The sequence below is a fragment of the Nipponia nippon genome, unplaced genomic scaffold (assembly GCF_047370975.1).
Source record: "Nipponia nippon isolate SJK-2023a ecotype South Korea unplaced genomic scaffold, ASM4737097v1 scaffold_4, whole genome shotgun sequence".
Classification (NCBI taxonomy): Eukaryota; Metazoa; Chordata; class Aves; order Pelecaniformes; family Threskiornithidae; genus Nipponia; species Nipponia nippon.
The window spans coordinates 111,607,808-111,679,896 of NW_028262358.1; the positions used below are offsets into that span (position 1 = coordinate 111,607,808).

Below are 72,089 nucleotides of genomic sequence, written 5' to 3' on the forward strand. Positions count from 1 at the left end.
TCAGGATCCATGGATCCTGAGGTCTCAGTGAGACCTGAAGAAAATACCAGTTGACATGGACAGGTTTTCAGCTATGGACAAATTTTAAGAAGGATTCTTTGCAATTCTGCAATGACTTCCATCAGAGTTCAATATGCATTACAAAATTGATGAAGCACATTATCTCTGTTTTACAAATGAGGAAGATATGCACAAACAGATGATGTGATTTCCAAAGGTTGACAGCAAACCAGCATGCTACAGACAGGAACACCCTGCTGGCTTCCTGGCCCCTACCTTTCACATTGGGTTGTACTTCCTCTCATATAATTTTTAGAGAGACTTACATGCTCCATTGTGAATCTAGGCAAAGATATCCATTGATCTTAATGCTGGAAAATCTGATCTGGATTTTTTTTTTTTTTTAAAAAGCCATCAGGTAGGAGACAAAGATATTTTGAAAATTATAAACATGTAGACTCAAACATATTATTCTCTTGATTATTCAGGAGATTTTTTTGTGTGTTTATGTTTCTTTGCTTTTTAAAACAGATTTTTAATGGAAGGCTTTCAGAAAACCCACACCTTTATTAGGAAGTTTGCTAACTTTTCTAGATCCTCCCAAAACATTCCTGGCCAAATGTAATTATGAAACTTTCCTATGATACTTTTGAGTGATGTATCATGATATCTATGGAGATGATGCATCATAAGATTTCTGTATTTCAGAGGATGGAAATCTTTTGGTTTGACATTGATTGGTTTGACAATCAATGACACACCAACATTTTAACACAAAAACTACTTGTGCTGAGTGACATTCATTATCTGAATGCCAGATCAAATACACTTTGTTCTATATATGGCATATATACAACCTTAGTCATGCAGTCATGGAACTTCACCCTCGCTATAACACTGTATGAAAGGAAAACAGGCTGAGAAAGCAATTCCAGCTATTATACTGAGGGTAGGTTGGGTTGAGTTTAACTGAATCAGAAGTGCACTGCAGTCGCTGGGAGGGGAGAGTGAGAGAAGGCATTCTTGGCACCTGCAAAAAATAGCAAAATGAGTGTGATTTGACTAAATGGCAGACTTCGGGAAGGGGGCTTGATTTGTCCATATAGCCTCTCTGCTATTCCTTGTACTTAAGCATTACGATTGAGTATTTAATTATATTGATCATGTACTATTTTTTTTAAGTCTGCAGAATCACTGCCTCATTTAGTGGGTGGTACTCAGTAAACAAGGCAGCTGTTCAATATTCCTTTTTATCCACTTTATTCACTGTGTGTGGTCTCATGCCTTATTTAGTTCACACAATCCCAAATCGGCCCTGGGTCTGGAATTATTCACCAAATAGTACGTGATTATGCAATTAAAGACTGTATCAAAACACACAAAAGGGTAGAATTAGGATTGCATACAGTTGAATTTAAGTTAGTTGAATTCCCTACACTTTGAGTGCTTGATTTTTCCACCTTAATAATCTTCTTTCAGTACTTTTGTTTTTCTTTTTGCTAACTTTCTGAGGAAAAGTCTGTGGTGGACCTTTGTAAGCCTCAGTTGCTAGAACTGCAAAGTTGTGGCCTAAGTTGTGAATGGTTTGCTGTGTGGAGCTAAAAAGCCTTAATTCTCAACGTATCCCCAGAAAAGCCTCAGGACTTTTCCTGCTGGGTCATTGCCTGATGCAGCAGTATCATTCTTTCCTATGCCATTCTCCTAACGGACCCTCCTGAGAAACAACTTCACCTTTGCTGGAGGAGTAAAAAAGGCTCATTGTAGATCCTACCTAATATAACTGTGCCTTACACAAGGAAACCCACAAGTGTCTGGAGAGAGATGACGCATCCCGTGCAACATGCCACAGCCAGATAGGGATACTTTGAGTGCGATGGCATCCCTGATCAGAAACTACAGAGACTGTGTTTGTGGGTTTCCAGGGACATCCCTTCTTCCTCACTCAGCAAACAAAGGGTATAAGCTGGCCCTCTATAATATTAGAGATAAAAGACCTATCCTGTCACCTACTTCATTTCCCTCGTGGTTTTCACACGTTTTCACCTTATTCACATGTATAAGGGATCTCAGTGTTAGCCAGGCTCTTTTTTCATGCTGCTTTTTTTTCCCCTTCATTTAATCCAAGTCTAATTATACCCAAGTATGTCTAATTATATCCCCTAATAGCAGGCTAAATAATTTCCAACCCTTCTTGGCTTTTACCCTGTTCAAATACTTAAAACCAGGGCCAGAATCTCCTCTCGTTTCTACCAGGCTATGTCAGAGAGTAAAATTTAGCTTAGACCAATGGAGCTGCAGACTCATAGTAGTAGCAACATGGTGTGAGAAGAGGGCAGTGTCTCATACTCCAGGATAATCCTAGGATACAATCACTTCAGTAGTTCAGGCCTAAATTGATTCAATTTGGCAATTTTCTATAGCTCAAATTTCTGAGGCTTTTTGGGGTCTGCGAGAGAGGAGGTGGAACGGAGCAGGAGGATTAACTCATCAAAGGGTAAACTGATTATTTTGAATTTCAAGTGCAGAGGCTTTGGTAAATGAATGCACAGAGGGCTCCAAGCGCACACTTAGAAGCACTGGGTCGTGGGCCATACAAAGGGCTAACTGTTAATTAGTTATTGTCACATATGTTGTGTGGATTGTTAAACCACAACTACTCTCACACTAGGGTACAGCTGGAAATGTCGCCCTTGTTCTTGCTTTACATGACCTGGTGCAAGACACAGATGAACATTCATCTAACTTGTGTAAAGTAGCCTGTGTGCTGGCTGCTGCTCACATTTTTTTTCCTCTTTATGTTGGCTGTCTTCCTACATGTATTGCAAAATCCAGTGTCCTCCACTTACCACCACTGCCTCCTCTTCCTCCTGTTCCAACTTCAGCTATGAATAAAGAAAGGCAGCTGGATTTTCTGCCACTTTATGCATTTCACAACTGCGTAAATTTGCTCCAAACCCAGCCACCCGAGACCACAATTTGCCAGTGGCCTGGACCTGTTCCCACAGAAGGAAACCTAAGTAATCCTATTGACCAGTACCCAATACTAAATATCCCACACCAAAATTGAAAAGATAAACTAATATTAAAGGAGCCTTTCTGTTGAATAGGAGCTGAAGTCCTTGTTTTGAAGTAAACACAGCAGAACACCTGGAGTTCTTGTTTCCTACCACTGCAGGGGAAGGTTATCCCACAAATTTAACAGGAAATTACACCTTTGGAATAGGATGTTGAGGCAAAAATCTATAAAAATAATTTTAGTCAATATTCAAAGATTTCTACATCTATCATAGGAGCTCCTTTGGAGGTTTCATAAAGATTGGTCTTCAAGCATGAATACAACAGACTTGTTCAACAATATAGTATGAAAACATATGAAAAACACAGCATTCCCACTTTTATCTGTGACTCAGGCAGAAATGCCAGAGAATATACAGGTAAGTTAGCACATGTGTAAAGTTAATTTTCAAACATAGCTTTTAAAGACTTGTGGATTTTTTGTCTTTCTTTTTTTAAGTACTTTTGTAAAAGGGATTTGTAAGAGTGATGTCTTTTTTTATATATATTTGTGTTCCTAAATGACTGTTCTCTGCAGACTTGGAGCTGACTGTTCTTTCACAGAGAATTCCACGAATAACTTCCTTCTTTCAAATTAGCTGTTCAAATCTCACTGTCTTCCAGGGAAATGAGGTTGCAGAGTTGACACAAGCAGACATTATTCTTTGAAAAGGCTTTTTTCTTCATCTCCCTTATCCTCAATTTCTGAAAATAATGCACCTTTGGAAAATATGGTAGCCCAGATATGTAAATATATAGAAATACACAACTATGACATCTGAATATCATGGAATTTGTCACATGAGGAAAAAAAAAATCCAATGTATTTTTTAAAATCAGTTGCATTTTCTTTGACACTACAAAGACTACTACATTCTCATCCTAAGCCTACTGCTATTTCTTTACCTCACCACAACACAACGCCCAGGGTATGTGAGCACGCTGACAGTCCTAACTTGGTTAGATGTCTGTTAACCTCACCTCTGATTTTCAAATGTTGTAAGCACTGGTTTTAGAATACTTGTTATTTGTTTGCCTTTGTGTTTCCCATAAACCCATAATTCTCTTTCACTACTTAACATGCACCTAACATACACTTTTCAAGCATGAAGTCTGGAGCGATTCTTTGCTTGGAGATTTGTTCATGGTTCTACAGCAATTCCAAACTCTGCAAAGGCTAAAACAGATGCTTTAGTCTTTGAGTGAAACCTCTGCAGGTCTGCAGACTAAAAGTTAGTGACAGCTGATGAACTCCTGATATAACCAGTAGGTTTATATATGGATCATGATAAGTCTTCCAACAACAGAATACAGTGTTCAAGAACTTTGGACCCTGCATTAACTTTGCACTATTTTATTTTCCAAAAAAATTCTTGTATTCATTCTGCTCATCATTTTTACGGTTGGCATGGTAACTGCCTAAAAATGTGCTAGAGGCATTACAGCTCTAAGCTTTTCTTGTAGCCTATGATGCTTAATCAAAAAGTTTGCAATACATCCCAGTACTGTAAGTGGTAAAGCTAAAAATATTGCTCTCTTCAGAGCATAAACAACTGCAACATGCTTTCAAAAAGAGTTTGTACTTACAATGAACCGGAAAAACACCAACACTTACCCCTTTATCCATTTCTGCACTTTAACAGCATGCAGCAATCCTGGAAGTCTTGAATGTCTAGTATTGAGTAAATTTTTCCTTTACTGCACTATGTACTTTTAAGATTGAGGTAAGTATGTAGGTTGAAAGAGTTTGCTCTCTTTAATATGTGACAAAGAGGCTATTTAAAGCCATGATACTGCAAATGCATACACATGGGGGGATTTGCACAAAAGTGAATAGTAGCACTGAACTCGTGGGGGTGACTTACAATAGCAGTAACCTCTATGTTCAACTGGCTACAGAATTTAGGCCCAGCCCTTATAAATCATACAAGTGGCCAAATATTTTCTTAACAAATTGCTTGTATTGTAAATATTCAATATTTCTAAGAAGACACAGGTGCAGACTTAAAGGGGGAAGATGGGGACTGTGAAACCATCGCAACACTTGATGCAGAAACGTGTAATGCCAACGAAGGGCTTAACGGCACATAGCTATCTTCCAGATAAATCCGCATCTGTCTAAAGGATGGTACTGAGACTAGGGCTATCATAAGAACATATTATATGAACATGGAGCATTACTTGTTAGAGATTCCCTGTATTAATAAGGTGCACAAAGTGGTTCTAGCCTTTGCTCCAGCACACAGGGCAAACATCTCCTCGTAGGGGCAAATGACAGCCCTCACATGGCTAGTCTATGCCTGTAATGTGTGATACATTCTTTTTGGGTACTATTATATATGAGTCTATAAAAACAGGGATCACACCATAGTTTCTCTCTAGAAGATTATGATAGTCCACATTTATGCACCCTGAATTGGCACTCATGCACTCAATGTGAGGCCAGATGAACCCTCCTACTTAAGCAAACATGCGCTTTTAGAAGGTGTGTGCCTGGTTTCTAGGGCTATGGCCAAGCCATGCATTCCCTAGCACACAGCAAAACTGATACAGCTATTTGCAAGGCATGTTCTCTCTCCTAAGATGCTGGTCCTTCTGTTCTCTCTTCTTTTTCTGAAGATTTTCCAACAGCTATATTATGTCTGCTCCTGTGTAAGAGGCATGACTAGCAGTGTATTGGTGGCAGCGGTGGTAATGGTGGTGACAGCACCCAATGTTGACTCTGAACTTGTTGCTTAGATTTGCTGGAAAATCCTACACTGTAAAGCCTTACAATCTTAATATCTGGCAGCCTCAGTGTTTTGATGGGAGTCAGAAGTGCTCAGAGCTTCTGAGGATCAGGTTTCTCAGTGAGGTGTATGACTTGGGTAATCTGTATTTGAAAACTTTGTTTTGAAAGGCTTAGCCTCATCACTCACTGTTGTACTCTAATGAGAATAAGGCTTTTTGACTGTCATGCACAGCTCTAATGAGGCTATGTGTAACGCTGTAAAATTTTTTTCTGGTCTCAAGAGACAAGCGATTTAATTGCAACAGAAGAAGGTTGTTTTAATGGTCCCAACTTTTTGGATGCAGTTACAGTTTCCTTCTCTGTACATCACCTACTTCTTGCAATACCTTTGATAAGACAGGGCATAAAAAGGGCCAGATCCACAACAGTAAAAAAGTTTCATCTTCCACAAGCTGAAGTAAAGAGTGAGAGTGATGGTCTTGTAGAATATAAACATAGAAGCACTCAAAACCTCCAGTGTGCTTAATATGTTTACTTTTGTTAAGGAAACACCAGGTGCTTGTTTGCAAGAGAAACCTTCATTCAGACATATAAGAGGTAATGATTGTACTGGTGTGAGTACAGTCTGTTTATACAGGATTGTAGGAATAGGCTCTTAAACAGCATCTTTTTCAATTTGTTAAAAATCCAAGTTTCTTTTAGGAACAACTTTAAGGTATTACTAAGTATTGCATTTTCACAAGAAAGCATAATCCTGCTCTTCATTAAAGCTACAAAGGTGCTGAAAAAAAATTATTTATTATTTCATAACTTGTTTTACATTGTAATCTAGTTTTCTAAGGAATAGGGGCCAATGTAACCATGATGCACTTACCTGTCCATCAGTCTCACTTTCATTCTCTCTGCCTGGCTTCACAAATAGGTTTTGGACCTCTTGAAAAATTGCAGAGAAACAGAAATTTCAAAGCTAGTTATATTGCTAAAAGCATTTTCAAAATATGGAACTGTAGGACAGAGATATGATGTTAGCTGTCCCCAATGGGAGTAAGGATGCAATGTCAGCTCACTCCTGATTACACATCAGAGCATCCACACAACAAAACAGAAGTGTCCCAACCATTACAAAAATTTCACTGTGAGTTTGTGTCTTAGTTGATGTTAGATAATCTATTTTTCAGTTATAGCATCTTACTGGTGTGGTTTCACTGAGTTATAGCAAGGGATGAGCTGGTCCTGCAATTTTAGTGGAACTCAATTAAAAATGTTACCTCTGTTTCCTATTTATCATCAGAAAATATTCCATAATTTTGTAAAGATGCTAATTTTAGGTCCATTTTGATTGCCTACAACTTTGTCTATGATACATTTCTGTCCCATGAGCATGATAGACATTGTTTCAGGGATTTGAGGCTCTCCTACAACTGCATGTGCTAGCAAGATTTTTCAATGCTCAGGTAGGCTGTCACCCAACACTAAAGGGGCATAGGCACTGCTGCAGCTTTGAGCTCCATCCAGGTGAAGGGTATGGCTGAACTGAGATTTCAGTTGATGGTTCTGTGATCATCACGGCTTGTAACACCATTCAGTGGAAACTATAAAAAAAGCACTTAAAACATCCTTTACAAATAGGTCTTCTAAAATCCAAGACAATATCTGTGGAGACATTTTCTTGATGTTGGGCTTCTGCTCCTACCAGGAGAGACAACGTTTCAGTTTGAAGAGAAGTGGGGACCAGATGGGAGTTGTGTTTTTCCAGATCTTGTCCAATTCACTTCAAAACCCTGAGTATACAGTGAGGTACTTCTGACTCTCAAGATGAAGGAAGTCTCACCTTAATTACTGGTCAAATTTTATCAGGAAACTATTAAAATTATTTAAAGCCAATATTAGAAATACTAAATGTTACAGAAAATTAAGGATAAACCTAGAAGTGGGAACTTATTCTTAGGTCTGATAGTGTTTTTAGATATCTTACCATTCCTCACTCTGTGCAGCTACTATTCCATGACAATGAGACATGTTTTGCAGTTGAACTGCTCTTTAAGCAGAAGTTCCCAGTAGCTGCATGTCTAACGCAGAGGTTGAATTCAAGGTGGTGGCTCCTCCGACTCAAATGAAACAAGATAGTAGCTCCCAGGACAAGAAGAAAGGCAGTGATCCCTTCTTCCCCGGGACTCTGAGTGCCCAACCCAACCCTGAGTAATGATAGTCTTGGGATGACAGTGCTTTAAAACCACTGCCTTTCATTTACATACACTTAAAATACACCTAAAGTAAAACAAAAAAACAGGATTTTCTAAAGATTTAACTGTTATGCTTGTGAATACATATTTTCCATTTTAAATATAATTTTCTATATGGAATATGTGGGATACTTTGTCAAGGAGATTGCAGGCATTATTTTAACTTCTTGTTTACTTTGCAACTCTTCCGTGGCAATATTCAACTCAATTTATGTGGCTTCTTTGATGGTTAAGACTTTCAGGAGCATGACTTTCTGTTAAATGCTACCTGTGCTGCGTTAGCCAGGAAAGTCTCTCTTCTTTGATGAATCTGATTCCTGCAAAAGAATTCAACATACAAACATCCCCAGACCCTGCAGATATGTAACCAAGTCTACCCTTAACAACATCAATGTGAAGTTACATATGTGAGTAAAATATGTGGATATGGGCCAGGGTAACATCAAGGGACGTTTGCCAGATCCTAATTGAGCAATAAGACAGGGTGTAGACTCTGATCCCATGCTTTGGTATGTTGCTAGGCAAAGGGCAACAGCCCTGCACTATCACTCACCAAGGTGTGCTGTCATTGCACAATAACCCTGTACTGTGTGTTGGGATGATTATAGAGTGCTATTTTCAGTGTATAGAAGATATTTTATTTATGTATATTTTATTCTGCTGACATGTAGAGGAAATAGCTGCTTGGTAAATGTCATGTTACAGTAAGCGCATAGTTTATTTCTAGCTAACAATAATGTGAAAGGTGCTGTTGTTTATAGGCCACTACAGGTGTGCATGGTCTTACATACAAAGGCTGGATTGAAGACTTAAAAAAAAAAACGATGCCTTGTTCCTGCAATGAGTCGTGGGCATGCAGAATCCTACCTACATGTGACACTGAGGACAGAGGAGTTCAGCGCCTTGCTACCTCTGACACTGAAAGTATACCTATAGCAAAACATTCCCAATGTATTTTGTGAGGAAATCCAGGATACGTAAAAAGATAACACTGCTCTTTGGAAAACAATTTCTCATAGGAAGTAGCATGAAATTGTTTTTGGCTTCACAGTTATCTTGTTTGTTTTGCTAATCCTCACAAAGATTAATAAAGGAATGATGAGACAACAGCAAACTGTAAGCACAGGAAGCGACTATTGCCTAAAGCATCCAGATATGATTATGTAAAAACGATGTAATAAGAATGCTGAGAGATTTAACTTTCAAAATCTCTTTTATTCCGTCCTAAAAAAAACACCCTCTCAGAATATTTACCTTATTCCCCAAGTATCCTGCGAGTTGTAAAAGCACTGAAATTTTCACTGCAAGTTCCTTGCTACTATTGACCAATCTGTCCTAGATTTGATCTTTTATCCAAATTTTTCCTGGCATGTATTCTGGTATCTGACCCTTTAAATTGAGAGAGAGAAGTAATTATAATTTGAAGGGTACATTTTGTATCTAACAGCTATATGTGCTATTTTCCTTCTACATGGTGGTAAATACAATCAGTATTTTGAACATTTATTACATGGTATGGTTTCTTTTTCTCTGTCATTGAAACAGTGACCTCTTCTTTAAGAGCAAGAAGTTGAACATTATTCACAGTGAGCCAGGCTAGTCAACCCAATTGACAACTGTGCTACTCACTAAAATTCCCAAGAGATAAACCTTTTAAGAATATTGTTCTATCATATATAAATGTTAGTAATTTTAATATTCATTCTACTAGTTTTTAGCTTTTTCCTCCCTCAGCAATTCCATATTGTACAGAGTGCTAGCTGTACAGATTAAATTTTTTTAGCCCTTTTGTTTAAAGGACTCCAGTTTTATTAACAAATCACCTTAAATCTGTACTTTGTATAAAATATATACTAAACTCATTTTAACCTCTTTGTGGTTCTCTCTCCAAAGATAATCATTACAGAGCTTGTCTGCGTAAGGCTCCTGGGAGATTCTGTGATGCTACTATCTGGCAACTGATGCAGAGACATTTGATAATGTCTAAATTTGACCCTTTTCTCCAGTCAAGTGATTCAGGTAAACAGAGACAACAGGAAGAGTTTTGCATCTCCTAAAGGTGACCCACAAAACCCAACATGCTGAAGGAAGCTGTCCAGAGCAATCCAACAGGAATCCTCACCCATCCTCACCCTGTGGCATGTGGTCACCGTAGCTAGGGGTTCCTCAGGCATGTCTGCGTAACTCAGCAAGACTTACATCTTTCAGGCTTTACTTCAGACAAGTTCTTAGACAGCCATAGAAATGATGCTATTTGTTATGGTTTCTATAGCAATCTACTGGTCTGGATGCATACTCAGGAAGGGGGTGACCTGCATTCAGTCTAAACACATACACACCCAAAGGCTCCATAGGTCAGGACAGTGCCATGCCCAGGTCATACACAGCACAGGCTCATCCTTGACCTTCTCTTGAAGCCAAGCCACTGGGAAACCCCAAATGCAAGAGACATTGAAAAAGACACAGAGGAAGACCAGTGGCTCAGTAACTTGGGCACTTCATTAAAGCAAGAGAAATATGCACCTATTCTGTCATTTTATACCCATATAAAAATGTAGAATGACTGAAGAGTCCAGAACAGAGAAGGAGCTGGACTGGTTCCTGTCTGGCTCTTCTATAGCATCCCCTGTAATGCACAGAAAATCCTGCTTAGCCTCAGGAGCTCTTGGCAGAGCATGGTTATTGCAGAGGCCTCTTCAGTGAACTTAGGTCTCGTCTCTACTAAGCATATGCAAAAGGAGAATATTTTAGTGGTAGGAGGCTAATGATTTGTCCAGGTAGGTTTGTTTCATGGGGCCACCAAAAACATTTCTCTAATGGTAGGACAAAAAAAACCCTCTCTTTTCCTTTAGCTTTTGCTGTTTAAGCACAGGGCTGAAAAAGCCTATCAATGACACACATGAGGCCAAACATAGAATCCATTCTCCGTTTTTTGGTTTTTTTTTTTTTCCCAAACTACTATTTTAGCTGAAATTTTCCAAAAGGAAACACATAAAAAGAGATTGAGACAGATGTCTGGCAGGGGTATATTCAATTCAGTTGGTCGGAGTCTGATAAGGTTATAAACAACAAAAAACAGAGTTAAAAAACAGAGTTAGTCAACCTTAACAACAGACAGTCAACTAACTTTGCTCATAATTGTAATAAGGAACTACTGAATCCCAGACTATTACAGTTTTGCCCATAATATTAAGTTATAATACATAATTACAGGTATCAAGATGGGCAGCTGTTTCTCTGGATTAATATTGTCCTTTCATTTTTTTTTTTTCATTTAGATAAGACACCAAAAATGTTAAAAATGAGTAGTCATTCATTATATAAAGCAGCAGCTGAGCGGTAGGTGGAGGAATAGTTGTTCCTACTCCTAAACAAACACACATACAGTTTCATTATTAAATTAATTTTATTGTGGTGGCAAAAAAGTGATCTCTAGCGACACGGAGTTTTGATTGGTAAATCTTCTTTGAAGTTTTTCCTGTTTAATCTCTGAAAGCTGCTGTAGCTCATTCCAATTGCCCACAGCATCAACTTTATTCTCTTGAAAGAACTTGCTCTCTTTTTAGTTTTACCTTAACGTTTTGAGCCCTTACCAGAAATGGTAATCTTCTTAAGGTGTTGGCAGGAGCCATAAAATTCACCAAAAATAAAGCTCGTGTCTAACCAAGTATCTCATTATCAGGACCACCCAAGAGATCCAGGTTTGTCACAGATACAGTATATTCCTCTATAAGATTTTTAGGATTAGAAAGGAAAGAGAATTTGGAGTGTTGTTTAGTCAGGTTAGAAAAAGGTTATGGTGATCATTCTACATAAATAACAGTCTTTCTTTTACTTGTTTTGGAGCAAATACATTCAGGTCTACTTGTTTATTACAGCCAGTCTGTTTATCAGGGTTATTTGATTTCATGCAGCCATCTCGGTTCGGGGTCCCATACCTTGCGCTGAGGAACTTCCCTTGGTAATTTATGACCAGCCTTTCCCAAACTCCCCTCTTTCTACATGCTGGCACTGGGTCCTATGCAAGATGGAAACCCCATGGCCACTGCAGCTCTCGGTTATAAACTTCCCCCCTGACCACGGCGTTGCGAACCGAAGCCTCGATTACTGTGACACGCTGCCCAGGCTGAGCCACGGAGGTGCATAGCTGTTACCCTGCGATGGGATGGGGAGGGCAGAGCATTCCCTGGGAACTGGTCTGGGGACGGCTGGCCTGTCCTGCAGTAAGAGCCCAACAATCAGGTGTGAGCTTCAGCTTCACTGTTTATTTCTCTTTTTTTAGGGAAGTGAAAACGAGAACCAGGATGGCTCTGGAAACTCTGAAGCATTTTCATTGTTTCAGCACAGGTTGGGAGTTGCCGCTGTAGCACCTATTGAAAAAACAGTGGTTTGCATCACAAGAGCAGGATGAGACATAGTAATACTTGAGCTAAGTCACCGCTGCTTCCCAGCACAGTTCAAGGTGATGACTAGTCCCAGAGTAGCTGGCATCCCGCTATAGGAAAGATCACTTCTTTCACTGTCTTGTACAGTAGTGATTATAATCTGCCAGATCAATCTTTCCTTTCCTGGAGCTGAAATCTCTGTGACTGACAGAAGATCATATTTGGAGGCTCCACAGTTCTGAAATTGGCTTATTCTGGGAATCTGCCAGTGTCACAGCCTGGCAAAGTACAGGGATCAGAATTACACTTGGCTATTCAGTCAGTCTTGCAAACTGTTGCATCACTGCTTCAGGATGTTACAAGCTTTCGAGTTTAAGGGACAGCTCTTTACTTTAGTCTTAGGATCATTTCCATTAATTTCCACATACCTAAAAACTGGAAAAAATATACACTTCTCAAGTCCATTGCACTTTGAAAACATAAAATTTCTCTGTTCAATACTCCTTTGCCCATCTTAGCTGAGGAAGCCAGGAAAATAAGTAATGTGAAATGCCTGTAAGTAGCAGATGCGGGACCCACATCGAAAGATTAGATGACAACAGTTATTCATTCATGCCTGGTAAGACAGAAATAAAATCACTTTATGTTCATTTCCTCCCCACACCTCCACCCTTTTCTAAGGTTAACAGAAAGGATTCCTGCAGTACATAAGTTATTTTGAGATCTTGAACAACTTACAGATCTAACATCTTTTTCCATGTGTATAAATAACCCCACCTGTTGCAGTATCATATATATGTGATCATTAAAATAGATGCAAGTAAAAAATAGTAGTATACTACATTTCAATCTAAAAATTATTCTAGGAACAAAGCACAGATATGAGACACGAGCTTTTCCTATTTCAAAAAGATAAAGGGGATTCTCCAGTCTGAGGTGGACTTTCCAGTGTCAAAAACCTATTATACACTCATCAACATTTTAAAAGTTACTGAAAATTGAAAAAATAGAAATTTTCGTTGGCCAGCCTGTTGAAGATCACAGACAATGTTGTGTCACTGAACGTAGTAGTGGTTGCCAAAGTGGTGCCAGGGATTCGTCAAATTTGTCTCAGCTTCACAAATTTATGTGTCCCCTTCTACTGTTGCATCTGAAAAAACCACAGTTCTCCAGGAGTTAATGAAGTGCTTTTTTCCCATTTTTCAATAGACGTCTGAGACACAAACTGAGAAAACTCAAAGATATTTTGTGATAAAGTAGGCACAAGACACGAGAAGACACAATATCTGCTCCAAACTGTTTGCAGGCTAATCCAACTATACTCCTAGAGCATTGCATGGTGGAAGAGCCATACTTCAGGTATGAAAGAGATCTGAGGCCAAACTTCCTGCAAATTGTTTCCAGTGAACTAAAAAGCCATGGTGTGAAGGTGGTTATTTTTACAGTGATATTTTGGCTTCTTTGTTTGGTGGCCATATCACATTTTCAGCACCTAGAAATCCTCCGCTTATGACAGTGTCTGAATGAAATGTTGTTACTGACGTAAAAATTATCTCCTCACCCTGTAGCTTTCAAGTTATGACTTAATGTTGTCAAAACTGTGGGCTACGTGAGTGAAATAACTTCAGTACCTTCAAAGGATGTGGTTAGAATAGTCTGTAGGGGTGGGAAGAGATTTTTCCTTTGCAGTTGGTAGAGCAGCAACAACAGAGTGGCTTTTCAATTGCTTCTGTATTGCAGCTCAGGGCTTTTAGCCCCTGTCTGCTGCACCCACACACGGCCTGGTGCAGTCACTTAAAAAGCATATAGCAACCTCTCAGCTCAACGAGTCCTTTCAAAGCAAGCTTCAGTCACCCAGAGGGCCAGAAATCTGTAGAGGCTGCTTTTTCTATCCCTGAGATAGAGCATCACATTGACTCTGCTGCGCTGGGACCACCCTATGCCCATGGTGGAGAAATAGGATTTGCTTTTCATTAATTCTGTTACTATAAAAAATTCCTGTAGGATATTCTGTAGCTAGAACACTGAATCATTTCTGAAACTTCCTATTCAAATATTTGTTTTATATGGCAATGGTATTAGTAATGTGCAAGTTTTATGCACTGCTATTTCCTCCCACACCCATTGAAAACTAACAAGAGCCAGCCTGTCAAAATAAGCATGTGAATTATAGATCAGCTATAACATGCTTCAAATAGCCAGTGTTCCAGCCTAGGTGATACCATGCAACTCTGCTTTCCCTGTGCTTGTAAAACTGCACAGTCTACAATTCACCAAAAAAAGCCTACAAACCAAAGTCTGGATTTATCCCATCTCATTGGAGATACTTACGCTGGGTGCCTAAGAATGGCGAATTTTCTCCTATGGTTGATGGAAAGAGACAGAAAACTTCCTTTCAGCTCACCTAGGATTTAACTTGTCCTTAAGGAGGGCCATTGCTGGCTACTGATGGAGCCTAAGGTGACTCTGATTTCAGCTTAGGTGTCTCAGTTACATATGTCATTTTCAAGGAGAAGAAAGAGAGCCAAGGCTATCTCTGAAGCTCCAAAAAGCTTGTAGGAAGGCTGAGCTCTCTTTCCAGTCTGGCCCCTTTTCACAGACTGCATCAATATGTTGCCTTGGAGGTTGGCTCTGGAATTACTTTGTGGTGCCAGCTGCTCCTAATACCGAACACCTAGTACATATATTGTCCTGTAGGCTATATTCAAAATGATCAGGAAATGGGAGCAAGTAATGTGTCTGAAATGTTTGCTCATGTGGGGTAATAAAAATGAAAGCTGACTCTGAGGAGCTGCAGAGGCGCCTTATGCTACAGAATGACTGGGTTACAAAATGGCAGAGGAAATCCAATGCTGATAAATGCAAAGCTGTTCACAAGGGGGAAAAAATAACCTTAACTGCATGATCCAGCAATGGGATCTGGTCTGGTCTTAATCACTGAGGGGACATGAAAATCTTGAAATCATGACATGCAGCCATAGTCAATACTATCACATTCAGCATAGCAATTAGTAGTGGTCAGAAAAGTAAGTCAGCATCAACAACTGTTAGAAAGAAATACAGAACAAACCAGAAGCCAACAGTGTGTCACTATAAATCCATACTGCTGCTGTATCCTGAATATTGAGTGGGATTCTGGTTTCCCATCCCAAAGGGTATAGCAGAAGTAGAAAAGGAACAGTGAAATGAGATCTTTTATAAAAGGAATTATTAAATAGACTGAGATTCTTCAGCCGGGAAAAGAGACAGGCTATAACACAGGGTCTATAAAATCATGAATGGCAGGGAGAAAGTAAGTACAGAATTACTGTTTGCTGTCTCCTCTAACGCAATAACGAAGGGGTATCAAATGAAATTAAGAGGCTTGAATGACACAAGTTCAAACAAAGAGTTACTTTTTCATATATACAATTAAGTTATGGAATGCCTGGCCACAGGATGCTGCGGTTGCTAAGAGCACATGAGGGCTCAAAAGCAAATCACAAGAATTTGCTGAAGAAAAATCTGCTGATGGATATCAAATAGAAAGGCACTGCTGCTGGTTCAGTAGAGCAAATGGGCTGCAAAGCACTGGGAGAGGGGCCTGAGAGACTGCTATGAGGGTGTGTCATTATATGCTTGCACTGTTCTTGTACTCTCCCACGGACATTTGCTGTTGCCCTGTGTCAGACAGAAGATACCACGCTAGACAGACCACTGGTCTGACTTTGTATGGTCATTGTTACATTTTTAGTGTACCTACAAAACTCCTATGCTTGAAGATGAGAAAAGATCATCCTAAGTAAGAGCATGTACCTTTTTGTCTGCTTGATGTCATCACCTAAGCAAGTGGAGGGTAAAAAAATGCTTGTGGAAATCCAAACAGGAAGCACTGTGCAAATAGAGGCACAGGCTGGTGCCTGCAGAGCTGCTACTCTTCATGCTCCATGGGATCTGAAAGAGACCTCTGCTACCTGCAGCCAGAGCACAGATGCAGAAGGACAATGAAATGATCTGATTCTTTTTTTTTTTTCCTTCCCCAAATTATGGCAGATCTGATGCTTATCATTTGAAAGCTAGGACACACCTGGGTAGCAGCAGCGCAGTGCTGAGCCAGAATCATGACAGACAGTAACTCTCCCTGGCTAATATGTTCTGATGAAACCCAGGCCAGCACTCAAGGAAACCTCTCCGGTTTTAGTGCTTTCACGGACTTCAGTCTTCAGTGCCAACAGAGTGGTAACACTTACATTATAGCATGAAGCAAGGCTTTGTTCCAAACAACCCAGAATTGGCTCATCTGACCAGCCCTACCTCTGGGTGTAGGGTGACCTTCCTGATTAGCCCTTTAAAAGCCTTTCACTATATATGGCACTTTCAGTCTTGGCAAGATAAATCTGAAGGGAGAGCAAAGGGATGTCTCATGATGCAAGTACTAAAGCATTCTTGGATTTTCAAGAAAAAATACACAAAACAACTTCCTGACTCAAAAAGAGCTGTATCTGGCATGGGAAACTTCTACATTAGACCTCATCCTGACAGGGGTATATTAATCACAAAATTTAGAGTATGCTTAGGTAGAAGTGATAATGACTTGGTTCTATGTGCTTTTAAAATGCATTTTACATGTTTTACATGTAAGCAGGATAAAATCCTAATGGGTAAAATTTATACTTACTGACTTAAAAGAATCTTGTTCCACAAAGCTGAAAAACATGCAAAGATGTATCATCCAGCCTGGAGGAGAAAATTTAAACCAACAAAAATGTGAATGATAATTTACATCAACTCAGAAAAATTTCATTAGATCTTCAAAAAGCCACAATTAAGAACGACGTGCACACTGGCTAAAACCAACATCCTTCTAAGGAAGGAATGGAAGAAAGTTAATATTTTGCCAATACTTCTGCAGACAAAATAGGGCAACCAGGTAATTATAGGCCTGTCAGTTTGATGTCTATTCCAGGCAGAGTGATGGAGTTGCTGATAGGAAAGTCAATTAATAAAGTATTAAAACAGTGCAATTTAATTAATGGTAATCAACACAGATTAATGGAAGAAAGATCTTATCAAATTAATGTGCTATTTTATGAGACTACAAATTTGGTGGATAAAAGCAATTGTGGTAATATTGCATACTTTGACTTTGGATGCATTTGCCATGCAGCATCACAAGAGATTCTGACAGAAATCAGAACTAGTATGATGAACATACCTGGTCAACCAACTTGTTTTAAAGCTGGCTAGCACCAGATCTAATAGCTTAATGTAACATGGGGCTATCAAGAGAGTGGGTTCTGCAGGGACTGCTTATCAGCCTTGTGCTTATTAATAATGCTATCAGCAACGCGGAGGAACACAGTGCCTATGCTAATAATATTTTTCAATGAACCAAAATTTGGAAGTGGGCAGAAGTGGGCAATGCCTTTTCAGCATTGCTTGAGGAGCAGGTGCAAAAGAAGCAACAGGTGTTTCACATGTAACCCAACGTAAAGGATCTATTTAAGAACAAACATCTCGGACCTTATTCACATAAGAAGGGTGCTCTTTTAGGAAGCTGAGACTGAAAGACAAACTTGGGGTCCTGACAGACAACCAGCTAAGCCCGAGAGCCCTCTGAAATCGTGTTGCCAAAAGGGCCAGTGCAAACTTTTTCTGTGTGCGGAGGCTAGTATCATGGGGGAGTAAAAAAGTTGTATTACTTCTGCATTTGGCATTGCTAAAAGCTACTGGAATAATGATGTCAGCAACTCAAGAAAGATGTTGGCAAATTGGAAGTAGTTCAGAGAAGAACCACAAGAATATGAATGGAAAAAAAGGCTGTAAAATGAAGAGACTCCACAGGGTAAGTCTATTTAGATTTAGTGTATCAAAGTGAAAGTTAAGGAATAACTTGATTATGGTTTGTAAGTACTTTCATGTGGAACAGACACTATCTAATAGGGGAGTTCTTGCTCTGGTAGAAAAATATACAAGGAAATCCAATGGAAAGCTGAAGGTGCATAATTTCAGTTATATTAAGGATAAACAACTACTGCAACCACTTACCATTCACTGTGATAGAGCTGGATGTCTTTTCTGTCTAGTCCTTTTCAAATCCTGCTCTTGTGCAACAGGAATCAATTCTAGGTAAGCTAATGACCCATGCTGAAGAGTCAGAAATAGTCATAAGATGGTTTAGGCCCTTAACATCTGTGAATGGAACTGTGTAAATTGTATCAACATACATTTTTAAGTAAATAAAATAAAGATGTTTCTGAGTGAAGAATGGGACCCAAATTTAGCTAATGGGAGTTTCTTGTGTACTTCAAGAGGTGCTTTGTGAATGATGAAGGTGGCGTTTCTTTCTAGCTCTGCTTTGGGAACCTGCTCATTTTTCAGTGCTACCCAAAAACCTGGCAACACAAGATTGCAATGAAGCTTTGGAGAACAGCTCCTAGAAGCACATCCAGTTGTCATGTTTCCATCTCACATTTGCCTCCACCAGCATCATGCTGATGGGTGCAACTGAGGTAGCTAAAACCTGCCTAAGAGGGATCTGGTTCAGGTTATGTACTTGTCTGGAAAACAACCTCCTAAGGTAACTTAGTCCTAAAGCGAAAAATGGACATTATACCTCCATAAAAGAAAAGAGATCTTAATGACAACTGGGAGTCTGAGTCTGTCCAATCCCAAAATGTTAGGAATAACTAGTCATAATATTTTGTACCTTCTCTTGCATGTAAGGGTTTCCCTGGAATATGCAAACATAGCACTTCTCTTCCTGATCTTACAGCCATGGGTGTGCTCTACTCACCTGGCCCATTACAAAAGAAATAAGCCCACCCTTTTCCTTCTCTTAACAATGTTAGTATAACTTAAAATGTGGGAAATATAAAAGACACTCCACTTGTATCTGACTAGGGAGGGAGTGCTCTCCCTCAGGTAATTTCATAAAGCCAAAAGAGGGGGCTGCTCAGAAGAGAATTCCACCATGTAAGATAGATTTCAATTAGTGAAGGATAACATTGATATGGATATACATAACACAACCACTTTTTAGCTTCTGGGAATGGTGCCAACTGTGAATAATGAGAGCTAGTGGTAACAAAGAAATGTAAGGTCTGACTGGGGTAGCCAACAGCCCACAGTCTGATTTGGAGGGGCAGTGTTGTGATTTAGAAGGTCAATTTGCTTTTGCTTATGCTATCTGGGACCTATCAGCAATGCATCTGACATACAGATGGAGATTTCTAAACTACCAGGAATAGCTAGGCTGGGAACATACTGTGGTCATAGCCACAGCTAAAACCTGGGTATGTAATACTATCACTTTGAAAAATCTAATACATTACTGGGATCCGGAACCAGAGAGAAAGATCACTGATTCTTGAGCCAAGGACTGCTTTGCCTCCTAGGCAGAACACTCTCCTGTACACAGAGATTTGTCCTGCAGACAACTAAGACGCTTCTTAGGTCCCAGATGAATAAACATATGAAGACAAAACTCTCAGCACTTCAGCTAACAGCTTTTTTTTCTTTACAATTCTGTACAATATAACAAGAAGGCAGCTTGCAGAAATGTTGGACCTGCTTCTTTCTACCTCATTTAACTGGCTTCTTGTACATAAATTACTTTGTGGAGTGTGGTTTTTTTTTTTTTTTCATTGCACTGTAGTCAGTTGTAAATCTTGCATTGAGTTATTCAATAACACTTTTCTTTTTATTGTTTGAGTGAAGAATGAAGCCTAAGGCTTGATTCTGACTACAGATATGGCACATAGGTATTTATCCATACATACTTTGTTGTATCCTTATTGCACACGCATGTAAGCCCCACACATGCAGTTCTTGCAAATGGGTACATTTCTTGTCAAGTTACATCTTGACAGCACCTCATTTAATAAAAAATGGACTCACATACCAAAAGTCAAAATCACACCTCTTTTTAAAGAACAGATGCTTGTTTCCATGTCTTTGAATTGCCCTTTTTGATGTATGGAGAAAAGACTTGTCCCTTTACTGTCCCATGACTTATCATTTTGCTTAGCTTTCCTTACTAATGTACTAAAGTTCTAGTGTAAATGATTAAAAAGAAAAGATTACAAAAAATAGAAAAACGTATCCAGGTCGGCATGAGGATCCAGACTTGACAACTGGTGGTGAGGCACTTGCAAGCATATTTTGAGCTAGCTACTTGGATTAATTTTGCTGGAACAAGACTGTCTTCTCAATATGACAGTTTTCAACACTTAATAGTTGTTTAATGTTCCCAATAGGCTCAGCCCTGCACTTTGTAAATCAGCAAAAAATAAAAAGGAGGTCTTTATTTTACCACTTCAAAAATTATTATCCTTTTTGTTCTGGCTTGTGTTTGTATGCTGATAATATATTCTCTGTAAAGGGACAAGGAGCAGACTGACCTGGAAAAGGAAGTCTTTTTTATGTAGAACTGTCTTTGATCACTCACAAGACTTGTGCTCTGATCTAAGTTCATTGACATCAATGGAAGAAAGACTGCTATTGGCTTGGGGGGGGTTGGCTCCTGTCCACACAGAGTCCATATATGCAAAAGCAGATGCTGAAAGATAAAATGTATTGAAAGTCAGAGTTACAGAAAAGATGCTTTTCTTTGCACAAGGTTAGGTTTATCACACAATCAGATGTCTTTTCACTTAGTATTTTTTTCTTAGTCCCTGACACAGGAAACTCAAATTTCTACATCTGTTGTTGCTGTTTACCTGCAGATAAACCTTGGATACAGAAAAGGGGAGAGCTTGGTGGGTACTTTCCGAAGCATGAAAATGGAAGGCCTCCTCCATAGATACTCCTGGGACACTGAAGAATACAAAAAGGGAAAATAAGGCTCCAGGGAAACCACCCCCCCAGCTGCATTTCCTGCAGGAAGAGCCATTCCAGAGAGGGAATTCAGCACTATAGTAATGGACACGGTCATCAAAGAAGTGGATAATTGCACAGTCCACTTAAAAGATAAAGAAACTTCTAATGGGATTGTTTCTCTAGGTGACAGTTTCCAGACAAGGCAGATGAGCACAATGAAGTCCAGAGATGAAAAGTCAGTCAGGAATCTTCCCCAGCTCACTTGGGGAAAAGAAGGCAACCTTCATTCTGACATGTATAAGTATCTTCAGAAAGGTCATGGGGAGATCATGATAGTTTTGTCATATGCCATTCTGCTGGCTACTTCTTTGGCACCACTGATTCAGTAACTGTTTTGTATTTCATATTCAGAAAATTTCTCTCAATTGAATGAGAAAATGTAACAAAACAATACTTTCCACTACCACAGTTTATTTCAAACAAGAGTCTCCGAGTACTGTGAACATGACATTTACGTTTGGACAAGCCAACAGCATCCCTTTAGCCCAGACATTCTGGCCAATGTGTTTCAAGTCAAGCATCTCTTCTCATCTGGTTAATGCCTCCTACATAAGCACCACAGCTATGCAAGACAGGCAGCAGTTAGACAAAACTTTACAGCTGACGTCGTCTTCAGACTTTGATCTGACTTTTAGAACCTGATTCCTTTTAACATCTCACATGTTATATGCTGACCTTGCTCTACAATTACAGCTGACTGAAACAGACTTACATCAGTAAAAACAGGCATAGGATTATGTACACCTAATGTCTCTATGAGGCATATGAAGATTTGTTCATTCGGACCTTATTCCTTTAACAGCGGACTGAAATGGCAATAGTTTCATTGACATATCTGAGAGCAGAAGCAATGTTTACAAGGTGTTAGGTTTGGGGAAAGATGCCATAGAAAAGGAAAGTAAAACTATTAAAATATACTGGAAGAAAGAAATTGATCCCATGGATGGATAACTCTGTCATTCCCAGTCACACTACATGTATCCCTCCATGCCTTTAAGGGTAGAATTAAATCCAGAAACTGAAATTTATAACCTCTTCCTTCCAAACCTGAGTATTTATCCCTATGTCAGGTGTCTCCTGTTCCACCCTGAATCTCTTCTTCAGATTCTATTAAAAATCAGGAGTTTCCAACTAGAGGCTTATAATGAGATAGATTTTTCACCCCTTTCGCCTTTCACTCCTTTCTCCTGTTGGGCTTGGAAGCTCTGGGTAGCCTTTTCAGAGTTGCTAGGGACCGTGGCTCCAGCTGATGCTGGGTAACTAAGAAAGTTAAACAGAAAACATTGGTCTAGAGAACAAAGGTTGATGCAAGAGCCTAGGTCTCTCATGCTTTGTCATAGTCAGGAGGAGTATGCAGGGGGCGAGGAAGGGAGAAATTGTGTAAAAAGCCATCTACTAAGAAAAGAATGTTTGATTTGGATCACAGGATGTGAGACTGGAGAATGGATTGCATAACTTCATGGCTTGTCCTTATTTGCAATGATTCAGTATCCGGCACTGCTCATCCCATTTCTAAAAATGGTATTGAAAAGTTACAGAGTATTCAGAGGTGATGGGAATAACTGAGGAATGGGAGGAAAACACCTTTTCATATTACAGCAGATAGCAAAGATCAGGTCTGCAGGTCATCCTACAGGTTGTTGCAGATCACTGGTTCTGTGTCTTTCCCCACTACCCAAGGGACATTCACTGGGTCAAATCCCAGAAGTCTCTGTCGCCCCTCATCTTCTCCATGCCAAACTTCAGATCATGACAATCCTTTCTCAGTGGTATTTCTCTTCTAACTGCATAACAGGGCATGTAGAGCTCCTAGTGTGGAGAATGAGAGATGAGGCGGGTGCAATGCTGTGGAGGGAGAGCTACGCCTCACCACAGCCATTTCTGAAGACTCCCCTGCCAAGACCAGCCCTGATGAAGGAATCTCTACAGCCTCGTTGGAGCCCTGTTCAGAGGTGTTTCTGTCTGCCCCATAGCAGGCACCTCCAGGACAGCCTTCTCTATCGGGCTCATTTCATTATTAGCATGCTCATTTCTCCCTATCCCTTGAAAACAAGCATCATCCAAATCCACAGGTCCTCACCCCAGAACAACCCTTCTCCCATTTCTGACTCTCCCCTGTGCTGATGTGGGAAAAGGGGAGCCAAGACACGGCCAGCCCCTTGGCATCACTCTGCAAAGGCTGCAGTGCTGGGACTGAGCCCGGCTTGCCCTGTCCTCTTCTTACTGCTGGTTTATATTGGATTGTTTTCTTTTTTTCTTTTTGGGGGGGTGGTGTGTTAGTTTTTCGGTTGTTTTTGTTTTGGGGTTTTTTTGGTCGTTGTTTTAAAGGGATTCACAACCAACACCCTGATGAACTCCAGGGAGTAAATGCCAGGTTCGTTATGAGTTCAGGAAGCCACTCATCAAACTTTAATATATATCCCGACTCCTGTTATTTAAACAATAACAAGGGAGCGGGTGAAAAAACGTAGCAGACCGCAGTGGTGCTGGGCGGGGACAGACCGACCTCATTCATGGCTTTCTCTGTGCAGGGCGAAAGGGTTTACGTTTTCCCTCTGCCCCCCCGCCTCGTTTTAATTTTGGGATGGATTAAGACAAGCTTGGAGCCGGGAGAACTCCTCCCACCCGACTGCACCGGGAAGCAACCGCTCTTGCTCCCGTAAGTGCGCGGAGACCCACGCTGCCCGGAAAAAACCGATTTCTTCATTGAGAAAAAAAGCACGCCCGCCTTGAGCTCCGGCGCCAGCACATGTAATAACGCAGCCGGCATCCGCGCCCGGGCGGTGCGGGCCGGACTCTTCTTTTAGGGGCGTTTATTCCGTTATTATTATTATTTATTAATTTGTTATTCTATCAAAATTAATGAGTTAACATCTCGCCCCCAGCCCCAGCGGGGCTGCGGAAGGCCGCCTCACCTTGTTTACCCCGAGCGCGGCTGGCGGCGGGGGGAGGCGGCGGGTGGCCGGGGCGGGGCGGGGCGGGGCGGGGCGGGCGGCCGGGGCGGGGCCCGGCGCGGTGGGCGGCGGGGCCGGGCCGGGCCGGGCCGGGGCGGGCGGCGGCGGCGGCGGCGGGGCAGTCAGCCTGCGCGCTGGGCACCGTGCGGGCGTGCGGCGGCCGGCAGCGAGGCACGGAGGCAGCCAGCGTCCCCGCCACGTAAGTAGCTATTAATACGCCGGGGGGAGACGATGCCGTGCTGAAGGGGAGCGGCGCGGCCATCCCTTTCCTCCCCCTTGTCCTACCCCCAAGGAGAAAAAAAAAAAAAAAAAGAGACTCAAACAAAATCTGCTCCCTGCAATTTTTTTTTTTTAAACGATTCCAATTTATTCCCCACGCCCGGCCTTTCGCTTATTGCCCCTCCAGCCAGAAGTCAGCCCCCTTCTCGCCGTGCTGGTTTTTCTTTTCTTTGTGCGTGAACTACATTAAACCGCCGCGAAGGCAGCGAGCCCCCGAACAAAAATCCCGCTGTGCAGTGGAAACGTGAAAGCGTTCCTCATCCTTCGCCCCTGGTTGCACTTTTTGTTCTGTTGAGGCGGCCGCGACAACGACAGCGCGCTCCTTTCCGCCGGCGCGGAGCGCTGCGCGCTGCCCCGCGTTCCGCTGCTGCTCCCCGTGCCTGCGCGGCCGCCGCCGCTGCACGGCCCCCTCCGCCGGGGCGGCTCTGCCGAGCCTCCCGCCGCGCCGAGCGCTCTTTTGTCGGCCCGGCTGCTGCCCGCTCCAAGTTAAATGCTCCCTCGCTATTTCGCGGGGCATTTTCGGAGCGCCCCGGGCGCCAGCGGCGAGGCTCACACGCCATCTACAGCCCGCCGGCGGCAGCGCGGCTCTGCCTCGCCGTAGGAGAGAGAAAGGACGATCCCCGCTGCGCGCAGCGCGTTACCTAACCTTTTGTTTGCGCCCGCCCTGCGCGCCCCGCGGGAGCGGCGGCCGCCGAGGCCCGGCCGCGCCGCTCCGCGCCGCCGCCGCTGCCGCCCCCCCCGGCACCGGCCGCCGCCGCTGCCCCGCCGCCGCGCTGTTCCGCTCCGCTCCGCGCCCGGCCGCGGGCGGGAACAAAGGGCCGCGGGCTGAGCGCTCTCTCCCTGTGCCCAGGACGCGGCGCTGAGGCTGGTCGCCCGCCGCCGCCGCGCTCCCGCCCCCCCCCCCGCCACACAAAGGCAGCCGCAGCTGGACGGGCGAGGGACCGCGCTCCACGCCAGGGCTCCGGTGCAGCGTCTCGGCTGGTCTTCTCCATACTCATGAACATACAAAGGTCAACCCCTATCACGATAGCACGATATGGGAGACCGCGGAATAAAACCCAGGATTTTGAGGAGCTCTCGTCCATACGGTCCATCGAGCCAAGCCAGAGTTTTAGTCCGAATCTAGGCTCGCCGAGCCCGCCGGAGACCCCGAACTTGTCGCATTGCGTTTCTTGCATCGGGAAATACTTATTGTTGGAGCCTCTCGAGGGAGACCACGTTTTCCGAGCCGTACATCTGCACAGTGGCGAGGAGCTGGTTTGCAAGGTAATACCTCTCCTCCTTGTTCCCCCCCGGCTTAGCCCGCTGTCGCCTGTGGGTTTGCTGTGTCTTGCAGGAGGGCCGAGCGCGGTCGTGTAGCTCAATTATTAAACAGTTGAGAAACAAAAGGCAGGGAGACAGGATTAAAGGCGCATCCTGTAACTTTTCCCTCTCTATAGACAATGGCCACGTTAGAGCGGTGGCCCGGAGCCAGTTCTGCCTCTTACCCGGGGGATACTGTTCTGGAAAGAGCCGTCCTTCAAGTAGGTCTTAACGTGAGTTCAGATCAGGAGAAAGCCTCATCTTCCCCACTCTCACTTTTCAAAATGGAGTAGGGAATCCCCAGCTAATTTTAAGGTGTTGGGACCTGCTGGCTTCCTCGGTATTTCCTGTCCCTTGTTCTGTGAGTTGGGGTGCAGGAGAGGATGCAGAAGCGGGGGGAAGGTTGCCATCAGCTTTGTCTTAAAAGTGATTTTAAAAAAATCCACATTGAATTAAGCAGCCTGAGCTCCCTCACCGTGGAGGTTGTTTGCAAACAGCATCCTCCCCCATTGCACAACTGAGCAAGAATAAAACCTGCACACCTACGTTTTTCAGAAGAGCAGACAAAATAGCTGTCCCACTCTTTGTAGCCTGCCTGCTTTTCTCTGCCTCCTCCCAATTTGCTCCTGCTATTCAAAGGTGAGCTGTGGGAAAAAGAAACCCACATGTGTGCCCGTCTGTGGAGGGATGTTTTTCTCTTTTTGGGCTGAGGGAATATTTTCCTTTGTTCCTAAATTGCGATTCTCATTGTCTGTAGTGAGCCAGACTTATGCCCAGCAAACTGAGGCAGTACCCAGTAGTAGTTTTTATAACTACGTAGCAAATTGTAACCTTGCAACGCACGCTGTGGTGTTTGTATTGTTCCCAGAATATGGAATTGAGCCATTTGGCTATCTTGGGCAAATTTCTAGTGTTGAACTCACTGCGAAATGGAAAAGTAGACATATTATAGCTTATTTGTGTTCCAGGGATTAATGATAGTATTGCTGACTGTTTCATACTTCCTCATACTTGATTCATAAGAAGTTATGGACTAGGCTGTAGCAGGGAAGTGAAAATAATTGCTCCTGTTTGCTGTTTGTAAAGATTGGCGTTCAGAGGGCAATTTAAATATGCTTACTGATTGAGTTATAAAACCTGATGTTAAGGCAACCTAGGACTTTGTGTGATTATTTAGGAGGAAAAAAGGGCCCGTGACTTTGCAAAGGACTAATATTGCATGCTGAACTGAATGCTTTGTTACTAAACTGAAACAGAACATGAGAATTTCTAGAATGAAAGCCCTGCTCGGTGCAGTAGTACAGTGCTGCACTCTAGGACATTGGCATCTTTTCATGAAATAAACAGATCCCACAAAGCTGCTGCTCTGCATGAAATTATAGGTGAACTTGCATAGCAAGTAGTAAAGCGGGGGCTATGCTCTTCTTTGTTTCCTGTTGGGTTTGCTGGATTAAGGCACTGTTTTGATAACAGTATGAACAGCATAACTGCAGCTCACAAAGAGTGGACTTTATTTTTTTTTTCCTTCCCTTTAAGCTGTATGTTTTTGAGCTGATCCTGACATTTGAATAGTATCAGTTTTTCCATATGTGCAAGGCACTACTTCTAGCTGTGCTCCAAAAATACGATCTTAGCCTGAATTGCTAGTTTGTGAATACGCAGTTGTCAGTCCTGAACTCATCCTAATTTAATGTGTGCTTTAAAATGCCTGCAGTATCATGACTATTATTTGTCAAGTAGCCTTCCGGCTAAGAGACCTGCTGTCTGGTATCTTATTGAAGATGCTCTTAGAGGTTGCTTGCAGAAACATTGGTTTGGGTAACAGACACATACTGATGATTCTCAAGATTCATTTGGCTGCACCCACTGACTGTACAGATGCCGTTATTTGCTTCAAGGCTCCATGGCATCTAAACAATGGTAACTTCTCACTTCCAATTCCCAGCAAGGACTAAATCAAACTGCAGCTTATTAGACATTTGCTGAATCGAGGCCAGGGATCTTAAAAGCTGAGATACAAAGAAGCCCTTTATAAAAAGTATTCTAGATTGTAGCAGTATGATAGCACTTCCCATCTCCCCCCTTTCAAACACAGTGCTGGTACATATCCAGACCTACTTATTTAACATAGTCTGAGAACCACAAAATGTAACTAATTTAGATCAGGATAATCTAGTTAGGAGAGAATTCTGGAACGGCTTTTTTTCACATGAGGATTTCAGCTACACGAATGTTCCTGCTTACATTTTATTTTACAGCAGCCGCTTTGTAGAAGAGCCATTCACTTACAATGTAGTAGTTATGAGTTTTGAGATCCAAATGTCAATGAATTCTCCTCTGGAATGAATTACACACCAGGGATTTTAGCAACACCCCCTCCCCACCCTGGTTCTGCTTCCCTGGCGCACCATGTCACTAGAATGCCTCAGTGCTAATCTACCCCCTGTAAAATGTGTTGGATCTGTTTGGCAGTCTGCCTTTAAGGTTGTTTTTGTCTGTGCTGGAGTATAGCAGCACAGGTATGGGGTGGGGAGAAAGAGGTATGTGAGGAGGGGGTGTCCCAATTTCTTGGGGTTTGGGTCCTTTTCTGCGGAAGGAGTTTGTTAGGATTGCGCTCTGAAGCATTAAATGACTCGGGTTTTGAAGCCTCAGGTAAATTTTGATTGAACTGTATCTCGCTCGCTCAGTTTTGAAAGCTTTTTAAAGCTTCAAAGAAAGCAGGGAGATTTCCTGCTTGGAGAGGATACAAATACCCGCTATTGGAATACAAATACTAGAACACAAAAGGAAGAAAAACAATTGCAGTTTAAACCAGTTGGTTAGAGACTTATACCAGTTCTTCATTTTTATGTTCAGTTAGAATGACACATGGCTACCTTAAATTCTTTTTACCAAAGTAACAGAACACCCAAGAATAAGTTACATATTAATAGAATTTTTATGCTGGTGGAAATGCTAATCCCTTGCTTTGTAGTACCTCTGGAGCAGGTATAATTAAAAATAAAAATCACTCCTGTCAATACTTTGCTCATATTCTCTTTTAGCACGCTGACTTCTGTTATTCTCAATGAAGTCTTTCTTCCTGTAATGTGGGCATTTCTCAATTGACTCAAATACTGATTCATTCGTCATCACTAGATTATAGTAACTTTTTATATTTGGGTTTCCCAGCAGCCTTTTTAATTCTTACAGCTCATTCATAAGATCAGTGATAACATACTTACTAGTAAAGGGACACTTTGCTTTTAATGGAGCACTTGATTGAAATGCAGAGAGTTCAGGGTGGTTTTGTCTTTGCCTTTTCAAGGATGTTTGTCTGCACTCCAACAGGCAGGGCTATTTCCCCGGTTGTCCTTCTGATCTTATAAACAGCCATTGTAAAACTGAGACTTTGAAAGTGAAAGTGACTTTGCTGTGTGTCAGAGATGAAAGAAAGGCAGGAAGTAAATATGAATAGCGCTAGATGATGTTTTAAACCTGAAAATCCTTACAGCTCTAATGAGTTAATAAAATCAAGAGACTGAGGCATGCGGATCAGGGTGGACTTAATACGACAGCTTCTCTCAATACAAAGCTACTGGCCATATTCTCTATGAGTTTATTTGGATGGAAAATAGAAGATAAACACATTTCCTTCTAAGTACTGCTCCTGTATGTCGCTGGTCTTCAGAGCTTAATTCAGATTACATTCTAAATTTGATCAGCTATTAGCTAATGAAACTATTCTTGCTCCAAGTTTTGAAGACTAGCCTTTCCTGTCAAGGTTACGCCTATGTTCTGTGTGGGGTTATGTAGTCTGTTTTGCCTTGTCCTCAGTGCCGTGAGCTTGTGACATCCTGTTTACATTGGTGCAGCTTCAGCAGCAGCATAAATTGTACTTAGAGATGGTTCTGTTAATAGAAGTAGGTGTACCATAACTTCACTGTCCTTCGTGTTGCTAACCCTGGCTTTACTGTCATTGTTCCTGCAGGTGTTTGATATTGGCTGCTACCAGGAGTTATTAGCACCATGTTTTTGTCTGCCTGCGCATAAAAATATCAACCAAATTACTGAAATAATTCTTGGGGAGACAAAAGCATATGTGTTCTTTGAAAGGAGCTATGGGGACATGCATTCGTTTGTTCGTACCTGCAAGAAGCTTAAAGAAGAGGAGGCAGCCAAACTCTTCTATCAAATAGCTTCCGCTGTTGCACACTGCCATGATGGTGGACTGGTACTGCGAGATCTCAAGCTGCGAAAGTTTATTTTCAAGGATGAGGAAAGGTAAGAGTCTCCCTTACTTTACAGGTGGGGGTGCCTGAGGTCAGATTCAGAGTTACAGGATGCTGTGCCCTTCATTGACACTGTACCGTTCATTTGTGGTACACAAGGTGTTACACTTTCTTTATTTTCCTCTACAACCTGATCATGGGATGGATGTGCCATTTTACCTTCTGGCTTAGGAGTAAAGTAAGTATAGAGTGCCATTTGCATCTGCTCCTGGCCTCTGCTTTTCCACCTATAGGAGCAGCCTCATTCCTAAGGAGGGGCCATCTCCTGGAGGAAGGCTCTGCACAGATGTCTGTAACAGCTCTGCTATCATAAATGCTGCTGGTGTTAAAAGAGGGAAGGAGCAAAAGATCGAGTATGTTAAAGAGGGCTGGGGACTGAAATGGCTCATTCCAGTGAGGAGGCATGAAGAGGGAGAACAGTCAGGTGATTAATGTGGACATAGGTTGGAGGGAAGGGCCACCAGTGCTTTGAAGGACTGCTTTGAGGACAGCTTCTTCCTTCCTGTGCTGGGAATGGTCTGGAGACTGCTTCTGAGAGTATTATGTGGTCACTAATCATACTAAGACTAAAACTGCCTTGCTGTGTGGGTGCCTGGTTTTAGCATCAGAGCTGTTGTGGTACTTGGGGAACTACCTTTTTTTTTTTGTTTGTTTGGTTGGTTTTTTTTAGTCTCCTCCCTGCACACTCTTGTCTCTCAATAAGTGGTTGGTAAATGATTTGGGGAAGGAGTATGGGAAGACAGAGAAAGAAACAACGCTAGATGCTCTGGGTATATTGTTGAAGTGCAATTTCTGCTGCTGAGCCATAGCTATACTGTTTTACCTGTGGAAACTTCATATCTCTTCCCTTGTGGTTATCAGTTTTTATTACATTATATCATGTATTCACTTGCAACTTCTGCATAAAGCGCGAGAGTAATGAACACTGTCAGATTAATGTTAGGCTTTTGCAGAGGGATTAAATTGGAAGATGACCATTACAAAATAAAATTAAACTAAATGGGGACAGAGCCTGCCTTTGCACTTCTTCATTTCTTGGTAGAGGATGGGGAGATGTTTTTCCCTTTTAGTTAAATTCTGTAAATTGTCTGAAAGCTTGTTCAAACTGTTGCAGAGTGAAATGGATGTTCTGGGGAGCTTTGTTAAAAATAACCAGTGCATATCAATTCCATTTGGGGCTGTTTGGGGAAGTTATAAGTAACAGCAGAGGCATGTAAGTTTTCTACAGGCTCAGTAAGTCCATGATCTGAGAATTAAAAAAAGCTAATACACAATTCAGTGAGGAAACAGAAGTTCCTGGCCTTAAAATAAAAATTACAACCATCTATCCTGTTTACATATTCTCTACTTAAATTTTATTACAAGCTGCGTTTTGCAAAATAAACTTCTCCTTTTAATCTCTTTACAAACTGAAAAATAAAAGACATTTTCACTTCTTATTTCAGTTCAGGCAATTCTCTGCAAAGCAAATAGCTATTCCATATTTTTCTACCGCAGCCCCAATATATGATTAGCCTTTCCTCCTCTTCAAATAAAAAAGCCTAAAATGAAACTAACTTAATGTCCATTCAGAGAGAAACGCAAAGCAGATAGATGTAAACTGCACTTCCACAACTTTTACTCCGAGTTTAATAATTAAACACCATTATAGCACCTTTGATGCAGATAAGAAGGAAACTTGTGCAAAATAGTTGAGGGAGGGATTGTTTTCTGTTGTAGCTGATAACGTCCTAACGTTAAAATGGATTTTTTTTCCTGGGGATATATGTAAACTTGTGTGGTTTTGTACAAAGGACAGGACTCGGAGAAGCCCTAGGGCTTACCCTAACTTTCTACTTTAAGCGAAGGCATCGTGAGCTCAGGGCAGTGCAGTGGGCGCAGACGTGGGCCCGTGCTGAATACTTTTGAACTCCTACCCTGCCGCTTACTAGGAACTGAATGTAACACGAGGCACAGGGCCAAATCCTTTAGCCACCCAAGAAGAGTGGTGTGTACTATAATAGCAGCGTTTGCTTTTATGGATGTTTTTAACGTAACTGCAGTCTGCAAAATCACAGTTACTCACTTTTGAACAGTGTCTTCTAATTATACAGTAATTCACTTTAAAGGTCAAATACGACTTGCTGGTTATTTTTAAGATCATCGTAATGCGGTTTTCTTCTGGATGTAACGTTGATTTGTAAGTAGAGAGGTATTGTAATCCTTTCTCTGATAAATAAACAGAGATGAAATAGTGTGAGATAGAAATAGAACCAAACAGCGACTGTCTTTTTTCACATGCTCTGATCATCAGACTGTAATCAGTCATCACTTTCAGTCTGCTGCTATATTTAGGCTGAAAAATCTTGCTGGTCCTTCCGGGTTCACAGAGGTGTTTGTGTGTTGCTTGTACCCCTCCAAGCTTGTGTTTCCCTGAGGCTGCTGGTGCTGGTGGGGATGCCCATGTGCTGAGCAGCCTGCCTTTGAGAAGCTGCCATCAGCGGCAGTGCCTGGGAGATGGGTGCTGCATGATTCATTGCTCTTTGATACCAGTAATGAACGAAGGGGGAAGAAGAGGTGAAAATGATGTTTTTGAGAAATGTGCGTGAACTCCCCTGCTGCGTGTCGCCTGTTCTTCAGTGGAGCTCTTGCTCAGTAGTTCTTTTCCTAGCTATTTCTTCAAGGCTGTTTTTCTTCAGTTCACCTTTAGTACCTACTGACTTGAAACTGTCTCTTAGTGAAGACTCTTGCAGCTTTTATTTTGGTAGAAGAAAAGATGGGAAATCCAGCATGCAGGCAACACATGAATGGAAAACTCACTGCTTTTATTTTTTTAGTAAGATACTTGTCTGCTCTTAGCTGAGAGCTGCCAGACTGGAGGAGCCAGAGGGAATGTGAAGGATATATGGAAGCAGTTCCATTTGTTTAAAAAAGAAAATCAATTAAAGCATTTCTTAGTACATACTCCTTCCATTGATCCTAATGATATCATGGTAGTTCGATATGAAATCAGAGCTCCTGTAGTTTTGCAGACTGGTACGTACAGCATTGAAACTCTTTCCACCTCATTCCCATTATCTAAATTACAGCTGGAATTCAGGCTCCTGATCTAGCAGCAGTCACCAGTGCTCTTTGCTCCTCCTGATGTCACTGCTAAGAATGCATGTTATTTGGATGTTGTAAATTGCCGTGCCTTGGGATGTCTGCAATGAACTGGGAAGTAAGAAGGTAGAAAAAAGTAATGTTGGAGGCTGGTAGTGGATTTTGTAGGGGTCCTAATTTTACTAGTGATGTTCTCTTGATGTGCTAAAACAAAGGTAGACTGTGGTGGTGTGTTACATCTTACTATGCATATGTGTAAGTACATCAGCACTTAAAATGAAATCCAAAATTCCACTAAAACAATTTGTCTGTGTTTCACGGTACTTCATCTATAGCTTCTTTTAATCCTGAACTGCAGAAATTTTGAAGATATGGTAAATTGCATTCCATGAAAATGATGTGTACTGTTGCCAAGCACCTTAGGTCTTTTGTGTTTTTGGTTTTTGTTGTTTGTTTTTTTTTTTTTTTTCCATTTCATTTACAAGAAAGTTGGGGGGTTGTGTTTTTTGGGATGTGTGTGTGTGTCTGTGGTCTTCTAGTATTGACATTTCAGAGCTAAGCTCCTTAAACCTGCAGCTGATCTTGATGAAGTAGAACTTCTAAGACATTACAGCATGGCTGGAAATGTTTTGTAAGACTGTGTTAGCAAGCAGCAGCACATCAATTAAATGAGTGCAGTGACTTTCAGAGTACTGAAAATATGGAAAACAAGGCTGACTTGTCATGCTGGGTCTCACCAGACTTTCTAAGTACCTATAAGGTTCTTGAATATTTTAAAAATTGGGTCCTTAAACTTCTAAATAAAACTTGAATCCAAAACAGTAGAGAGAAGCTAAGACAAAACATGTGGTTTTGTATGTTTTCTGCTTCCATGCATGTTGATCATTTTTTCTTGTCCTGGATATTAAGCCAGGTTAATGTTGATGTTATGGGACTCTTGCTTTTGGTTCTTTTTGCTGTGTTCATGTCGTGGTATTTACAATTTTCCTTGTACAGCCTGTCCTTGTAGTAGGCCCTTGGGCAGAGCAACTGTGCCCTTCTCCTAGCTGGTGTCCTGTAAGGATGTTGCAGAATGGGCAGGGCTTTTTGGGTTGTGGTAAAAATAGCACTGTACACAGTATATGGCTAATAAAGCAGTTCATCAGTCTGATATATAGCAGATGCTTTGAGAAGGAGCCACCTCAAAGATCTCAGAATTAAATCAAGCATTTCTGTGTCGGTGGTTCCAAGGTTTTCTTAATACAAGAACATTTCTGCTGTCAGGGAATTATTAATTTCTTTAGTGCGTTTTTAAGCCTTTAATTATATTAAAATATTAGCTGTCGTAATATTTGAAGCTTAAAGACTTTGTACATTCATCATACTTGTTGAAGGGAAAATTAAAATAATTTTGGTATTTAGATATTGTAATTTTCCTGTATGAGTAAATATGAGAAATGGTAGGCAGGTGGGATTCTATAAAAATAAATAGAATTTGACACTTTTTGCTCTGTGCCAGGAGAATGCAGCCAGTACAATACACTAATTTAGAAAGCCTGTGTTAGCATAACATATTTATTTGGTGCTCTTAGAATGTTTTTTTTTTTCTTTTTTCCTCTAGAATTTCTCAGCTTTGAGTGGATGATGCTTTAAGGTGACCTAGTTATGTTGTTTGCAATCCTAGTGATACAAACATAATTCCACAAAAAAATACAGAATGCATAGACTGACCTTTTTGCAAGTAGACCTTTCATTTTCTTATAGTTAGTAGTGAGTTTCCTCCCCAGCATTTGTCAAATTGTAATGCAGTCAGCTACTTTTTGCCTATGGTGTTAGAACTTGCTGTTTTACTTACGATTCAATAGAGAACAGGTAAGTTAGTGCTTTCCCTAAGTCCTAGAAAGAAAGTCCTAAAGTGGAAGAAAATTAAACAAAACAGGAGTGCTCTTTAAATACCAGAAGATTTAGAAATAAAAACTTCTTCGTCCGATTTGTCATTTAAGCACTTCACGTTACCCTGAATGAGGCCACAGGACCAAAGAGCATAACTTCTTCAATAGTGGAGAATCATAGGTCAGATTTCAACCCAGAAATTATTATTCCTAGAATATGGGGAGGAAGGCAAATTTGTTCACAGGCAGGAAATCTCTGCTGTCAAACTTAGGATAGAGGATGGAGTTGCACAACTGTTTTCCACAGAGGGGTTCGTGCTCCCTTTTGCCTTCATGTGGTTTGGTTACTAAGCCTCTGTTTTCTCCCGGCATTCCTGGGAGCGACGTACTTTGGATTTGTTGGGTATGCGGTAACCTTCCCAGCAGGGCACAAGAGGCTATCTGCAGATGTCAAACATCACGCCAGCCCTGTGAAGTGCTTAAATCTCCTCCCGAGGGCATAGATAGTCATAGATGTTAAGTCCTGTGCCTAGGGTCATAAATGAAAACAAAAGCCAGGGAAAAGTTAGCTGCTGGCTGGTCCCGGGATGAGAATGGGAGCTTCCAATGGACCTTGAGTCAGCTCAAGGCCCTTCATGAGACCATAAGTGGTGAGAGCCTTTGCTGTAGTACCCAGCTCTCAGGTTTGCAGAAGGTTTTACCCTTGGACTGTGCTGTCTTTTGGTATTTGGCTCATAGTTGGACCTGTATCTTTTCTTCTTCACTCTTTCTTCAGTCTTTGTCCCTTTACAGCCTCATGTACTAGCTTTGCTGAAGGGTAGTGTTGAGGTGCAGCCCTGTGACATGCTTGGAGGAGGAGGGGAGCCCTGCTTGAGAGCCTGCCTTTAGGCTGGGCTATACCACTGCAGGTTGTCCCCATGTCCTGCCTGGCCTCCCCAGCCATGCTGTGTGACTTTCCAAGAGGTGCCTCTGGCTGAACGCTGTGTGACGTGTTGGCTGTAATGCCAGATGTGGTTGGCGTGGTTGAGTGCCCATTGTGAGATGCCCGTCACGGGATTGATCTCTCCGAGGACAGATGCTCTGTAGTCCCTGGAAGTAGATGTCTCTTGAGACATCTTACATTAAGAGTTCAAGAGCTGGTCATTTTGAAGACTTGAAAACTTCCATCTATAGACTTGGTGCAAAATATTCCATGTTGATTTTTGAGTGAAAACTGAGGATGTCTGTGGATGTCTGTGCTGGGGGTGAGGAGCAGAGGCAGGGAGCTCAGCCAGCAGCAGCTGCAGTGGACTGTCATGGTGAAATTCTTCTGCTGCCTTTTCATTTAATTGCCCTTATTATCACACCATGAGATTACTTCAGGCTTGGGAGGGAGAGGAAAGGTGGAGATTGTAAACAGGAGCCAACCTGGGGCGTATTTAGTCTTAAGCACCTGCTTTTTGGTAGATGTATATTGCTTAGAGACAGGTTTACAGACATCTAAGCAAAAGGTTTCCAGTGGGGTTATGAAATAATGGCCCTGCTTTATCTTAGAGGTGCTGAGCACCCACTGCAGGCTCAGAAAGTGTAGCGCTTTTTTCACAACATGCAGTGATGTTAACAAAATTTTGGTCTCCTTTCCCTGTGGAACTTCACCACGCGTTCTATGAAAAGACCTAGAAAAGATGGTGAACATAGCATACAGTTGACAGTTTAAAACTGTGACCTTCAATATGATCTAAAGAGATAAGAGTGAGGTGAAGTAGCTGCTGTGAGCCAGATGCTTATCAAATAATGGACTCCTCCCTGTATTGCACCTGAGCCCCTCTGTGGAAGGGTCTCCATTGGGTTTCAGAGGCCATACCTCAACACGCACATCACTACCTACCTACCTACTTTTGGGGGAACGTGTTGTCTCCTTAGGCGATAAGGGCATGGAAGAAAACTAAGTATGTGGCACACAGGACAGGCTGTTCCCAGCAATCCTATTTGAGTGTTGTAAAGCTGAGGTCTTTGGGGCCCCAGCCCTTCCTGAACGTGTGCGAGGGGGTGGTCTCAGCATTTTTTAAGTGGAAGTCTAGAAATAACAGCCAGCTTAAAACAAGTTAAAAGCCCTAAGTTGCTGGGTCGTGCACGTCAGAAGGGGGTGCAGGGCAGGGCCGAGTGTGCTGGTAGCATCCCTTTGGAGGAAGGGTGGGGGTTATGTAACTTTTAGAGGCTTCCTCATTCTGCGGAAGTACCAGTGAGGGAATCTTCCCTTAGGAACAAGGTTCATCCTGTAAACCTGTACTGCCTGCAAGTCCCAGTTGTCTTTCAAAACATATCCTTGAGCCTGTTTCATTATGCAAGAGACTGTTTGTCTGACAGCCTTTGTGCAGGTTTTGGTTATTTTTTCCCTGAAGTTGCGTAGGCTGTTGTGCAGTGAACTCCCAGGCTGTGTGCTGTTACGCACTGGAAGGGATCTTACAGTGAAAGGAGCAGGATTTAAATTGATGGTATAACATTTCCCCTCTGATCCTGTGTGCCTTGCCGCCCCCGGAGGAGATCGGGTAGTTCTGAGTTCAGAATGAGTCTTTGCACCAAGCCACAAATCATCTGTGCAGGGTTTCGTTAGCCGCCTTCCCTTTCTCACTGTCTCTGTGACGGCAGCCTACTTCTGCATTATTTAGGAGAGATTCCCTTAGTTAAAAAAATCAATTAGCAAAAGATTACTGTTTCCAATGTCAAGCTTCCCTTTTAATTTTTTTTCTTTCTTGTGACTCTAATGGCATGATTGCATTCATGCGCGTCTCATCTTTGTGACGGGGTGCTAGCAACTGACCTTGATTAAATGACCTGTAAATTATTGGCCACATAGGAGCAATCCCTGATCTACTGGGCAGTTGATGGCTTGAGTGCCTCTACCTAGGGAAAGGCTTTCCTGGCCTTAGTCAGAGTAATATTGAAATATGAGATAGCATTGTTTGGGTGCCTTTATTTTTTATGTGTAGGAGGGAATATTGTGAGGCACCTCTTCCCTTTAGAAGTTGTCATTTTATATTTACCTGCAGTCACATTAATAAAACGGCAGTTCAGATGGCAATGGTGGTTGTTTTCTGATCTCGGGGGGCATGAGGCTGCTATATAGAATCTGTAAATCTGGATCATCTAATTTTGACCCAGCCTGAATAGCAAGTGGATGGTATACCTGGAGTGTCCATAGCAGGATGGCTTCTTCCATCTTCTCCCAAAGCAGCTGATCTGTCTGTCGTCCAGGGGATGGTGCTGTACGAAAATTGTGGGTCTGGTCTGCCATTAGTGTTTCCAAAATGGTAACAGTGGCTCAGCTGTGGTTCAGGTGTTATATCCCATACAGATGGCTTTGGGGACAGACTAGAAGCAACTGCTTTCATTGATTCAGGCATGAGCTCCTTTACTACTGACTGTTTATTCACTGCAGTGGAGATATTTTCCTCTGAAAGACTCAGACTTTCAGTCAGTATTTCTGCTTTAAATGTTCCAGATTTTTTTTTTTTCTCCTGCCTTATGAGCTTAGAGCCCTCTGAATAATTCCACTGATTTTGGTATGGAAATTGTGTTTGCTTTTGGAGAGCAAGTGTGAATGCTGAGTTCTTACAGCCCTGGCTTCGGTGTCAAAAGGCAGGATAGCAATTTGCCAGTAGGCCTTAAGCTCTGCAGGGAGGAATAATGCGAACCACTCTGAAAAAAGTGTAGAATGTGCAACAAAGCCGTCTGCCAGAGACGGGTGCTAACTCAGGAGGTTGCATTGAAGAATCTTCTGGAAGACGTTTAATTGATTAGGTTTTGTTACATTACTGAAGAGCAAAGTCTGAATGCAGTCAAGTAATGAATGGCATATTGATAAGAAATTCAGAGTGGTATTGTTTTTCATGGGTTTCCCTGACGGTTTCTATGGGGACAAAGACGCATTTCCCGTCTGAGTGCTGCTGCTGCCCTCTGATTGCACTTCTGTGGTTTCATTCACCAGTAATGGGAAAGCATTCATAGGCAGAATAGCTTCCCCTTTTTAAATAGCCATGATTCAGGGTTGTATTTTTTTTAATGCATTAGACTAATGCAGTGTTTTATCAATGATCTGATAGATGCATAATGCTCTTTTTCCAAGTGCTTATTCAGGATCTGCATTAAAACTTGAAATTATGTACTGTAATTACGTAAGCCTTGACAAAAGTCTTTGTTGCCCTACAGTATGTGTACAAAGTGATTCTCATCCGGCTTTGGCAGTAGCTTACATTTGAACTTTAGGGATTAATTTTGTTGCAACCATTTGAATGGTTGAACTCGAATGCTGATGCTTTTGGAAAACTTTTTCTCTTGTGGGGGTCCTTCAGTTGACTGATGTGAGTTAATTATTTAGAGAATGAGAGTTTTTTAGAAATGTGACTTTAAAAAAAAAAAAGAGAATTATTTTTGTTTGTCCTTTTTCTGCTCTGTGATGGGAGGCACTTCAAAGCTGATTGTGATTTCACATCTTGGTGTTCGGTTTTCAGTCTGTCCCTTGCCTGCCAAATGTTGAATTTAGGGTTGTCCAGTTACTCTGCAATTGGATGCACTCCCTACCCTTTGCTGTGGAGGTTCTGTATTCTCAGAAACTACTTGCAGTTTTGAGGGTCTGTTTGTTGTTGTTGGCTTTTATTCTTTTTCCTGGATATTTGATTTCAGTGCTTCCTCTGAGACAGAGTGCGTGGGGGAGAGAGAGATTGCTTCTCATCCAGCATGTCTCTGCATTTCTATGTATTTAGATTCCCCTCTTTCCTGTTCCCCTCCACCCCCAAAAAAAAGCTCTTTGGCTTGCAGAAAACGGTGCTCTTTTAGGCAATCCTTGAAATGTGGAGGAAGGGAAGGCCAGCCAGAGCTGGGAGCTGTTTCTTGCAGAGACGGGGTGCTGTGCACTGGGAAATAATAGCTCCTGAGCCAGGCTGCTCCTTTTTGATTGCCTGAAAAAACGTGAAATGATTGTTAAAGGGGGAGTGAGACTTGCCGTTTACACCTGCGGATTATCCAGTTGTAGTACGATTACAGACTGTGTTCTGTATGCAAGGCTGAGGTATGTGAAGTCGTCTGTCACTGATGAAAACAGGCTGGAGTGGGTCTCCCCAGCCCCGCTGCTGGCTGACAGTGAGGGGCGCCGGCAGAGCCGAGCCAGGGCCCTTGGCAGCAAAAGCTCGTGAGTGCTTCTGTGCACTGGCTGTGCCAAGCAGGCGAGCTGCCGTGCCGGCGAGCTCTTCCCTTACTCCTGCGCTCTCCTAGCTGTAAGGATGGAAAGTCTGTGTTGTCACCTTCTGCAAGGACACCCAACCTTACAAATGAAAATGGCAGCACCAAAGTTGCTTATGGTGGTAACTGGGGGGGGGGGGGGGCGGGGGAGGAAGTCACGCTGAAGCCATGTACCTGGCAGTATGTCCTCAAGAGATGCAGCTCCTGCAGTTTGCAAGGGAAATGTGTACCTGCACGGAGTGGTGTGTCCAGTGCCATACCTGTGCTGGAGCACCGCCTCGTTGCAGAGGAGCCATTTCACCACTTGTACCTTACACACAAGGGTGTACTGGTTGAGGATTTGGGAGCTGGTGAGGAGGGAGGAGGAGGACTGAAGGTTGTGTTTTTGTTTAATTTAGGACCTTTTGTTTCCTCAAAGCCTGTCAACTCAGTAGGATGAAAAACCTGGTTTGAATGTTTGCTTCATTTGGCCACAGCTTATGGAGGAGCAGGCAGATAAGGGCCAGCTGTTGTTCCATTTGCTTGCTTAAACAAAACCCGCTGTAGCACGTGCAGAAGGCTGCAGGCTGCAGCACCTTGCAAGAAAAGCCAGACAGGGATAAGGCTTTTCTATGCTGCTTCTATTTTATTATCAAGAAATTATTTCTCTTGTTGGAGAAAAAGATGCATTTTTTGACACACCTTGCAGTCTGCTCTTTGTGGTTTTGTACCATGTCGCTTGCAGGAAATAAGAGATCAGGGAATTCTAATGATTTTCTGTAATATAAAAGCTTCTATTGAACTGTTTCTCTAAATTCTTTGTCAAGTCTCAGAAATGTAAAATAGGATGGGAGAGCATACAGAGTTTCCCTGTGCTGTTGACACTGGGATGGCAGGAGAGTGGGTGCGGGGGGTGAATTCCCTCCTGTAAGTTGTTTATAAATAGCATGCTCTGCCCCGCTCCCTGTGTGTGTGTGTTCTGCTTCTGTTAGTTAGCAAGAGTGAGTCGATGCTTTCCTGTCTGGCGGTTCAGTGACTTAATGCATGTTTGAGTAGCTGGCCTCACCATTTTATTGCTACACATACTTTTCTGTGGAAAAACTGAGGTGGGCAATGCAAATGGAACCACAGCTCATGTCCTTGCCTTCCCTTTCATTTCCTCCTCTCTCTTCTCTGCCCTCCTTGGCATGTTTTTTTTTTTTTTCTCTGGGCGTTTCTCCTCGCTGCTCTTCCTGTGCTGTGCAGGTGCAGGAACATGTAGAAGCTGAGCATCATGAAAGGACTCTTCTCTAGTCATTCTCTTGTTTTGGACCCTCTGAGCTGTGTACAGAGGGAAATTGCTGTGGTCTTGGATAATTGTAGTTAAGTTTCTCCTTACAGCCGGCTTCCTGTGTGAGGTATTGCTGCTGTAAAGTATTGTTTGAGTGCTAATGAGGGGGTTGTCCATGGCCAGGAGAAGTGCTGTTAGGCTGGCAATGGGTAATTAATCAGGAAGCAGGTGTGTTACCCAAACCCCATCAGCATCCGCGGAAAACACTGGCCCATTTAAGGAGAGAAGGAGCTGCCTTGACACACTGTGCTTGGGAGCCAGGTATTCTGAATTCTATATTTATGACTTCCTGATTCAAGGCATGTTGCCAAAGGGGCTTTCACCTCTGCTAGTAAATGTCTCTAGCTGTTGAAAAGGTCCAAGTGTCATTATGAGAGTTTATGGCACAGTTGCCTCTGGAGTACTCCACGGAGTAAAATGCTCTTCTGTTGGTTCAAAGAAGATAGTGCTGAGCTGCCCTGGAACCAAGTCTAAGCCAAAGCTGGCCCAGCTGTCTTTTGCAACTCAAGCCCGAGCAATGCTGTCTTCAGTAAACATTTAAGAAACAGGGCTCTCCTTGTCTGTTTTAAGGCCTGTTAAATGATGTGCTTTAGTCAAGAGACACGAGTTCTGCTTTCTGGGATGAAGTTCAGTCCCTGCCTGTGAATGTCTGTGGTATGGGAATGTGGCCATGACACAGGGCTAAGAGTGATCATACAGACCGGTGAGGTTGAGGGACGAGGACAGTAATACCTGAAGTTGAGTTATGATCCCGAGTTGTTGAATAGAAAACCTGCACTACTGCTAGGTCACTCTTCTATCCAGATGCACTGGACATGTCCTTGTTGCATTGTAGTGATTCTGCTCGCAAAACCAACCATTGCTGGCAAATAGTCTAAAGGGTAATTGGTAGTCCTTTTGGATGCCTTTAACAGGGACAGATTTTTAAATATAGTTACAGACGCCAGCAGTGAGAATTAAAATGAAAGAAAGGTTATGTTCATCTAGTGCTATGACAAGCAACTCGGCATTGTTTTTTCTGCTCCTGTGTGATATCCATAAGGGAAGAAAATTCCCTTGCAGAGATAATTACTGCAACACAAAGACAAGTTCACAGTGCTTTGCAGGCAGCAGGAGTTTGCAATCTAGATAAGACATCCCTGTCATCTCTCTGCAAGCCCTTTGCTAGCATCTCTGTTAATTCCAATGTGAGGAGCTCCTCTGGTTCAGCTGGGCAGGTAAGCTTGCTGTTAATCTTGATGGCATTCAGCTCACCTGACCTCCTTTTGCGCAAAGGTCTATTTAGGAAGACTGAAATCTGTTAAAATTGCTCTTCCTTAATGCTGGGATAAAGAAAGATGTTGGCTGGTCAGAGGGATTGTTTAGGGTCAGAGTGACCATTTTATTCCTATTGAACCTTGTGGAATTACAGGTGCAAGTAACTGCTCACCAGTGTGAAGGTGTCAAAATAACCTTGTCTAGTTAGGGCTAGGCTTATATTTGGGCATGAGTCCTACACAGGTACAATAGAGTGCTGCCAACGCAGAAAAAAATCTTGAGGTTTATGTCTTCTTTTGGAAATCATGCCTATGTAAAATTTACCAAACACATAAATATGGCAATTACTTTTATCTTTTTAAGACCTTACTAATGAGTTTACTGAACATAACTGTATTTGAAATCTTGTAGCTGTGTGTGTGGCAATATTCTCTATATGTTTCTAATATCTCTAACCAGTATAGAAGAGACAGTGTCAATTATCTGTAACAAGTGCTGTGAGTGGGATTTTAAACTGATGCACTTCTGTGGCTGTTGAATTTTGTAGAGTATTACTATTATAACCATGTAATTTGTAACAGCCAGGAATTTGTGTTTTGATGTTTGCTTACCTTGATGGTTTTGGTTTTTTTGCCCGCAGGACTAGAGTGAAATTGGAAAGCCTAGAAGATGCTTATATTTTAAGAGGAAATGATGACTCTCTCTCTGATAAGCATGGATGCCCAGCCTATGTGAGTCCAGAGATCTTGAACACAAATGGCAGCTACTCTGGCAAAGCAGCGGACGTATGGAGTCTAGGTGTCATGCTTTATACCATGCTGGTTGGACGCTATCCTTTCCATGACATTGAGCCTAGTTCCCTCTTCAGCAAGATCCGTCGTGGGCAGTTTAACATTCCAGATACTCTATCCCCCAAGGCAAAATGCCTCATACGTAGCATACTGCGTCGGGAGCCATCAGAAAGGCTGACTTCACAGGAAATTCTGGACCATCCATGGTTTTCTACAGATTTTAATGTATCGAGTTCAGGATATGGTGCTAAGGAAGTATCAGATCAGCTGGTGCCTGATGTCAACATGGAAGAAGACTTGGACCCATTCTTTAACTGAGCACAAAGACTGGTGTTCAGAAGGTACACAACCTGGAGATGGACACATGAAGGAGCCCTTCCTGACCGTGTTAAATCACATCCTGCATCAGCCTAGCTTGGTAGCAAAAGACACTCAGAGGTCCTCGTATTGAGAAGGAACCTCCACAAGGAGCTAATATAACAAATGTAGCATGGGGACAGATTGGGGGGGCGGGGGGAGCTTGCTATCAGGTTAGATTGATTTGGAGGAGAAAAGGCAGCATGGAGCAATTGTAGCTTCTCACCTTTTTGGAGCCAAGGAGACTGCACATGCCAATTCTGGTGCAGCTGTATCACTCCTGTTTCTGTTCCATTAAAAATAGTGGTAACTCACGACAAATAGAAACTTTTTTGCCTCAGCTCACATCTTGGCATCGCACTGTTAGATATTTAACTTCAGCCATTATTCAGGGAAAGTACAATTGGCTAACATTTTTTTTTTTAATCGGATGTCTAATAATTAATGGGATTAATTTAAGAAAAAAATTAGGTGCACAAAGACGGACATGAAAAGTGGGTGCTAAAAACAAACAAAATTTCAGTTCATGTCTCTTGATAGCTATTTTCAACTCATTTCTTCTAAATAAACTACTTAATATTCTTGTCAGGAAATGACATTTTAATGCTTTGTTCCCTTAAGGGGAAGTAACTGTCATTTAACAAGCTGTTCTGTTTTGTGTCAAATGGTTTGTTGCAGGAAGCTATTATAACTCAAACTTCCAGATGCATTACTGCTATAAAAGGGGAAAAAAAAGAAGAAAACTGTATAATTTTTTTTTTTTTTAAAGATATGAGATACTGGCTTCCATATCTGCCATGCTGCACGTATATGACTAGAGAGGGCAGAAAACCCTTAATCGTGTCTTTATCTGAGAACCGATCTCTTCTTTAAATGACTGGCCCATGTGTAAATAGAGGGCTCTTTATTATTGAAGAAGAGTATTGTGTTTTGTTTTCCTTTGAATTCCTCTCAACTTGGGAAAAGAATTGTTTGGGTTTGATTTTTTGTTTATGTCCAGAATAAGAAGTAAGAGGGTATTAATAAGCTGAACATTTATATTGCAAATATTCCTCTTGAAACATACACAGTAATATGCACCTTTTGTATTGTCAAGACTTATTCTATTTATTGAAGAAAATGTCACAGTAGTGATGTATTAAGCCAGTACTTCAATTACGGGTTGACTTGGGATGACATGTTACATGCTGTAGTTAACACACTTCTTTTCTGTTCAGGTATTTCTGTCCCTAAATAACTTTTTATTTAGCTTCTTTTTCTAGATAGCTTTATTTGATTTAGACTGGCAAATGTTTTTATTACTGCTTTTATATTGCTGTATGATATTGAAATCTCTTGGCATAAATATTTGTGTTTCCAGTACCTCAGTTGTTCTGATATTACTGCCTGTATACGTTTTGTGAAGTGGTCATGTTTTTGGGTAGGTACATGTGGACTCTGTAGTATGTAAATGTTACTTGAATTTGTGCTTAATTATAGTATGTGGCATGTGCGTACAGCTACTTGGCATTTGACGTATGGATGCTATTTGCCTGCCTCGCAGGAAAGTTATGGTCCCACTCTCAAGAGGATGTTTCACAGTTCTTTATCAAGAGACAAAGCTAGCTGCAGCTGACCTGCCTTGGTTCTATTTTGGTAACTAAGAATATAAAGGAGTAATGTTTTTACACTCTGAAGATGGTGCTGTGTCAAGAAGGACTTTTTTTTATTTTATAAGTACCTTATAGGAGGAAAGATTGGTGATGTGCATGGTGGGGTTTTACTGCCTCTGGTGCTTTGTCATGTATTTGGTTTAATGTTTTTGTCCTAATCTCTTCAATAAATAAAATTGTGCATATTTAACTAAACTTCAGTGGTGAACGATGTTCTTACTGAATGTCTGAGGTGCTGCAGGAGTTTGCTCCGTTAGGATCATTTAGCTGGTATTTTTTGTGCTGCTAGCAAGCTCTTGACAGACCTGTGAGCTGAGAAAGCTTAGCACTTATATTTACAAGGTAACACTGTAAGCCTTTTCATCAAAAATGTTACTGTTTGCTATGAATGAAACTGACTTTTATTTTGCTTATTTTCTTTTGGCTTGTCCCTACCACTTACCATGCCCATTTACCTTTTTCAAGGAGGGTGCTGAAATGCAGTGAGAACTATGTCTTTTTGGTGATGGTAGGCTCTTTGACTGATGAAGAGAGATAACAAAATGGAGCAAGCTGGCACTTGCACTTTCCAAAGTTCTAGAGAAATGTGCGTCTTGCATTTGCACCTCAATTCCAGAAAGGATGGATCTGAAATAGCACCTCCTAATTTACTGTCTTTTATTTAAGGCCAGATTCTGTTTCTGTCATTCATCTTGGATAATAATAGATGCAGGTAGTGAGATCACATAGATGTGCATGTGGAGTAATAAGATGCTTTGTGAACATGAGGCAGGACAGATGAATCCTGGTCCATTAAGAAAAGACCATTTGATACGGGCTTTGATTTGAACCAGGATGCAGTCTGTTTTCAGCAGTTCTGTGGTTTGAAAAAGCTATAGGTGGCTGATGATCACCCCTAAAGAAACCCTCCAGCCCCAAACCTCTCCACTTCAAAATAAGAGTATTGCACCAAAACTGCTAGCACAGGGATTACTGTCAGGCTGGCTAACTTTGTATGACATGATTTCATCCTAGGTAATTCCTGGCATGTGTTGAATATTTCAGTTGCTAGGTTGAGAATTAAAACCATTGATTATAGCATGAACCAGACATGTTATTAACATGTAGAAACACTTTAAGATCAGTTTTCAAATGATCTGTATGCCTGCAGCCAAAGTTTAAATTACTTGAAACTCTTTCAAATCAAACTCCCACAATAAATGTGCTTTATAGAAAAAAGCAGATTGTAATCAGTCATAGAGAGAAGGGGAGTGGGGAGCACTGAGGATTTCCCTCTCCCCCACTAAAAGTTATGTGAAAGGCTTCTGTTTGGGTGGAAGTAGTTAGACCTTATTTTACAGCAACCTGCAAGCTTGCTTTTTCACTGCCAGTAATTATATGAAAAATGCGGCTGACTAATGATTGCTCGTTTGCAGTGAATTTTTTATTTGAGGCGAAAGCTTTCTTGGTGTTGCTGCAGAGGAATCCTTTGGCAGCTGAAGTCAGCTTTATAAAATGCTGAAGGGGTGCCTTGTTTTCGGAGCTTCCTTGTCCCTAAAGTGAAAGCTGAGAGGGGAATCTGTGATTCAAACAGCTGATTTCTGTCTCTCTCTCTCTTTTTTTTTTTTTTTTCCTTTTTTTTTTTTTATTCCTGCTTCATGGGTGCTGTTAGTGGAGTATGGGTATAGCACTGCTTGCTGCAGAAATGCCTCAACAGCTTTCTTAGCGCTGCTTATCCCTCGATTTGGGTAGCAACTGCAGTGGAACGCAGGATTTTGCTGAGCAGAGATTGTTGGGTAGGCTTAGCTGCCTCCCAGTCCTGGGGAAAGGGATGATCTTCTCACAACTGTGCAGGGTGAGAAGCCATGTCTACAAACAAAACCATTTCACAGAACATGATCCTATGGCACACTTTGGGAGAAGAGGTCCTCCCAGCCCCTCTGTCTCCTCTACCCCTCCCAATTAAAAAAAAAAAAATATTAAAATTTTGTTATTTACCACAACATTTATTTTGTCAATGCAGCACTGTGTGTGATTTCAAGCTACAGGCTTTCTTCAGGATTGCACAAACAAGTGAAATTATTCCTTTGGCACCATGATGTCATATAACCTGATCCCTTAGCCTTACTGAGGTGTGTCTGTGTTACGGGGATAAACAAGTCAATTAAAAATGCATTCTCTTAGAGATGAAATAACCTTGGTAAACCTGTGTTTCTGAAAAGAAAAAAAAAAAAAAAAAGCACCCAACCCAAGCCCCCAAAACCCCAAACCGCACTTTCCTGGCAGTCAGAGAAAACGGGTATGAAATGTGATGCCAAGGAAAAATTATTGGGAAGGGGAAAAAATAATTCTCCTCATCCTGAAATGATTATGTTGAAATTTGGAAATGTATGAGTGAGCTCTGTGACTAATAGCATAATGAATACCAAAAGAATTAGTAATGATCAGTTCTTTATTCTTAAAGTTTTGCCCAAGGTTTCTATGAAAAACTTGCTAATTTAATAAGTGACAGTATAGCTAACAACTTAACTAGCTTGTAACTTTCTTATTCTTTCAGTAGAAGCAAATGTTGAAAATTGGTAACATGATGAGACAAATTGAAATCAAAGTGTAAGTAAAGCGGGGTATAAATGACCTGTAATATGGTGTAATTCCACTGGAACATGAAAAATGACTGAGGAAAATTTCTTTCAAAAAAAGAAAAAAAAAACCCTTTAATCAGGCCAGTTCTGTCACTGACTTTTGCTTCTCCCAATGTCCTTGGTAGTTACCTTCTTGGTACCAGTTTCCATGCCTCCATTTCTGCTTTTTGACTTCTGAATTAAGCCAGTTTAGGCTATTTGCTTGAAATTTTGATCCTCCTGAGATGCCTCCCCAGGGGCCTCTATACAAGTTTGAAACTCTCGGCCATATTTGGCTTGGAAAGTTTTAAGTATATTGGTGAGTGTATGTAAATGTGAGGAAAAATGTATTTACAGTGATGGTAGCGTAAATCCTGAGAAATTAATTTGATATTATTTGCACTGATGTAAATGAGTGGAATCCATTTCTTAAGGGCCTAAATGAGCCTGACTCGTGTGCTGAGAGGTGTCATTTATTCTAGTTATTATTCAATTTAAATTCATTTAGAATCCTCACAAAAAATGGCTCAGTACAGGAGTGGATCACATTGTTCTGGCTCTCCTGCCTCCTTTGTACAAAATCCATAGCCTGCAGGGTAAAAGTAAAATAATCTTGGTGTGGCAGTTTGTAGAAAGTATTAGGTTAGCTGCTGCATTTATTTCTGCTCAAGAGATTAAAGCGTAGTTGCAAAGCTGGTGCTGACATCATTCCAAGCACACAAAAAGCTGTCGTCAGTTATACAGTATATTGCAAGGTGTTTATCTTCATCTGATTAGGTTAGCAAAATGCATACTGCAAAGGCAGCACATAAAGAAGGAAATGGTGTGTTTGTCCGTGCTTCCCACCCGCCCTCTGACACCAGAGGAAAAGACTGAAACACTTCGCGCTCGATAAGGTCTCTGTAAAAATCTGTGGAGCTACCATTGGGCTTGACTTTTTCCCATCTTAATCTCCAAACATCAGTGTTAACCACACAGTTTGTTTGAGGTGGATGTTGGGCAGCCCCTCCTCTCAGGGAAGTCCAGATCTGAACTTTTGGCCTCAACAAAACCAATCAAAGGGACAAAGTGAAAAGGGATTTTGTGACACAGCAGTGCAAATGCTGATCTTCTCTTCTGCATGCTCATCTACATGTGTGTAATCGGGCAGCAAGGAAGGCAGGAGAGCTGCCACTGGTGGGCAAGTAGCAGGGCGGGAGGCTGCTGCCCCTGCCTGCTGCCCCTGCCTGCTGCCCTGGGGGGGTCTGAGTTACGCTGCCTCCGCTTCCCCCATCTGCAGGAGGGTGCTGGAGATGTGGAGGGCAGCAACAGCAAACAGGTATCTTCCTCCCTTCAGCTGTGACCGAATGTACCCTTAAAAACAGACACTTCCACCTGTAACTGTAAATACCTGCACTAAGAGGACACCTAGGAATAGTGTGCTCTATGGGTCAAGCCAAGTTCTTCAAGATATGGGGCAGAGGTGGGTGTCTGATTTCTGCTCATACTGAGACCTGACTCAACAACCCACACATATTGTCCTATACAAAGATGTCATTAAGTGTGCGCTTATGTTCTATGCTTACCCTTAAAAGGACAATTTCAGTGTTTGCTCTGAGTACCTGGCTTGGATATTTGTGTGTGCTTCCACAAGAGGAGTCTCATTGCTCCATAGGGACCACTGGTGACCACTTGTCTGATGCAATCCAGTCTTTATTTCAGTCGTCTTCTTTTTTTTTTCTTCCAAGTTAGTTAGTTCACTGGTTCTCTCATAACAGTTTATGGTTAAAATTTGATCTAATTCAGTCACTGGGAATATGGATAAAATTTAGGAGTGCATTTTAGTCAGAATTAGAATATCACAGGTTGAAAAAAAGGTTCAATTTCATGCAGTTACGGTTTAATTTTAAAAGCTCTATATCAGCCTGCTAGAAGAGGGGAGTTCATGCTTACTGGTCACCAATGGGCATTTTATTACTTCATATTTTGTTGTATTCTACTCCCTACTATGTATAATCACCATAACTGCAGATTATTTGTAATTTCTAAGTGTTTGTAATTGCTAATTAAGCGTTTTAGTTTTCACGTTAGCAAGAAATGTGCCTGGTCCACGTGAAAAGCCTTTAGAGCAGCTATAAGATGGAGTGTATCTGTGGGTAAAAATTGCAGCTCTTCTGGGTACCAAGTTTCTGACAGAGCTCCAGTTGCATGAGGGTAAAAAGGTTTTACTACATACAAACTTTTCACTAAAATAAATGTTGCTTCGAAAATTACATAACATGCCTACTCTCCTTGGTAGCTCAAATCAAGGCCAATCAAATCAACATGCTCGAGATGAGTAAGTACATGCATATTTTACCAGTTGCTACTTTTTACAAACTCTATAATTCAGTCAAAGGAACATATCTTGGAAGAACAAGAGCACGATTGCAACAGAGACTTTATGGCAGAGAAAGAAAAAACATCTTTTTTTTTCTTTCTTTTTTTCTTTTCAACATGATGAGAAATGTCAACAAATCCATTTTCTTGGTGCTGTGTACAATATCGAGTCTTTGCTCTGTCTGAGGAGCCGCTAACATGAATAACCAGTGATCTCATGTAACCTCAGGACAGCAGCGAGATTTGTCAGAAAGTTAGCAATGTGCTGTCTTTAATTTAAAAAAGGAACATCAAGCAGCATGAAATGCATGATTCAGAGAAATCCACTGACATTTTGCTGTTGACTGCAGCTGATAAAACCGGAGTAGTCAAAATCGTCTGATTTCATCCCTACTGATTGATCAGGCCATGAGTCTAACCCACATTTTACTGCAGGATGAAATTTTTCCAGGATAAATTTAGCTGTGTGTAGGAAGCCAGGACAAGGTCAAGGTTGGATTTTTGTCCTCAAAGCACAGGAGATGCAGAGTGATTTTGCCCTTCCTCTTTTTTTTTTTCTTTCAGAGTAGTCTATCTGCATGGGTAAGGGTAAGAAAGATAACGACCTTTGCCCCTTGTGTAGGAGAAACATTGCTGAGCTATTCCAGAATAACTCTGCATGCTGACCTGTCAAGGGCCAAGGGGTATTTTGAGTTCTACTTATTTGCTAGTTGAACAAGGGGAAGCCTGTGCCTTATTTTTTCCATCAAGTAAGCTGGGATTGTACAACTGGTTTTGAAAATTGCCTTGAAATCTATTGCTAACATACCTCCATGATTTAACAAGCATATAGTTCTGCTCCTTATTCTACAGTTCTCCTTCAACAACAGCATCGCCATTTTCTGTAGTTAGTAATACTTAGAGAAATTAAGTTTTTAGGTTTTGGATAGTCTTGCCTATCAATAAGTCATGAAGATAACAAACATAGGAGATACAGGGTATTTTATGCAAGCAATCATAGACTTTTGGTAATCTGTTTTCCTAAACTGCAGAACAAGGACTGAAATCCCTCGGTCATTGTGTTTAAACAGTTTTATGTTCTGACTTATTCTACTCTGCCAATGCACTTTGCTTTTATTTAGGACAACTGCAATTGTAAGTGACATTTGCTACCTTGGGGTTTGTGCTGCTAGGTCACTTAGAGTGCATTTGGAGGCCACCATGGTGAGCACACCATAAAAGTAAGGGAGAAATGCGTGTATTTTATCCAAAGGCTATCTATCTCAGAAGCACCGGACTTTTCTAAAGGGTAGAAGGGTTCTCATCTTCTTTCTAACGGTAGGTGGGATTAAGAGACTCTAAATATTGCTGCTCCCATACATAAGTAATGTTTCTAACATTGTACATGGTGGGTGCCAATTGTTCAGAGAAGTGGAAAAAAGTGTCTAAACCACATCTTTCAATATTTCTTTGCAACTTCTCGACACCATCAATTCACTGTGAGTTCCAGTCAGCTGAATCAATAACAGATTTAATCCCTAGAGACCTAGGAAAGCCCTTTCAGGAGGTTAGTAGATAGTCTGTAGGCTTGGTTGTCTGGAGTGGAATCATAGTGCTTTTGCTGCAGAACTAGATGGAAGACTGTGATATTTAGGGCAATTTCAAAGCTTGTTCCAAGATTGTTTTCACAACAAAAGGTTACCCTGTCAAAGCACAGCAGGGGAGGCTGACCGCACTTCTGGAGTCAGTGTAGACAAACCCAAGCTTTGTTCTGCCTCTCATGTCTTAAATCAAGTTCCTTGAAGAGGGGCAGAGAAACCCACTGCCAGCTTTACACGTACAGGGAGGACAAGGACAAGATTCAGACCATCTCATGCTATTGAAGCTGGGAGTTACGGCTTACACAAGTGGAATTTGTGGGTGGGATTTGTCCAGCTAAATGTTGACAACTGTATTTCTCTCTGCTGACTATAAAAGGAGCTCAGTGTGACCAGATCAGGCATAGATGTCTAAAGTTAGATGGGATTAATTCTCCCTGCTTGCCAGAGCCCCAGTTCATTTGCATACACAGAAATGCCTTGTTCCTTTTGAGATGCATCAGGTATCCAAGACATCTACACAAGGCTTGCAGATGTGACACAGGAGCTATGGAAGAAAGACCTCTTGTGAAGAGACAGCTGGAGATGTGGTGGGGTGCCCTCGAGCGTCTCAGATGGCACATGTAGGGTGGTCCAGAAGACCTTAACTTTTGAAAACCTGAAGTTCAGAACACTATTCTCTCATTAGCTTGAGAGTTTCCTAGGTGTCAACAGTTGGGTACCTTTAAAAATGTAAGTACATGGGTAATTTATGTGGGAAAATGCTCTTCTTCCCTCTTCAGAGATGGCCACTTGTGAAATAAGCTTGCAAACATTGTTGGCCCAGAAGGGTTTCAGGCCAAAGGAGGCCTGACCCTTATGTAACATGTGAGTAAGCGCTCAGCCACGGGCACACGTGGGCTGCTTTAAGCCTTTTACATCAAGCAGTCGCTGGACAAAACCCAGAAATAAACCCAACTGCAGAGACAGCATAAATCATCATAATAAAAAATAGTTACTATGAATGTTGATATATCAAGATATACTGGGAGACTGAATAAAAGATGAAGAGCAAATGCATTTATTTACTTTTTATAGCATGTCACTATTTTATTTTCCTCTTGTTACACCTCCATGTAGGACGTGCGCCTAGTGAAATCAAAAACTACAACTTGCTAAGTAGAGAAATCAAATGTTTTAGAGAAGCATTTCCCATTTCTTCCCTTTAGTGTCCACCAGAGGATGTGCTCTCTGGCTCCAGAAGCAGCTGGTGTAACTCAAATAGCTCGTTAAAGGTGCCTTGTGATCCTTTCTGTTGTGTACATGGCACTTTAACCTGTTTGCTCTTAGACTTTCTCCCCCCACAACTTGCCTCAAAAACAAGTTGCTTTTTATTTTAGAGAGAGATCTGTGTGTTGTCGGAGAGAAAGATTCAAATCAGGCACAGCACAATAAACACAACACTTGCAAATCTCTCTGGTTTTAGGCAGTAGGAAAATGAGTTCCTAGTATTTGCTAATACTTCTCCAGACAAGTGTGTTCATTAAACAATGTTAATGTTTTTCTTCTCTTAAAAGCCAAGCTATGGTATGAGGCAGCCTTGTGTTTAGCAGTTGCTCACTGAGTAAAAATCCTATGGCAACCAATAAATGGAAGCCAAAAAATGTTGCAATATTATTTTAGAGGACTCATCTGCTTATTTTTACAGTTAGCCTTGCATAACCTTCTGCATTTTTGGACTCTGCCTTATGTAGAATATTTCTTAAAGTTTCCATTTATTTCAATTGTACACTGCACTTATAAATGAGTCACAAATACTTTCCCTTTACAATGTTATTCTGCCCTTCTATAACTTATTTATGTACTGCCCTTACATAATATTTATTTGGTGTTATAGTTTTGCTGAAGATCTAACACTAATTCTTTTAGTCTGCAAAGCAAAGATGAAAATAGTGTCATGATGGTAGCTTGAAATGGGTCTGCTTCCTGGGATTTAAACATGTGGACACAACAAATGATAAGTGTGGCTTCCAGCTGATGACCAGAGCTGGGTTTGCAGCTTGAGCAATCCTGTATCTATCACAAGAGTGTGTGAGGTTTGGGACGGGTCTTTTTTTCTTTCAGTGTTGTTGTGGAAATGCATGTTTATAAACAATTAAAGAAAGTCTAACGACATATTTAAAATGACATATAAAAAAATCCATTTAGCATCAGTGCAGCTCAGGCATTTAATGTATGCCCATCTCTGTATTACCCTGGCATAAGTAACAGTTATCAGCAGAGTATCAAAAACTACATCTATAAGATTCGGCCTTGATACAGATGTGATGTCCAAGCAATGATATATTTCACTCTCTCCCACAAAAATATCAACAAAATCCTGGCAATCTGTTAATCTTCAGCCAGTGGTATTGCGGTACATGAATTGCTTCAAGACAGCTCTCCATAGATTGGTTGGTTCATGCCTGATGTTGCAACCCCATCACCCATGACAAATTGCACATGTAACTGTTGCAAAACTGTATTCTGAACAAATAAAGACTTGGAACTTTTTGTCTGTCCTTCTTCAGCAAACAGGATCTTATGTAAAAGTGGAGATGGATGAGTTCGCATGCCTGTATGTGTGCATGATGATGTGCGTGCACATGCATAAATGAGCAATCCTAAATTAGAGAGAGGGTGGGGATGGTACCGTTCTGCTTCTTACATATCTCTGCACCAAGCTGGATAAGAAACTGAAATAGGAAATAGTGACGTATTCCCCAGTTTCTTCAGAGCATCACAGCTTATTTCTTCATTATGAAGAGCTGGGGAAAAGTTTGGCCCTTCTGTAGGCTGGAGGTTTGCAACATGTTGTGCCTGCTGTTTGAGAGGGAGGCTGATGGGAGGTGGCAGGACCCTTTCCTTCACCTTTTCAGGAAATCCTTGCCCATGCAAATATACAAGTTTTATAATTGAAAATTTGTGTTACCTTGTGCATATATATAAAAATAACAGGGGAACCAAGCAGTTCAGTCCTTGGATTCCTTAAATACCCTTGTGTGGGTTTCAGCCCCCTGAGCTTTAGGTTTCTGCAGGAAGGATGTCTCAACTCCTGCACAGTTCATGGAGACCCAACCAGCACAGCCTGTGGAGCCTAGGGAGCGATCTCTCATCCCAAAGTAGACAGAGATATTTAATCAGATGAGTGGCACTCTACACCCACTGCCTGGGAACTCTTGTTTTTTAAAACAGGAGCCAAAACATCTAGCTGAAATATAGATGGCAACCTTGTAGTCACCAGAAATCAGGAGAGCTGTATTCTACTTCTAGCCTGACACAAAGGCTAAGAAAATCAATGTAATAATTTACATTCTCATTGGTTTCCATGGGCCTTGAACAAGAACATTAAGCATAGGAAATAAAAGAAGTATGTGTACAAACAGGTACTTTTATACATGCAAGTATTCATTTACAGATAATAAGGTAGAGTATAACTATACATATGCTAATCCTATTAAAATGTGTACTTGGATTGCAAGTTCTTTCGGACAAAGACAGGTTTTTTTTCTCTGTGTTTGTGTATAGCAGCATAATAAAGTCTGGATATGCCTAGGACTGGGGGTCCTTCTGAGTATTGAAGTAAAACTAATATATTAGAATGGCTGAATAATTTTAGGATCAAGTACGATATGTCCTGTCTTATGAGATCAGCAGCCTCCTATTCTTCAAACAAGGCATCTGCTCTGTTCTAATTGAATTATTTGAGGTTTTTTTGTACGAAGGGAACAAATTTTATGTATAAACTTTAACTGCAACTGACCTAATATTGCAAAAACCATTTCTCACAGAACCTAAGCAGGTTTTAACCTAGATTTTGAAAGGAAAGCAAAATATAATAATCTACTCCAGCAACTGTACTCAGAAGATAATCTGTTAAGGGTAAATGAAAACAATGGAATAATCTTCATTTCATGGTCTTGCTCTGAAAAGAGGTCACATAAAAATCTCATAAACTGAGGTATCGTTTGTCATTTTAAATGCTCCCAGTATGCCTTAGAGTATCAGTGCAAGAGAAACCATCCAGTATATTTTCTGAAGGCTTTTTTTTAAAGCAATAGTATTTTTAGTAATTTCCAACACTATATTACATTACATATTATATTACTATACTTAAGAGCAAGCAATCACCTTCTTCAGATTTATGAGAAAAAAGAAATAACAGAAGATTTTTCAAAAGTTTAAATTTACTGGTTTGATAAGCATGGTTTACTGGTTTGTAAAACCAAACGAGGTGTGACAGTGTCAACAGCGATCCCTCTGATCCACACTGATGTTTTGTGGAGTTCTGTTGGGTTCGCTGCTGTTGTTGATTTTGTGAATATATTTATTTATGCTCAGTCCTGACTAGTAGTGGAAATACTGCCAGGAACAAGGCTTTTGTCATGATAGTAATGGTCATGAAGCTCTGGCTGCAAGGTGCCTGTGCCACCCTAATGAGCTGCCCCCACCGATTCATCTCTGATGTTTGGACCCAACTTCAAATATTCCAGAACAAGAATTCTCCGAGGGTGTCCTGCAGGCTGCAGGCAGCCTGAAAAGCCCCTGCTTGGGGTCTCAAAGCATCTTCTCACCTGAAGCCAGCACTGGCAGACCCAGGTGGGCATCAGGCAGGAGCTGCCACAGGGATCTCCACATCTGCACTGTGACTGCAGTAGCGGTCAGGGTGTGCAGGGCTGTGATGTTTAGGAGAGCCCTGAGAGGCAGTGCTGAGACATGGCTCAGTTTGGCTACACACATCCCATCCAACCTTTAGATAGTTTAATGTGAAAAAAAGTGTTGTGAGGGCAAACTCAGTATCTTCATAAGGTGAAGGTATGTGGTCTTTTCGTTTATATGGAGTTTCTTGCAATAGGAAATGCTATTGTAAAGGGATACTGTTGCAAATTGCCTGTCCTTAGCACTTGCTGGAAGTTAATGCAATACACATTTACCAATCTCTTAATTATGGTAGGTTAATTATAACAAAACCTCCTTCCTTCTGGGGTTTCTTTCATTTCATAGTTGTACTTGAAATGAACAGCCTTCATGAAGGGGAGGTTGCAAATTAGGGTGGGAAGAGTAGAGGTTAATTTATTTTTTAAAAAGAATTTAATTTTTATTTTAAATTAAAATGTGAAATTAGACAAAGAGGAATGCAGAGCACTCTCTTCTCCCTTCTCACAGCTGGATACGTCCACGGTCCCTTTTTTTTTTGTTGCTACTGTGTCACTTTTCCCACCTCCCATAGCAATGCACAATTCTCAGGCAGCAGTCAACACATGTAAGAGTTTCAATAGATTCACACATGACATCTTTCCAGCTTGTATTGTAGTGCTGTCTTCTCTCATCTTTTAACAAAAGTTTAGTAGTTTTAGTATTTTTCTTAAGACCTCTGTTTTTTTCTTCTGTCCCTGGTTTAGACTTTGGATTTATGTCTCATATGATTGTACAGTAAAGCTAAAATGACAGAGATGCATAAAGTATCTTCAGATGTGTTATATTTTTAAAAGTTCACAGGTTTTAAACAACCTGTGTGTGTTTTGGAGGCCTAACTTGTTTGTTATTTTTAGTGCTGAAGCTGAACTGAACTGCAAAAGCCAAGAAATGTTGTAATCACAACTCTCTAACTATTGTGTTGTAATCTTATTTCATTCAGCTGCTGAGGGCTTATATGACCACTGACAAGAATGCAGCCCTGGCTGGGTACTTTTCCTGTGAATAAATGTTAGTTTGTTCCATGCCATCACCATTTTTTTGAGTATCTATATGTCCAAGGCCAACTTTTACTGGTCACTCCAGGTGAGATACAGAAGGACAGAACAGGAGACTAAACTTCCCCGTAATTTCTAGACCTCTCAGAAATTACATCCTTTAAGAGCAGTGGCTTTTAAAAGTTTTGTGGTTTAGTGCTTTTAATAATGTGCTTTACTGCTTTGCAACTCAGTATTCCTCTGCAAAGTATCCCAAACATCAGAAATAAAAGATGGTAAGAATGATGCACATTATGAGAGCAATTTGCAAAACATTTAGATGGCCATTTCACACTGGGAACTTCAGGAGTAATGGTGTTTCAATCCCTAGAACTTGTGACCCTGTCTCTGGCCCATGATGTGTTGGGGATAGCTGTCTTTCAAATTCCACACTTGTGGTTGGAAATAACTGTGCCTGATGCTGAGTTTTGCCATCATTTGGGCCATGGTACTGAACAATTAACCATATTATTTTTTAAGATTTAACTTCAGATTGTAAGCCTTTTATATGATTATTTATATTTATAAATAAGATAGAATTATTAAAACATCTTATATGTACATAAATATTACATATAATTAACAGCATATATTATATGCCATATATAAAAATGTATATATTTATACATGTATATAATTTGAAATTACTTATGTGTTTATATAAATGTACTTACATAGAGACAAAACCAGAGTCCATTTTGTGGTCTGTTCTATTCAGCTAGGTGAGGAACAAGTTGTTCTCATGCTGCATGACACAGGGCTATTTCATCAGCCTGCTCCTTGTAGTTCCTTTCATATAAACAGGGCTAAGCAGAGTCACCAGCGAGAAAGGAGCAGGTTGCAAATGCCTCATTGCACAGATTTTCCTTTCACACTGGGGAGCTTCCGGGGCAGAATGACTCAGGTGACTGGTGGTGTTAAAGCCAACAGGAAAAAAGATAAAAATTTGAATGGAAGGAATGCAGCAAACTGGTAGAAAGAACTTCAGTCTCCATAGTCATCTGTCATCTTCCTGATCTGAATCTACTCATTTTGCTCTTCCCTTCCCTTCCCTTCCCTTCCCTTCCCTTCCCTTCCCTTCCCTTCCCTTCCCTTCCCTTCCCTTCCCTTCCCTTCCCTTCCCTTCCCTTCCCTTCCCTTCCCTTCCCTTCCCTTCCCTTCCCTTCCCTTCCCTTCCCTTCCCTTCCCTTCCCTTCCCATCCCATCCCATTTCTACCTCACATTTGCTCTCTTTGTGCTTCCCGCTCCTGCTGTGGCTCCTGAATCATGAATTGAGGAGTGTAGTGACCTGAGGAAGCAAATTATTGCTATAGAAAAGCCACTATCGCACAGCTTCTCCCCTTCAAAATCCACGGGAAATACCCACCCCCTTCTATTCCCCGCATGTTTGGAGTCACGCAGAAACTGAAAACAGAGGGCAATTTTTAATTTTCTTAATTGCCTCAAGATAGTTAAGGTTTTATGCTATAGCGCAACCAGTATCCCCAGCTCTTATTACATTCAATCAAACTTGAATGCACTGTAGAAAAATTTCATTTAGATTTTGTAAGATCTGGCCTTTTGAAATCAGCATAAATTATAATGTTCCAGTCAATAGTTTGTCCAGCAGACGGCAAGTCACTTGATTTTGCTTTAGTGTGTCTCAATCTGTTAAACAATAAGGCTTTTCTTTGCTGAAGTAGGACTGGTGCGCATGCAATAAGAATAAGCTCATTCTAACTGTTTTGCTTTGCTTTTCTGTTCTATACAGCGATAGTTTGTAAATACACTGTATTAAAGCATGTTTGGTAGCAACATGTGAACCACGCTGATAAAAGAATTGACCCAAACTACTCAACTTCAATCTAATAAGATCAAAACACATCAGGGAATTTTTTCTTATTTGTTTGGTTGTTTTGTAGCTTATTGTTTCACAGCTGTTTCATTTTTGTTTCGAAGAACGTCTGAAAGCAGGACTGTGAAATGCTGTATGACAGGGAATTCTTATGATGCTTTTCTACCTGAGCATGAGCCAGAAAGCTCACAAGAAAGATTGTTTTAATCTTTCCTGGCCAATATATTTAAGTATTAACTTCTTTATGTGGTCATCTGAATAGGATGTTGCTAATTACTAATCAGCACCAGAAAAGGGATTAAATATGAAGCCATACATATCCAAAATACTTTTCAGGTGGAGGGATAGGTTTGCTGACATTAACCTTTTGTATCTTGATTTTCTCAGTCTTTTTTATCTTCAAGATACTGCAGACCAGATGCTGTAACAGAACACACACTTTAAAGGAGAAACTGTCTTTGGCACAAAGCTCCTTCTTAAACCAGCATCAGGATATTCCAGCTATTCCAGATTAAAATCGGGCTGATTTCTCTATTTTTAGGAGTATTCTCCGTGACTTTAAATTTTATGTTTTACATGCAGTACTATGGCAATCACAAAAATCAACTTACTAACTTAAACCATAGGCATATGTTTTGCTTCTTACTCCTAGTTAATTCTAATCAGTTATGTATTTTCTGAGAACAAAAGACTCCTTTGGTTGAATATCATAAGTGGATTAGCCAAATGTTCACCAATATTGAAAAAAACTAAGGCAGATCTACCATCTAGGTTCCACATGGATTTTTGAAAAGTTCTGTGGTGGAAATCTTGGACCTGATGAAGAGAATAAAAGCCCAGTCATTGACCTCACTGGGGCCAGAATTTCATTTTAGATGTTCTGTAGGTCCACTGAATGACTTTTCTTTCTAATTCCTAAATGGAAATCTAAAGATTTTCAAAAACTTTAAAACTACTTACTGTTCATCAAAAGTAATGACCATCTGCTCTCTCAGAATATGATTCCTTATTGAGCAAAATGATTGGAATGAATCTCTTAGGTGTTTTTTTCAGGAAAAGTAGAAAAAAAAAAAAAGAAGACAGTGATAATTTTTCTCCTTGTCTTTCTATGTAGCTGCCATATCTCATTCCCTTTGAATTCTGTGCTATGCATACAGATGGGTGTGTGTTTCAGTCCTCAGGATGTCATTCTCTTTAGTACCAGTGGATATTGGGATGAGATACTTCATATTCAGCTTAAGTCTTGCTTTCATTTACAGTCATCCCACACTCTTAATTATGCCCTTTTGGCAGAAGCTGAACCTCTGCAAATCAGGACCTCGGGTCTGGAGTTTCTGTGGTCTGTATCTGCGTAGTTTTTGTGGGTTTTTTTGGAGGAGAAGAATGGATGAAAGAATGGTCCTGTTTTTCCCTCTTATTTCTGAAGGGAAATTAAATAACAGCCATAGCTCTACATTATGGCCTTCCTTTCTGCCTTGCTTTAATTTTAGCCATCTTTTGCTGGTTCCTGTTATACTTAGCTCCTGAACTCTCAGCACAATAAATGTTATTGTTCATGGGGAGAGTGAGTTGTATAAATGTCAAATCATCAACAACCAGCTGGCCAATTGCCTGAAGTTTTTTTTGTTTTCTTCATGGGACATAACTGCAAGTACTTATTCATATGAATGAGTCTTACACACCTAAGTAGACCTATTGCCAGTAGTGGTGATTGAATGAAAAAAAAAAAAGGGTTGTGCAACAATGTCTTTTAAACCTAGGGCTGAAGTTCCAGTTGTCACAAATCTTTAGCTGATGCTATAAATTCAATGGCTTCTGGCGACATATACACCCCTATACCATTTTTACTTTTTAAAAAGGCAGATAGAAGAAATCAAATTCAGAACTGGAAAACTGTTATGCAAGTAATTCAAAAGCAAGGAATGATGTGGTTAGGGCAAAGATAGAAGCTCTTGAAATGTTTAGTAAAAATACAAAATTAGATCTGTCTCATGCTATTAGCATCTCACTGAGTGTTGATCTCTTTGGAAGAACATATCAGTGTAGAGAAATTGTTATCTTACTTGATACACCAAAACCCAAGTTCAAGACTATGGAAGAAAGACATGACAAACCTGATAATGTTCACACCATCTAAAGATGACGAAGGAAGCTGAAAAGTAAAACCTAGTAATTAGAGAGCAATATAATGAAAGGGAATATTATGCTTCTTGCAGTAGCAGGAACAGGCATTAGTATTCATTTGTTCAATAATAATAAATAAAACCAGTAGTCATAAATATATTTACAATACTTTTCAAACAAACATTCTAGGAGACTCAAAATAAGATCAAACTAAAAAGGTGTAAACCCACTTTGAAAATGCTTAAAGTTGAACTTTTAAGCTATAATTATTTATATTTGCAATGCAACAAGATCACAGCAGGGGAATTAGCATGAAATGACTGGTGTCTGGGGAAGTCTCATGTGCTGATTCCTGAATTTACTCTCATGAAGGATCATCTGCCCCTTCCATAGCTGTCATCACGTGGGATGCTTCCCCATCTTGTTTGATATGGCATGTTTCCTTTCTCCTCAGTAGTATGAGTACCTCTTGGCTGCAGGGTCCCTTCCTGGAGCCACTGAGCAACACCTATGTTCCTCACCCAAGGTGGGATTCAGTTACCTGAACAGTTACTTGCCTAGCCTTCAGCTGCTAGTTGAGAAAATGCGGGTCTTCTGTAAGGTCTGTGTCATGTCTGTCACACCAGTACATCTTGTGCATCTCAAATATCATAAGACACTTGCTGAAGTCTCTGACAGTGTAGGTGTTTACATGTGAGCTGGGTGTCTAGGCAACCAGTGGAGTCCAAAGAGCCACTCATCTTGTTCTAGCCACCCATGAAATGCCTCATAAACCCTACTGACATCTTCAACTTTACTTCTCACCAGCGTATAACCCCTCACTTCAGTCCTATGTACTTGCTCCCAGGCTACCTTCTCCTTAGTTCAGCAGCCAGCACCCATCCATCAGCCCACCAGTACCCTACAGGGTCTATATTTTCTAGCCTAGTGCAATTTGAGTGCAGCATGTTCATATAGAGAGAGGTTTTTTGGCTAGGTGTTGACTTATAGCTTGGTAACTGCCAATGACAGTCCCTCCAGCTCATTGTGGAAGGATGAAAGTCCTTTGTTGAAAAGACGCTGATTGTTCTTTTTGTTTCAGCCCACCAAAATCTGTACAGAGGACACCACAGCAGATGGACGAGAAAATCACTCATGCAGGATTTTTTAAATGCCATGAGATTTGTTTCTCTTGTCTAATATCAGTTCAATAATTCTGCCTTTCTGATGTAAAGTCAGAATCCTTCATCTCCATTTTGTGGGTCAGTTATATTGGGGACGCTTTAAGAGGTCTGTGCAGTGACAGGAACTATGTGAACTTTGAGCAGAGGATTTGTTTCCCAAAAGTTAACTTGACATTTCCTCATCTTGTCATCTTGTTGTTTAGCTTTGGTGTCTTATAAGAATACATTTCTTCTTTTTTCCTCTTCTAGCAGCTGGAACTGGTAGCTACTTCTCACAGAGGGGATTTTTTTCCCCTTTACATCCTCTTTCAAGGTGAATTTTAATAATATCTCATATGATATGAAAAATTTGTCTCAGTAATTTCAGTATTTTGTAAAACATTCTTGCTCTTTTACATTTTTTTTGAAAAACCCGACCTATCAGGAAAACCATATTCAGGTTTTTTCCACAGTGGAAACTGTGAATTATTTATAACAGTAGTTTGATTATATTAAAAAGCACAATCCCAAGTCTGCAGTACATTACTGGCTCCATTCCTTGCCTAAAACAGGCGTGTTTATATTTTTCCTCAGTAAATATGTGATAATTAAATGCAAATAGACCATATTTTTCAAATGAATTCCCAACCCTGGAAACTTGGATGATGATAATCTTGCCTAATAAATGCACAACTGCAAGTGAAATCAAAGTTTACTGAAGCAGAACATTCTTAGCAGTCAGTAGCAGCCATCACTTAATGAAAAAAAAAAACAGGATTAATATAGACATGTCATTGAAAAATGGATAGCCCTAAGGTATTTTATAATCATGGTATATACCTAAGTATTAATTGAAAACACTGTGCACTCTTTATGGGATGTTCCCAGCTAATCCATTCCTGTAAATTATTAGGCTATATTGAAGTCACGCCTAAGGCTGTCATCAGTTCTCTTGCATGTTCCCCATTGTGTGCGTTATCCCCTGTTTCTAGGTCAGCTTTTCAGCCTTTTCCTTTCCCCATGTGAAAGAAAGCAATCTCTGTCCCATATATTTCCTTTATGAAGAGAGATACTCATGTTCCTTGGCTGGCAACACCTGGTCTTCTCCGGCTCCCATACCATCTGAGGTCCTGAGTCTCCCTTGGGGGTAATGGAAGGGCTTTTGTACTGCTCTGCTAGTTGCATCCCCATGAGTGGCTCTGTTTCTTCCTCCTGGGATGGACTGGGTCTCTCTGCCTTCTTTCTCCTAATCTGCTGGGCTAAAGAAGGGGGAATATCAAATTCCACAGGAGAGAGCATCAAAGAAGGGACTATCTCCTGTCCAGCCTGCAATGAGAAACTGAAACCTCCTCTGCAACCCTGCTCATTCCCTCCTCCTTTTCTCATTCTTCCCAGCATGCTCCACTTCTACACAGCTGTTTTCTAGCACCTGGAAATAAATTATCATATGCCCTTAAGAAGAGCCTTACAGTGTGGGATCCTGTTGTCTCAGTGGCAGGACGCTGGCAAGAAGCCGAGCATTGTCTTTGTATTACCTGGCTGGCTGCCTGCCCTCCCTGTCCCAAACAACTCAGTTTTCCTTGCTGGGATTCCTGTAGCTGCACCCCCAAGACCATATTCCTGAGATATTTGGAGAGAGGCCTAAGAATATCTCCCCTTCTTTCCTTATGACTTCCTCACATGAAAGTATTTTTTCCCCCTTTATCTAATTCTCCTTACCAGCTAAAGAAAGAGGCTGTGTTTTGTTCACTCTTAATGACCTTATGAATGGCGAAGAATATTACAGGGCTCATAGGAAGCATGAATTTAAGGTCTGATGGCTATTCCTTCTGTAGCTCTATCCCTTTCATGCATCACTGTTTTCTTGCCTGAACCTGGAGAAAGAGAGCAGTTGCGGGGGAGGAAAAGGCAGGTTCCTGGAAGAAGGAGTAGCTGACAGGATGTTGCTTTTGTTGGACAAGATCCATCCTGTTGACAACAGGGAGGATCCAATAAGGCTGAGAGTTAGCTACCAACCAAGCAGCATGCTGCCAATCAGAGTTCGGAGGCCAAACTTTCATTCTTTCTGCCAAGAAAAGGCATTTAAATAGGGACTGAAGTATGATTTCAATTTCACTCCAGTTTAATGCAGACAGCAGAAAACCACGGTGACTCACAATACATTCTTGCCCCTACAATAAATAAAATTTCCTCTCAGAAGTCTGCAATTTTGAATCAGTAGAGAGGCATGGTGAACACTTGGTCCTAGGATGTATACAACACACCAGCTGGGTTTTCATTCTAGGAAAGGCCAAGAAATGAACGTGTTGGAAGTTGCGAGAAAGGCCACAATTTACATTAATGTTCTGTTTCCTTCACAGATGCAGAAAAAACTGCTTTTGAAAAATATTAAAGGGCAATAGATGATCCTGTTCCCACAACTATAAATCTTAAAACAACCAACCTATACCCCAAAGCAGCCACCTCCTTACCCCTGTATCTTGTAGCTCTCTCCATGATATGTGGTGAGGAAGGTAAGGGGGATGACTGAAGGATGTATTGCCGCAGACAAGGCTGTAAAAGTAAAGTTACTGTGTAAACTACAAATTTACTCCATAGCATTGCTACAACTGAACAGTGATGGGTAGGAGAGATTTTTTTGCTTTCTCTGCCCTGCCTTGCTTGTGGTCCTAATGCCTGATCAGCTTCTCAGTCACATAGCCAAGGCCAGATGACCCCCAAAATGTTGGTGAGTGTATTGGCTAGTGGTGTCATTAGTTCTTTATCTGTCTCTGAAGGTGACCAGGAGATATGAATAACAGCTTAATTTTGGATTTTAGATGCAAGCCTGAGGTTTTCATTTTATGTAATGCTTTCTGAAATGTCCTGAAAAGAACTGAAGAGTTAGGCTGAAGTCCAGGAAAGGAAATGAATGGCAGAAATGACACATAATCTCCTCTGACATCCTGTTAACACGGCCCCGTGCTTAGCCCATGAGCTCTGCCTTGCAGAGCTGGCAGGGTGAACAAGCCCCTGCCTACAAACGTGTTTTTGCAGCCCTGTCCTGGTTTGCTGTGCTCCAAACCCTTTGCTACGTGCCAGGGTCTCTGGGCTTGCTGCTCCAACACCGGGCTGGGAAAGCCACATGCAGTGTTCCATGTCCCATCCTCCCGTGCTGACTTTCTCTGCACTGGAACGTGGTGGCCCAGACTGGCATGTGTTCAGGTCATACAGGCTCATGTCTCTTCTCAGTCATTTAGAGCCTGGTCCAAAGTCCACTAAATGCAAAAGACAGGTTTTAACTGATGTCGGGAAGTTTTGATCAAGTCCTTCAGGAAGAGCTGGGATGAAGGACAGGAAGTACAATTTAATGTTTTTTTTTCCCCAAAAATTATTATTTATTTATGAATATATTTATTGTCTTCTTTGGTGTTTTAATCATTGTGGAAGCATAGCAACCTGATGGATCCCTATTACATACATTTAAATACAAAAGGGACAGTTTATTTTTCAGCAATTTGAGCACCTGCAATTCACATTAACTTCAACTGGAATTCTCTGTGCTCAGCAAATTAAACGTTCAGTAAACAATGTTATAACATCATTGACTTTAAGATGAAATCATAAATGAATGAAAAAAGGACAAAGCCTATAGCTATTTGCAGCTATATTCAATCTGTTATGCCTCTCGGCCCTGGAATAGAAGGTTGGAAAAGATCTCAGAGGCTGTGAATTAGCTCAGCTCTGCAATTATAGCACCTGAGAAGATGAGAGCTAGTACTTTGCTTATATTAGATATCCAACCCAAAATTGTCACATAAAAGGAGGATTAATTTTTTATTACAATAAAAATCAAATGCATCTTAGAGCTGAACTAGTCTGATTTGCTGAGTCCTGCAGGCCACCACCTTTCTTGTTTGATATGCTGAGACTACTAATTCTCCATTTCTGGTGGGAAGAATTGAAAGGGTGTGATTTTATGCAACCTCATTTTGCTTCTGCAATATGCCATTCCCCAGAGATTCCCATTTGTGGTGTCTACCATCCAATATCCATGCATTTTGAGCAAAATCATGGTGCAAAAAAAGAGCAGATATGCTTAATAAACAAACTCAACCTAAGTATTTGTGCATAGTGAGTAAGCTGATCTACTGCAAGCCGAGTTGGTCCATTGAGAGAGACTCAAAGAACTCCTCAGGCCCTGTTTTCAGGTCAGTCCGAAAGTGTATTAACCTGCCTTGAAATGCCTGGGAGCTGTGGGAGATGCCCACTGAATATGCTAACAAAGGGAAACTGGAGACCTTCAATGCAGCCAGAAAAGAAACAAAGCCAATTTTCTATCTGCTTGGGTAAAATATTACTGACTCAAGAGATTATACGTATCAGAAAAGAGATTTTGACTCCCGCCCTTGGAAATTCCCCCAACAGGAAAAGGCTACATCCTTCCTTGGATTTAAAAAGTGTTGTGAGAAAATCCCATCATTGTGCCTGCCTTCCACATCTCGTGCAGAGAGTACCAGGGAGTCATCAAAAATACTTCAGTGTACTGACACAGGTCTCTGACCTTTTGGAGGATTATGGAAGTGTGTGATAAGAGGTAGTGACCAGTTTGGAGCACTCTTTCTCGGTTTGCTACACAGACACACCAATGCCTTTCTCCTTTCCTATGACACTTCACACAGCAGTGGACTTTGGGGCAAAGAGGAGCTGAATATTCCCAAAATTGCCCCATTATCTACTTCAGAAGAGTAAGAATGCTGGAGATGGAGAGCATATAGGATGTCTGTATAAAAAAAAAAAAAATAAACGTACACAGTGTAGAGGAATAAGGTTCAAAACTGCCACCCTGTAAGTTTGCAGAAATTAACAACAAAAATGTTCCTTAGAAATGGGGACAAGAGCAGGTAAAACATTGACTGGGTTGGCACAGACCATCTTGGCTAAAGTGATCAGGCTGCAGGTGAAGCCCTTCCCTCTCAGCTGGGACCCAGTATGCACTTATTCAGTGAAGGGCAGTCCCTCCTACATTTGGAGCAATCAGGTTATTTATCAAGTGCTGGGAGCACTTGCTATCACATCTCTTTCAAAGGGAATTTTTCTGACTCATTAAAATTGTGGAAGTGCTCAAATGAAACTCCACTATTTATTATTAGTGCCTCCATCAGAGCCCCCTGCTTCAGGGCCTGTGGTAGGAGCCCATTTCTCTTTTGCAATCTCTTTTCTAATACTTCTTTCAGGAAACAACAGCTGACCCTTATAAGTGTGTGGAACTGACTGGCCCCATGCCCTCTCATGTCTAAAAGAGTAGGCTATGCTGTTGCACGGACAGATGCATGTTCTTTAGCATGTTTTATTGTTGTTTTTTGGGGGGTTGGGTATACACATAGTTTGGGATGGAGGGGAACCTCATGAGAGTCTGGAATCAGGCAAGTCTTGAGCTTCTGCAGCTTGTAGTTCTGCTGTTGTTTCCCTCAAATGAAACAGTCTTGCTGGGATTTTGGAGGAACCAGGAGTGAGGGTTAAATGGACAGGCAGAGAGGTTGCAGTTTTACTACAGAAAACAAAGGAGAGGGAAAATCTGTAAAGTGGTATCTGCTTGTGATTCACCTCTATACATAAAAGATAGTATTTCTGAGACCCTGGGCTCTTTAGCCTGATTTTCTGCTCTAGAGAACTTGATGTGATTATTTATTTGGGACAGGGAACAGGGGATGTTTCAGAGCCTGATTGATCTTCTACCAAAGAAAGGAAGACGATGACCACACATGGTGCTGGATAAATAAGGCAGCAACATGCCATTAGATATCTAACTGGGTTCAGAACTACAAAGATGTGTTTATTATTTACAAGTTTTGCTGTTTGCGCAATGCTTGCCCAAGGCCTTTGTGGCCAGGTTTGAATCCTTTTTTTCTTCCTTCCACTGAGCAGTGGTTTATTTTGTTACAACTCATTTCCATACCTCATGTGAGACGGATGTCATTGTTTGCTTGTTTCCCTTCTGTTTGAGGTTTGGATGGTGATCATAAGGGATCCCTGTACCAATCCTACTTGAGCAGATCTTATCACCGAAACTGGGGTCTTGACAGTTCCTCATTGACTTCCATGTGCTTTCAAAGGAAATTCACTGGTATACTGGTCAGCAGCATTAGGCTTGCTTCTGGATGGAGGTCTCAGTCAAAAGTAACTTTCTTCAGCATGTTATTTAAATCTGTGGTCTCAACCACTGATGCTAGAAATCCAAATGTCATTAGTATCACGCACAGTAAATGAAAAGGTATAAATGAGGCACAAGATGAAGACAGGCTCTATATACATATCTATTTCTTATATTTAGCTCTAATGTTGCTAATGCATTTTTAAATGTGCTCCTAGATAAACCTTTTTACTTTATTTTGTAGGCAAGAACTAAGCCCCTCTTTCCTTTGCTTTTACCTTCTGTTTATTTTCTGTCCACTGAACTCTCCCATATTATTTGATGCTGGGGACTAGGGAGAAATGAGTAAATTCTCAAAATAAATCAAATATATAAAGATGTGGGTGATGCCATGCCCTCTCATAAGTCTATATGGAAAAACATGCCTGAATATGGAGAGCAATTTTACCTTTAATGTTTCTGGATATAGGAATACATTTTTAAATAAATGTTTTATCTGTCAACTTCTGTAAGAAAGGAATTTACACCAGAATGGAGAGAGTACATGCCTGGAGGGATAAAGAGCTGTAGCTACACAAACATGCACATAATAGAGGTCAGGCATTTTGGCCTTGACGTTTAGGAGCTATTAGATCTGCCTGAGAAGATTCCTTCTATTTAGAGGTCAGCAAGCGTCCTACCAGGGACCAAGGACTGCTTGTGTCTGAATTAAAGATGTAGATTGCTAACACTTATGCAGGACTTTGTTCTGATTATTGACAAATGAAATTTCTGTAGCATAAAAACATGTCATCTAGGAGTGATGCTGAATCAATATGACTCAAGAGAATAAACTGGACCACTTTGCAGGTAACTCAGCCAAGACTTTTCAGCTCAACTTGAAGTCAGGATGAGAAACACAAACATAGTTAGCCAGCTCATTTTTTTACACAATCCACATGGAGATCACTACAGCACTCTTCTGTAAATCAGAAATGTCCTCATCTGCAATTTATATGCAGTGAAGATTATTGCCTTCTGAAGAAAGTATTTTGAGGAGCTATTCAAAGCAAACTGACACTGCTCAACAAACTTGGAAACAGACCGCTCATAGCAGGAGATGGACATGCTAAAAATGTGCAAAGCAACGACTGAGACAGAGATAGGAGGAAATATTTTTTCAACCAACCTGGAATTAGCTTGTGGAAGTCACAGCTACAGAGAGTCGAGGGCAAGGATATAATTAGATTCCAAAAGGGACTGGAAATGTTTATTGATGTAATTAATTATAACTCTGGATACATTTCCTAAAGTTTTGTTGCAGCAATATTAAACCTCATTCTTCCCCCTGGAGGGACTGTGTTTTTGCAGAAGGCCAAAGAACACGTGGGCAGGAAACAGCCCTTAGGTAGTCTGCAATACACAAATGACACTCCTGAGGGAGAAACAAAGGTGCCGTTATGGCATTGAGCAGTAGGGCCAGTAAGGTGCTGGGTGGTCTGTGTGTGTGGAAGACTGACACAGTAATGACTTAGACTAACACTCAAACATACAGTCACGGATGCCAGATGGTCACCAGCTGGGACACAAGGCTCATTTTTGAAATCGTACATCCCTTGTAAAATATCTTTATCGCTATCAGCCTCTGTAAACTTTATTTTAACAGTTTGCTCTGTTGGCTGAATTTAACAGTACACTATGAATGGCAATTATAGATACTGAGGTAAATTTAAGTTACAACTGGAAAGTTTTTCAAAGGCAACTATTATAATTCATTTACATAAACTAAGAGGCTACTGTAGTGTGTATGCAAAGACTACAGGGAGAAAAGGTCTCCGATATTGCACATTAATTTTTCAGCGATATGATGCAAGCCTAGGTAGCACTCTGCAGTTGATAGTGTTTTATTGGGAGTTAGTTATTCTATCCTTTCTTATCACAGAGGAAACCAGCTAATATTTTCCTTACTACTTAAATACATAGCTTAGTAGCTAACACGTTAGGAAAAACAAAGTAATCAGGAACTGGGTGGTGCAATCCCAAAAGTAAAATAAAACCTACACTGGAATACTAATAAGTCATGTGATGGAAATACTAAAGGTTAAAAGTTCTTTTGCAAATGGGGAATAATAACTTTCTGCAACTTCCCTTCTTGGCAGAAGAGACTTGTGATTGCCTTTGCTATGGCAGGTCAGGAACAGCCAGATGATACCACCTGACCAAGTTACTTGATGCTCATAGCTAAATGGTCTCAGCTTCCTTGGGATCTGCCCTGCTTGGTTCCAAGGGTAGTTTTGACCCAGAGGACCTACTACAGAGGTATAAAATGTATTTATGAAAAGAATGAGGCGTGTAGCTGAGGTAATAGACACAGGCACATATGATCCCCTGACCTGCTCACTGAAATTTAGGGGTGTTTCAGAGCATTTGCTAGTTGTTTTGGGTGGGATTTCTACTTGGCCAAGGTAGTAATTTTTTTTTTTTTTGTGTGGTTGGAAAACACTGGAAAGATATTAATAGGTGATGTCTGAGTAATTCTGTTTCCCTCTTTGGATTTTCCATGTACGATGGAGCAATTCAAACTCAAGACCAAGATATATCAAAATAGACATCTTTTGTACAGGCTTGATATGGTCATATCTAGTTTAAACTGTGAGTGAACTAAGTCTGACTGTAGTTACTTGTCCAAGTTGCAGAACAGTTCCATCTTGTAAAAAGACCGTTAGAAGCACAGAAGAGGTATTGTAATGCAGTACAGAAATACACTGGTAAAACTGCATGAGGAAACCAGTATCTGCTTTCAGTAGCATTAAACCACATCAGGTAGCAGAAAGCTAGAAAGCTTTCTGTCTCAAGAGTAAAATGTTCCTACTAACAAAGCACAGACAACTGTTTCAGTCTCATAATGTCTTTGGAATAACTGTTTTCCGTCAATGACCATCAAATGAATGCTAGACTGCAGTGTGTTTTACCCCTTAC

General features: G+C 41.1%; 1 protein-coding gene across 1 annotated transcript; it reads left to right on the top strand.

Moving 5' to 3' along the window:
* The first annotated feature begins 24,343 nt into the window (after positions 1-24,343).
* Positions 24,344-45,813, top strand: TRIB2 (tribbles pseudokinase 2). The gene is made up of 4 exons (XM_087776160.1): positions 24,344-24,425; positions 25,356-25,771; positions 29,778-30,070; positions 43,454-45,813. The coding sequence occupies exons 2-4, from the start codon at positions 25,502-25,504 to the stop codon at positions 43,920-43,922; spliced, it is 1,032 nt and encodes a 343-aa protein (XP_087632286.1). The 5' UTR covers positions 24,344-24,425; positions 25,356-25,501; the 3' UTR covers positions 43,923-45,813.
* Positions 45,814-72,089: the final 26,276 nt, after the last annotated feature.

Excerpts from the sequence above, each read along its gene's own strand:
- TRIB2 (XM_087776160.1), top strand. The coding sequence starts at position 25,502 with ATGAACATACAAAGGTCAACCCCTATCACGATAGCACGATATGGGAGA. Across the intron at positions 25,772-29,777 it reads GCGAGGAGCTGGTTTGCAAG|GTGTTTGATATTGGCTGCTA; the intron begins GTAATACCTCTC and ends TTGTTCCTGCAG. Across the intron at positions 30,071-43,453 it reads ATTTTCAAGGATGAGGAAAG|GACTAGAGTGAAATTGGAAA; the intron begins GTAAGAGTCTCC and ends TTTTGCCCGCAG.